Source organism: Amblyomma maculatum, chromosome 1 (assembly GCF_055883805.1).
Source record: "Amblyomma maculatum isolate TAMU_Amacu chromosome 1, ASM5588380v1, whole genome shotgun sequence".
NCBI classification, from domain to species: domain Eukaryota; kingdom Metazoa; phylum Arthropoda; class Arachnida; order Ixodida; family Ixodidae; genus Amblyomma; species Amblyomma maculatum.
This window is the reverse complement of record NC_139344.1, coordinates 244,712,853-244,784,941: the sequence shown is the minus strand read 5'-3', so window position 1 is coordinate 244,784,941 and position 72,089 is coordinate 244,712,853. Positions and strand designations below refer to the sequence as shown.

The 72,089-nt window shown below is 46.6% G+C and overlaps 2 protein-coding genes across 2 annotated transcripts; one reads left to right on the top strand and one right to left on the bottom strand.

The window, feature by feature from the left end:
- The first annotated feature begins 18,363 nt into the window (after nucleotides 1–18,363).
- Nucleotides 18,364–32,587, top strand: LOC146206121 (pfs47 receptor-like). Its single transcript, XM_084586993.1, has 3 exons — nucleotides 18,364–18,512; nucleotides 24,544–24,758; nucleotides 32,082–32,587. Exons 1-3 carry the CDS (start codon nucleotides 18,497–18,499, stop codon nucleotides 32,328–32,330), a joined length of 480 nt encoding a protein of 159 aa, XP_084443119.1. The 5' UTR covers nucleotides 18,364–18,496; the 3' UTR covers nucleotides 32,331–32,587.
- Nucleotides 32,588–39,526: 6,939 nt separating this feature from the next.
- On the bottom strand, nucleotides 39,527–57,917 carry LOC146206120 (pfs47 receptor-like). The gene is made up of 3 exons (XM_084608595.1): nucleotides 57,806–57,917; nucleotides 47,436–47,650; nucleotides 39,527–39,963 (listed from the first exon to the last, which is right to left on the bottom strand). The coding sequence occupies exons 1-3, from the start codon at nucleotides 57,915–57,917 to the stop codon at nucleotides 39,715–39,717; spliced, it is 576 nt and encodes a 191-aa protein (XP_084464721.1). The 3' UTR covers nucleotides 39,527–39,714.
- Between the last annotated feature and the right edge of the window lie 14,172 nt (nucleotides 57,918–72,089).

Below are 72,089 nucleotides of genomic sequence, written 5' to 3'. Positions count from 1 at the left end.
TAAGGTTGTCCTCTGTAGCATGCTGGATATTCTGCGAGGCTCCAAGGCTCCATCATTTAACACGCTTCGACTTCTGTACAGTCAGAAACAGGGCGCTATAATCTGCTTTTTGCTGTCAGAAATAACTGGAAAATTACAGTCTCTCGATTGCATTTGTCGCGATTATGCTAGGATCCCTGGCCTCCTTCACTAAAAATCAAAATTCGGGCTTGTTGAGGAGCTAGCCTTTCCAGCTTTTACTTGTAGTGTGCGTCGGTTACTCGGGAGCAATGAATGCTGGCCCTGAAAAACTCTTTGGCAAGTAAACCCGAGGTATTGCGGGTAATCTGCACTAGTTAGGTCGTATGGCATTTTTTTTTTTTCAATTCTTGAATGTGTCTTGCCATGCTTCGACGCACGCGTGGGTTAAAAAATATGCGTTCGTTTTATCAGGGATACGGCCAATGTGCAGGAGGTGTTCATATGATCACACACGCTTCACTTTGACCATGACTACTAGGCGTTGGCAGGTTACCTTCGCTTTGAAAGCTGGAGCTCTAAAAGCGCGATTCCGCGTATTCATTTATTGCGAGAAAAGTTATCCCATCGATGTCAAATCAGCCGGAATCATTGCATCAATTTTCTGTATTTACGAAACTTAAACAATCAATGATGATTATAGTTATTATGCAAAAATAGGGGAACATTTTGCGAGCAACAATTCTTAACACTGTAACATATTACTCATTTCAATTGTATGCAAGATTTTTTTTTCACCTAGCCTGAGTAATTATCTCATCGCTCTATGTTCTAGCTACATTTCACTGAAGACCAGTTTGAGCCGCCAATATTACACGAACTCGAAAAAAAAAAAACAGACCAAACGCAGTTCCATCAATTTTCTCTCACCGACCTGTCCTGAAGTAAAGGAAGACTCCTCGACAGAGACATGAACCTCGCGCTGATAGTAGTCAGTTATTTCTGTGGCTTGCTCTTTTCCCACCTCCATTTATGAGAAAACAAGAAAGTATAAGAATTAAAAGTCAATGTATAGTTGTCTCGTCAGATATTATGAGATAACAGAGATATGACTGACAACGTAAGTCAATGAAAATTGAAGTATATCATTGGGTCATGGGACGGCATCAGATTAAATAGTGATGGTTATGAATAGTGATAGGTAATGATGGTGACTGTTACGGATAATAATAGTAAATTATAGTAATAGGCCCGGATAGTGAGGTGATAGTGTTCGTTGCGGATAGTGACAGTTACGATAGGTCTCTGGCATTAGTAGATATAGTGATAGATAGGATAGCGATAGTGAATGAATTGGCAGTTATACGCTTTCTCATTTCCGCACGTTGAAGACCTATGTGCACCTTGTAATTTTTTTATTTGATTGTTGCGTTCAATGAAATCAAGCTCTTTTACACAGCGCATGAGACCACAGCATGCTAGCCCCAGAACTTCAGTGTATCGGCAATAGGGCCCACCACTTCTCCCAGTGTACCCTGCTGTCTTTTAACCACACGCGAAGTCAGTGAGGGGCCACGTACTCATAAAATTATTTAATTCCTCCATCAGCATCATATCAAGACTGCCGTGGCAAACCTGTTCCTTGCCTCGAAGCAGCAAGGAACAGCTCAAAATTTGATTTTATACAAAATTAACTAATGAACGCAGATTATCGCGGATCGCTAACTAGCACAGTGCCATTACACTTGGCCTAAGCTTTCCAACGGTATACGGTTCGGTGTTGCAGCTAAAATTTAGATTTTAATTGCAATTTACTAAATATCAATTAATTTGGCCCAGTAATTGATTGAAATACATGTACAATTAACCAATAATCCAATCTCATGGTTGATCACGTGACATATACTATGCTTAGAGAGATAGCTTGACAGTAGCGAAATAGACTAAGTCCTGCTTTAACCTTTTCTAATCTTGAAGTTCAAAGCACCAGCCTGGATCGTTTTCTGAAGTTTTACCGCGGTGACAGATTTCACGCTCTAAAAAAAACAAACACAAAGTCAGAGGCAGTACTAGATTAAGTGCACAAAGTAAAACCTTATCATGAGACTTAAAAAGTGTCTGTTGCACAGAACTCGCCTGAAAGCTTTGTTTATCAGTATTCCCCATTCAAACAGTTCTAAGAAGAAACCAATCAATTCATGAACTTTACTATCGGCATTCTCAATGCTTTTCTCGCAATTTTTCAAAAATTTTGTGCACTCCTGGAGCGCAGACCTGGCCCAAAAGCTCGCGCTTCACTCACTGCTGCGGCCGGCCGGCGGGCGTCAGGGGGAAAAAGCGTGTCGTGCGCAGCGCTCGCCGCCGCCGCGCGAGGAGAATCGAGGAGGAAAGCGCGGCGCGGAGGAGAGTGTCGCTACTTTCAAATTATCAAGGGACTTTAGGTGACCCTACGTCGCCGTCGCCATCTCTCGGCAGCCAGCGTCGTAACTTGTCAACGGAGGAGGAGCGGCGGCGACGGCCGCGGAGCGCGGAGTTGACAGGCACAGTGTATAAAGGAGGCTATGGCGGAACACACGGCGCACCTGTGGCGAAAACCGGTTTTGGCGCATGCGCAGCGCCGTTTTTTTCAGGCACCACGAAATGCGCGAATGGTAGCGCAGTGTAGCTTTCACTACAAAAATGCCGAAAAATAAAAAGGGGCTGCCCTCGCGGTGACGTCACGCCCGTGTGGGTGCCATGGTGATCGCCGCCGCTGGCGTCATGGCCTATCCTGTAGACCAACACCGATCTGTGACGTAAGCACGATGCGGTGGCGCTTCTATCGCCGGCGTGGTCCGACTGGGGGTGAAAAATAGGCTTAGCGCCCATAGGAATACATGGAAGCGAAATATTCCAAAGCAGTTTTTTAATTTCACGGGTCATCTGTGATGTCGTTATTCGGTACAGAGCAACCATGAACGCCGTGGAACAGATCGGGGAAGTGTGAAATCGTGAAATCTCATTACCGAGGCGAAGTATTTTTAAAACAGCGCGCAACGTATGGGGGTGCTAGTTGAGAGGGCGACCCATAGAAATACATGTAAACACAACTTACTGCAACATTTTGCTCGGTTCAGCAGCGTTGAACCCTTCTCATTTTTTGGTGAACGCCTTGTACGACGCCCCGACGCCATATTGCATGACACACTACATTTTCTTGCAAGTAATGTACATCTGACGACTTGCGGGACCGCTCACAGCACGATAAACTGACCGCGCACAGTTGCAGACGACCATGCAGCTCCGGCGCTGTCGCTTGCAGACGCTCCGGAGCTGGAGGCGGCCGCGGTGGGTATCGCCAGCTACGCTGTCGTCTGCTGCAATGTGCGAATCTCGTTCGGTTCATATTAACGCGGTAGCGTTAAGGAGCTCGTGTCGCAGAAAAGCCGGTGTCGTCGGCGTCGTTGGCAGTGAGCGATAAATCCCGGCATGCACTTCATAAATAAACACAGAAGAACCCCTCCTCGCAATGTGCGGCGCTCCCCCGACACGTGGCGCGCCACTCGCCCCTGACGTTTCGCCTTGCACCCTCACGGGTTGTAAAATCAAGCGTCTTTCCTTTCTTTAGATCACTATCTTCGCTCACCCGCTTCTCCCCTTCGGGCCGCGCGGGTACCGGTGCGAGGATGCCCCAATACCCTTGCGTTTAACAAGTTTTCTCGACGAGGTGCAATAACGCTATCGCGTTCCACTCTTGAATGCGAAGCTTAAGCGTCCTCCAAATTTTTGTCGTATGGCGTTTGACAACTGCTTTTTAAATGTAATTCTGTCTTGCACGTATCACTGGAGCTACAGTATTATCAAGCTTATTTACCCTATGCGGCAGCATATCAAACTGTAAGCAAAACTGCGCGGTTCGCTACACCCAGCTTGCCTTTTGGCGGTGTTTAGATTCATAACATATATGTTATTCGGGGAGTTTTAAAAGTAGACTGCCTCCGTAATGACGCACCATACTTTATCACACGCTTCTTCAAAGCGCTGGTCAACGCTTAACGACCGGCCACCACTTCTGATGCTCTGCGAAATGAGGAAAATGTTCCGGTAAGTTGTGTTTACATGTATTTCTACGGGTCGCCCTCCCAACTCGCACCCCAACATATTTCGCGGTGTTTTAAAAATACTTCGCCTCGGTAATGAGATTTCATATCTTGACGATCTGCTTTAGGATGCTCATAGTTGCGTAGGGGTGCTAACCCTATTTTTCACCCCCAGTCGGCTGCGACGCCGCGAGCGCCCCCTTTGTTTGTAAACACGGTGTTGGTCAATAGCACGAACGTGATGTAGAATGTCACGTGGCTTCGAGAACGCCGCTTGATGGGAGCGATGCCGTACCGCCAATCCCCCATTTGAATGAGAACTGCAACGGACACGCGCCAAGGAATGCACTTTTCCTTCTTTGGCACAAGTCGACTGCTACGGGCCTCCTGGAAACAACCAACCGACGGAAAGAAACACACCTACGTTATGCAGATTTGCGATCGAATCAACCGATTTCGGCATTTCCAGAAATTTCACACATTTTCTGGAAAAGAGATTTTGAACGTAACTTTTTTTTACTTGTATAACTCCGCCATAGCAGTTGATATGGCCGCAGATCCTTCCTGGGCCCGCATGTAGTTCTGCATACTGCAATTTTCAAAAACGCACTAGATTGGTTTTTCTATGGCAGCTTTACTTACTTGCTGTGAGCGCAGGAAAAACTTTGTTAGCAAATTTTGCAACACATCGAAACCATTCCCATCAACATGGGAATAACAATGCCTTACAATATCCCCTAGGTACCCCACAATCTAATAAGGTGTCGCCGACTCCGACCCCAACCTGCCATTGGATAACCTTGATTTAAGAAAAAGGCAACAAAAATGTGCCTGCGATTTAGCTTCGCTAATCCTGAGACATATAACTATATCTCTGTTTTCCTGTTTTCATTTGTTCCCTGTCCATAAATAGGTTAGGCATGCCGTTTTGCCTGCTATTGTTCCTGAAACCCAGATATGCTCTTTGCAAGCCGGTTGTCACTGTATGTATGTATGTATGTATGTATGTATGTATGTATGTATGTATGTATGTATGTATGTATGTATGTATGTATGTATGTATGTATGTATGTATGTATGTATGTATGTATGTATGTATGTATGTATGTATGTATGTATGTATGTATGTATGTATGTATGTATGTATGTATGTATGTATGTGTTACGACCAAGCATCCGCAATTGCGCGCTCTATTGTTCGCCTGTGGGCATGGATAAGTTTTGTGAATATGTGGTGATGGTCCAATGGCTCTAAGTGAGCCTGTTTCCAGGAATCCTGTTTTGTAAGCATGTTTTGCTTTGTGGACAACCTGCAAATGCCAAATTGACCCTGTCAAGAGAACGTCTGGAAAAACACAAAGAAACGTCCCCCTGCGGGGAAATGCAGGAAGTGCTTTCTTTCTTTTGTTCACCCTTCCAGTCGATAAGCCCTATCGTCCAGTGAGGAATGCCTACTTTCCAAAGGAGACGACAGAGTGACATGTCCGCTGACGTGCAGGGCAAGAAAGGAGCATGACTCATACGGCCATTAAGTGATTTCCCGGGAATGCAGGAAAGATTTGCAATTGTCGAAAAGGGACAATGTTGGGAGCCCTATGCGGCGCCACGTGCACTCGGGTTTCTGAGAAGAAAAACCCCTTTTCAGAACCAGCCTGTGGTTTCTTTGTTGAAGAATAGAAATGTACCTCCTCTCCTCGCCGTTCCCAAGTTTTTCCCGCCAACAAGTGATCACGCCCAACGAATGAATGCCGGACCAGTCAGTGCTTCAGACCATCAGTGCAGTGATGTGTTCGATTGGATGCCGATACCTGAGGGGCGTGCCCTGGATTTGGTTGGTCAACATCTTCAGAGAGGGGCTGGACATAGGGGGTTTTTAAGGACGCTGCAGAGCACGAAATGTCGCTCTGAGCCCTGGGTAAACGGCTCATCCAGTCGCTTCTCGCTATGAACTCTTAACGCTTGCCATTTTGCTGATGTACCCTTCTTTTTCTTGTAAATAATCTTGTAAATAAGTTTTCTCAAAGTGCCATTAAACCTGCTTGTACATATTTCACCAACTTCGAAGATTCAATCCTACTTCAACCCCGAGTCTCTGCACGCTACCAAGTGAAGGCCGGGTCGACGTAGCCCCAGCGTCACGACAACTGGTGACCAGCGTTGGGATCTGAATCTACAAGCCACAACATCTGATGACTGGAGGTGGGATCTGAATCTACAAGCACAACATCTGGTGATTGGAGGTGGATCTGAAGCTACAAGCCACAACACCTTGTGATCGGAGGTGGCATCTCAAGCAACAAGCAGGAGCAACAATCGGCCAAGAGGGCAGCTCGGAACATCGATCGCATGTGTGGGTGAGTGCTTGGCTTTTCTTCTGATGTGGACCAGGTTCTAGAACAGGGTTAGATTTTAAGAACTGGTAAAAAGTGTTGAAACGCCTTTAGGTTTGGTAGTTTGCACTGTTGTTTTGGAAGTAGCCGACACTCGGAGCGATCATGGACCTACAAAAGCTGCAGAAACCGGAACTGTTGCTATTGTGTGAGGAATTGGGAATTAATACAAGTGGTTTGGCACGAAAACCCTTGATTATAAAGGCAATCACTGATCTGGGAACCGATGATGAGGAGCTCAGTGAAGCATGGAACCTCATCGGGCAAAAAAAGGAACAGCTCAGACAGCAGAAAGAGGAAAAGAAGCGTGAACTTGAGAGGGAAAAAGAGGAAAAGAAGCGTGAAATTGAAAGAGAAGCAAAAAGGCTGGAGCTAGAAATTGAGCTCCGGAAATTAGAACTAGAGTTGAGCAAGAGGTCGGGCAATTGTCCCCAGCTAGCGGTACCTCTTCTCAACAAGGAGGCAGATTTCAAGATGTCAAAGTACATGCAGCCATATGTGATATCAGGGGATATCGGTCTGTATCTGGCTAACTTTGAGCGAACTTGCGAAAAACTGTCCTTCCAGCGAGACACTTGGTCTCAGAGATTATTGACGGTTCTGCCCTGCGAGGCAGCGGAGGTTGTCGCGCGGCTAAGCAAGGAGGACGCAGACAACTACGAGAAGGTCAAAGCTTGCCTTCTGAGAAAGTATAGGCTTAGCGCCGAGGCGTTCAGACAACGTTTTCGGAACGCTACTAAGTCCAGAGACGAGAGTTACCCTGAATTCCTATACAATTTAAGAGTTAATTTGGGCGAGTGGCTAAAGAGCACTGATTCCTACAGTGATAGGGACGCTGTAGTCGAGCGAATTCTTTTGGAGCAGTTTTATAGCTGCCTCCCAGAAAAAGAAAGAAATTGGTTACAGGACCGAGGCGACATTAAGTCGGCAACTGAAGCTGCCGAAGTCATTGAGGAGTACGCTTCGCGCCGACAATTCAGCAACCCAGCAGTGGATAGGCTCCGCAATCCCAAGTTGAGTGTAAATAACCGTCAGAAAAGGCATTTTGCTAGATTTGCAAACGAAGAAAGGAAGGCTTCTTCAGGCAAACGCCCTAGAAAGGACGGCAGTGAGAAAAGTGGGGAAGTGACCAACGCGCAGAACACAAAGAACAAGCTTGGGGCTAGGAAGCCGCTCACATGCTTTAGGTGTAATGAGCAGGGTCACATTGCCGTCAACTGCCGGAAAGAAAAGATTGCTTTCTCGTATGTCAGTGACTGCGATGAAAATATGCAGCTTTTGGAACCCTACCTGCATGACCTAGTAGTCAACGGGAAGCCTTGCAAGGTACTGCGCGATTCGGCCGCAACGATGGATGTTGTCCATCCGGTGTATGTGTCGCCTTCCGACTATACAGGACAGTGTGCGTGGATCCGCCAGGTAGTGGAGGAACAGAGTGTGTGCTTGCCAATCGCGCACGTGGTCATCGAGGGCCCTTTCGGCAAGTTGACAACCGAGGCTGCCGTTTCAGGAAAGCTTCCTAAGTGCTATCCGTATTTGTTCTCCAACAAATCGGACATGCTACTGCGAAAGAGGGGCATCCTTTTCGGAGACAGAGTTGTGCAAGCCTTAACACGTTCAAAGGCGCGAGAACTAGCTACACTGCTCATACCAGAAAATTCCACAGCGGAGGAAACGGCAGTTAAAACAGTGGTCAATGCGGAAGATAGCGGGTCAGAAAACTTTGAGAGCGAGGCATCTCAGATAAGTCAACTTGAAAGTGAGCTTGATGAGACGCGGAATGAGGACGTTCTTGAGAGTAACCTCTTGCCGCCAGTGTCTAGTAATCTCACGAGACTTTTAAGTGGAACCCGAGAGGACTTAGCTATGGAGCAAGCCAATGATCCCAAGAATAAGCTCGAAGTACAGTGGGAAGGACCTGCTAAAGTCGTTGCAGAGCTTTCTGACACTAACTACGCAGTGAAAGTCCCCAATAGGCGTAAAGCAGTGCGCATTTATCATTGCAATCTTATGAAGCCTTATGTGCAGAGGGAAGCCGTGGTAAATCTAACGTTAAACCTTCCCGAGGAGATGGGGGACAACTTGATTTGCCTCAGCGGAAAAGGAAGCAACGCTCAGGAGCTTCTCAAAAAGACGGAGCAGAGAGGAGAACTAAAGAAATCCCAGCTGTCCGATCTGGGCGAGATAATAACAGAGTTTGAGGCCTGCTTCGTGGACAGGCCAGGCAGAACTGATTTGACTGAGCACGATATTGAGCTGACTTCAGACGTGCCAGTGCGATCAAGGTGCTACCGATTTTCTCCAAGGCAAAGAGAAATTCTGGATAGGGAAGTAACTCGCATGCTGGAATTAGGAGTAATAAAACCCTCGGAAAGCGATTATGCTTCGCCTATGATCTTAGTAGAAGCTCCAGGTAAAGACCCTAGGCCTGTGGTAGACTACCGAAAGCTAAATTCTCTCACCAGGGATCAAGTGTATCCTATTCCGAATATTGAGGAGAGAGTAGAACAGGTCAGTAGAGCGGCATATGTGACTACGCTGGACCTTACTCGAGGATACTGGCAAGTACCGCTCACTGAACGCGCCAGCAGATACGCGGCTTTCGTCACTCCGACGGGCAGCTACCAGCCAACAATGATGAGTTTCGGGCTCAAAAATGCTCCATTTTGTTTTTCCCGACTCATGGATAGGGTTTTAAATGGGTGTGAAACATTCGCGGTGCCTTATTTAGATGACATTGCGGTTTTTTCCGACTCATGGGCGGACCATATGGTACATCTAAGAGCTGTACTGAGCCTTTTGCGTCAAGCTGGACTAACCGTAAAGGCCGAGAAATGTTGCCTGGCAAGGGCGACCGTGGACTACTTGGGTCACAATGTAGGTCAGGGTTTCCGGAAACCCAGCGAGATTAAGATTTCTGCGGTAGCAGACTATCCGCGGCCGAGCACGAAGACGGAAATTCGAGCATTCCTAGGTCTGACTGGGTACTACAATCACTACATCCCTAACTATTCAGCTTTGGCTAGCCCTCTGACCGACGCTCTCCGCAAGACAGAACCGACAAATGTAGTCTGGGACGAACAAAAGGAAGCCTCCTTCGTAAACCTGAAGGCTGTGCTGATTAGCCGTCCGGTATTGCGAGCTCCAGACTATGACCGGGAATTCACGGTCCAGTGTGATGCCAGTGATCGAGGGTTAGGTGCTGTTCTCTACCAGAGAGATGACGACGGTAATGAGCACCCCGTGCTCTACCTGAGCAGAAAACTGAGTTCTAGAGAGAGGGCTTATTGCGCGTCAGAGAAAGAGTGCGCTTGCATTGTATGGGCCATTCAAAAATTGCAGTACTATCTTGGAGGGGCCAAATTCAACGTAGAGACGGACCATTGTCCCCTGGCTTGGCTGCAAACTGCGACATCGAAGAACAGTCGCCTTCTTAGGTGGAGCTTGATTTTACAGCAGTACAATTTTGAAATAAGATACAAAAAGGGGAAGTTAAATGGGAATGCGGACGCGCTTAGCCGCTCTTTCTAAGCGATCCGAGATGTTCCTCACCATGTATCCAAATTGATAATCAGGTTTTTTTTTTTTTCGTGCGCTTGTATATGTGTGACTATGTAAAGCAGCACGTTTGGTTTTCTAGGAATACGTGGGTCCTGAACGTCTTGAGAGTGGGCTTTTCTCGAACAACAATGGCAGTTTTCTTTTGACCTGGTCTCTTCAGACGGGAGCCGAGTGCTTGCTTCGACATGTGGTTGAGTTTCAGACAGCTCGAGCAATTTGGCCTACAACAATCAAGACAACGCGACAAGCAACAGCGAGCTTCAAGCGTTCACGTGCAGACCATTAAGTCGTCTCTTCATGCAGCAGCTGGGACTGCTGCCCTCCGAGACTCTTCTGGCGGGGGAGGAGGCTGTTACGACCAAGCATCCGCAATTGCGCGCTCTATTGTTCGCCTGTGGGCATGGATAAGTTTTGTGAATATGTGGTGATGGTCCAATGGCTCTAAGTGAGCCTGTTTCCAGGAATCCTGTTTTGTAAGCATGTTTTGCTTTGTGGACAACCTGCAAATGCCAAATTGACCCTGTCAAGAGAACGTCTGGAAAAACACAAAGAAACGTCCCCCTGCGGGGAAATGCAGGAACTGCTTTCTTTCTTTTGTTCACCCTTCCAGTCGATAAGCCCTATCGTCCAGTGAGGAATGCCTACTTTCCAAAGGAGACGACAGAGTGACATGTCCGCTGACGTGCAGGGCAAGAAAGGAGCATGACTCATACGGCCATTAAGTGATTTCCCGGGAATGCAGGAAAGATTTGCAATTGTCGAAAAGGGACAATGTTGGGAGCCCTATGCGGCGCCACGTGCACTCGGGTTTCTGAGAAGTAAAACCCCTTTTCAGAACCAGCCTGTGGTTTCTTTGTTGAAGAATAGAAATGTACCTCCTCTCCTCGCCGTTCCCAAGTTTTTCCCGCCAACAAGTGATCACGCCCAACGAATGAATGCCGGACCAGTCAGTGCTTCAGACCATCAGTGCAGTGATGTGTTCGATTGGATGCCGATACCTGAGGGGCGTGCCCTGGATTTGGTTGGTCAACATCTTCAGAGAGGGGCTGGACATAGGGGGTTTTTAAGGACGCTGCAGAGCACGAAATGTCGCTCTGAGCCCTGGGTAAACGGCTCATCCAGTCGCTTCTCGCTATGAACTCTTAACGCTTGCCATTTTGCTGATGTACCCTTCTTTTTCTTGTAAATAATCTTGTAAATAAGTTTTCTCAAAGTGCCATTAAACCTGCTTGTACATATTTCACCAACTTCGAAGATTCAATCCTACTTCAACCCCGAGTCTCTGCACGCTACCAAGTGAAGGCCGGGTCGACGTAGCCCCAGCGTCACGACAGTATGTATGTAGGATGGATGGATGGATGGATGGATGGATGGATGGATGGATGGATGGATGGATGGATGGATGGATGGATGGATGGATGGATGGATGGATGGATGGATGGAAGGAAGGAAGGAAGGAAGGAAGGAAGGAAGGAAGGAAGGAAGGAAGGAAGGAAGGAAGGAAGGAAGGAAGGAAGGAAGGAAGGAGCGTACCCTCTGAAACGGGGTGGTAGCAGTTGCTATCATGCTCGTCTTTTTCCCTATATCTTAATTATTGTTTTAGATCGGTTAACTATACCATCACACCATTTATTGAATTTTTGTTTCGACATTACTAACATTACTAACATTATGTCATTTTTCTGCTTTTAAGCCACCAGTCTTGCAGTCTTGCAGTTTTGCTAGCTTCCACTGCAGGTTCATTCACCCGGCCAGTGGTATCTCTAAACCCCAGGGCCTCAGGAAGAGTGATTGCGCCTGCATCGACTTCCGTATGGATACGATTACATTCGAGTATGATATGGTTAACTGTTTCTGTGGATTTTCTACATACTGCACATGTGTCATCTTCATTGTTAAATTTCTTTTTGTAGCTGCATGTTACAAGGCACCCCAATCTAGCTTCAAAAAGTAGGGCAGTGCCTCTTGATTTATCAAAGAAAGCTTCCTTCCTGATGTGCCTTTTCCCTTTTCGCGATAGTTCCACACTTTTGTTTTGTTTCCATTGAATTTATCCAGTTTTTATGTTCTGTGTTTTTACTAAGCGGTGCAACGAGACTATAAAAGACTATAAAAAGAGGGATAGCTTCCCTTTGTTTGAAGTCGGCCTTGTTAAAATCATGTGTACATATGGCAGAAGAAAGCTTCAATAATAAATTACAAAGACTTGAGGTGGCTGGTTTCCCGGTTATGATTATATGTGGGGTGGCAGAGTCTCTGCTTCAGAAAATGAAAGGGAAAAGGAGTAAGCCAGATATGTTGAGAAATAAACGAGCACAAGTGATCCCTTACATACATAGAGTTGCACACTGCCTGAAAAAGGTGGCAGGTAGGTTTGAGGTGCCAGTTGTGTTTTCTGCCCCCAAAAAACTGGGTGGGTTATGTGCATTGATAGGGAAGAAAAAGAAAAAACAATGCGATAAGAAGCATGTAAAGGATGTCGGGTGGGAGTGATTTATGAGGTTCCTCTGACGTGCGGTAAAGTATATATTGGGCAAACAGGGAGATGTATTATGATAAAATGAGGGAACACGAGAAGTCCATAGAAAATGGCAAGGGGTCAAATTTACCCTTGCATTGCCAAACGTGCAAGTGTGAGCCGTTGTTTAGCAGGCTTAACATTTTAGTCAAGAGTCGGGATAAGATGACACGCGAAATTTTAGAGGCGTACTGGATACAGAAGAAAGAAGAGAGATGTATTAGTGAAGCTTCGTTGGGTTTACGTAGAAAAGAATTTACTTTTATTGAGCAATCCTCCTGAGTAATGCAAAGAACGAGATTATTCTTGGTCTAAAGCTGTTATTCTTGGACTCAACTTACGTTTTGGGGCCATGGTAGTTTAAAGAACCTTTTCCCTCAAGTTCATGGGCTTCGTGGCTTCGTAGACATTGGCAAGTTAAAGTTTTTCAATACTTAGGGACTACACAAGTTATGTGGTGTGGATGGACATGTCTTACTGTATATGTGTGGCAGTGGTTTTTAGTGTATGACTATGTGACTATTTGGTGATATTTGCTTGTCCAGCGGGGTATGAGTTACTGGGCAAAGCAGAGGTGTGGAGTAACAAGACGGTGTAGAATTTGTGACTGTCATGTTTGGACGATGTTTATGGTCTGAGAGAAAAAAAGTACCGCTATCCCCTTGGTAAAGAAGAGGAAGAAGAGAAGAAGAGGAAGATGAGATTGGTGACTGCCATGTTTGGACGATGTTATGGTCTGCGAGGAAGAGAGTGCCACTATCCCCTTGGCAAAGAAGAGGAAGATGAGAAGAAGAGGAAGATGAGACGTACCTGAGTGTAGAAGAGGAGGAGTGGTGAAGAGGAAGTGTTTTCAGATTCTTATTACAGTTGGTAGTGTGCGCGTGTGTTGTGTATCTTCTCTTGTGTTTGTGTTTTTTGCGCCACATTTCTGAATACGATGCAACGAGAGCGCCACATCGCGGGCGATGGCCGTTGAAAGGCTTTCTCCTTCTCGCTCTAAGGGGTCTTTAGGTCCTCCTAGAACTTTTTTCGCCATTCTTGTGAAGCGCTATAGAGTATCTTTTCATAATATCAGCCGATCGCTTCCTGTGAAGCAGGTCATCGAAGATGTCTCAAACAAGGCCGGGACTGAAGCGTAGGCCGTAAAACTTAGAAAAAGCAGCAGTCTTTCTGCGCTATACTTCATCGATGGCGACGTCGATATAACGGGAGACAACTATACTTGTCCATGCGAAGTGCAAACTATATGGAGACTGGACAGCATGGCCGTTATAGTTGGACGTGATGTTCTGTACTGCAGTAAATAAGGACATCCTTCGGAAATGATTCGACGACGTTTCTAGAAGTAGTTTGTGTGTTTGATAGACATGAGTGGCCGGAGAAACTTAATTAGAAACTTAAAAGCTTTCGCTTTTATACCTAGGTTCAAGCCATGCTTATCCAGTATTATCCAGTGTCACAGGTCAGTATTTGTTTATCAAATCTATGCAACTTTTACTCTTAAAAATGCTATAGATACGTTTTTTTTTTGTTGATGTCGCAGTTTTCTTTTAGAAAAGAGAAATCACGAACTGAGCTCCAGCAGCCGCATTGAACGTGAACTCTTTATGATCAAGGTCATTTGAGCTTTCTACAGATAACGAAAAAGAAGTGCGGTACTGAACAGGCATTTTGAAAGCGTCCTGAAAATTTTCTGCCGCTTACTGCGGTATTGTGAAACGAGGTGGGTTACACGTTACGATGCGATCTCAGTGTTTAGTGAGGCATGGCCCCAAACAGTCGGCACACTATACAATGGCTCATGGAAGCCACCCGTACCGCCATAACACTCAAGAACCTAGTAGGTAGCCACTTTCTCTAAGCGCAGCAAAAAATTGATTTCTGCACTGGGAATAACGGAAGGTATTCACAGATTACAGATCAATCACGAAAGCATGGTGGAAAATGCGATGTTCGCGACGTTGCTTTCTAGAGGTACTCAAGAGTCACCTGATAAGTACTTAATATTACATAGCTCGCATCGTAATTCTCCAGGTTGTAATTTACTCGTGCACCGCTAGACGTAAATAGCGGCAGTGAAGGAAAGCTTTAGCCACTTTTCCATTTGTGGTAACGTCAAGGACTATCGATTGGCTATTTTGAACGCTCAATGTCGATTTCGACAGCCCGTTGAAAAGTCAACCACTAAATACGCCTGATGGGAGGCGAGTTGTGGTCTTTACTTTTAGTGCGAATGCAATATTTCACGAGGTCCAACCGGGCCTTCAGGATGTGCGCTGCGGATACTGAGCCTTTCGTTTCCTGTAAACCAATTACTTACGAAAGCCTTAGTAGGGTATGCAAAAATGATAGTGATGATGGTAATCGATAACAAATACTAATAATAATTTATTTTAATTAGTGGGATAAAACAATGAAATAAAAACTAAAAATAAAAAATAAATAAAATAACATCTTCCTGCGCGCCATGGTTGCCTGTATGGCACACCGCGCAACTGCTACGGCACGTCAGACCACGCCAGGATGGAGAATGAGAGACGGGTCCTTCTACTGTCTCGGCCAAAAATCACGCCGTAGCCGACGGGCTGAGTTGGAACGGCAGAGAAAACGCCGTGAACGTGACCTTGTTGTCTAATGCCTGTTTATCCTAAATCATCACCAAATAGAAAGTAGAGAAAAAAAAAGCAAATACCGACCAACAGCTAAACCGAGTTTAATTTCAATTTTGTTTATTTCCCATGTATACATGGAGTGGGTCGAAAGAAAAAAAGCCAGATATTGTGGCTTGACGGGCCCCTCGGCCCCTACATTTCAGGGTAGCAGGCAACACCGCGAAACAACAAGCAACATCGCGAAATGCAAACAAGTTTATAAAAAAAAAAAAAAACAGCTGGAACAGAAGAAAAATAGACACAAAAAGGCGAGAAAATGAAGCAGACAGAAAAAATAACAAAAAGCAACAAAAATACAATTAGTAGAAAAGCAGGGTTCCGGTTATTCAAAACAGATCAACACTTCATGAAACGAAAGAGACAAAGAAGCAAACACAAAGCACATTGAAATCTAAAAAGTAGAACATACATCCTGTATACCATTGCGGTATGCTCGAGATATATCAACTTTTGAAGCATGAACCTTGTTCAAAAAACGGGGCAACGTGCTTGCTAAACTGTATGTACCGTATATTGTGGGGCATGTTGGAATATGCAACAGTTCGCCCTGTCTGCTAGGGTAAAATTTAACATTTAGCGAAAGGTGTGACGTGTCACGCAAGTAATTCACATTTTACTTTATGCCCTTCTTATATCTTTCAGCCAGCCTAACGTAATCCATTTCAGATACATTTGCGGCACTGAATTGGCGGAATAAATCAGATGTGTTAATATCGCAATCTGCGTTTAGTATTGCACGCAAAGCTTTCTTCTGTAGAACGTAAATCTGATGCTTATTAGTACCTGTAGCTGTTCCCCAAACTAAGCGCGCATAGTTTACTTGGGACATAAACAGTGAATTATACAGAAAACCGTGCTTTCGCACACCTAACTCAGTTTAAGCTTAGTTGAAGCCCATCTAATTTCTTTTTTTACTTTGCGCAACGGCCTATATCTTAGTACTGCCGAGTGCCGGTGGAGCTAACATACTAGTTTTCACATGAGGGTTTGTCCTGCTGAATCCCTTCATGTTACTGAGACGTTCCGGCATTTATCGAGGAGTGATGCATACGAACGAAGCTCACAGCAACTGACTCCAAAAAAGCATAGATGAGATCTTTTGGTGTTCATAAATGTGAAATAATTAAGTAATTATTTTATGATTGAAATATAATGAAATGGACAGTATACAAACAACCGCGACATTCCGCTGATGGGATCCGAACCCACCACCTCTGAATTCCGCGGCCGGCGCTTTACCATCTGAGCTCCGCCGATGGCTGCTCAACCTTCTATTTTCGTAGGTATTTATACTGCGTGTAACCAATCCCTGAGAGTGTTCACCGGCACCACCCTCACCCGCAGCGGAGGACGTGGAAAGTCCTGCTTTACCGCTACTATATCGCGTGGAGCGTAATTTAACTGGGAGGCTGGGAACTGTGCTAAAACCCTCTTATGCTAGCTATACGGTGTCAGTGTTGCCAGAATCCACGCCTGCGTCCAGCCAATCAGCAAATCGATCTGACAGTTACTGCACCCATCCGTTTCCTTAAAAGTGGTTTTCAATTTTCATGCTCCGTTTTCTTGTATGCGCGTGTTATATGAGTACATGACGTCCTGTATTGTTTCGACACTATAACTAAAAAAATACTTCTTGAAAGTAGCGGCGAGCAGCCCTTAAACACTATGACTGCGCGCCGGTACTTTGAAGATGCACAACCAACTAGATGCCTTTAAAGCTTTCCTTACGCTGTAGAATTTCTTCATGTACACGAAGGAATTTCCAGAGAGCAGAAACGCATACTTGACAGGGCACGTGGCCTGAAAATAAGAACTGGTAGCAGAGAAAAGATAAAAAACCAAGAGTTAAATTTATTTTCATATTCGTCATCATCATCAACAACAACAACCACTTAGACGAGGTACTTAGACTTGCACCATGAACCTCAACTGAACGGGCATAATATGGTTGGTTGGTTTGTGAGGTCTAACGTCCCAAAGCGGCTCAGACTATGAGAGACGGCAACGATCAAGTAAAACTAATTGCTGGGCTAGTTGGTGCATTGCTCCTAAAGGAAATATTAACAACGCTAAGAAATGAACAAATAGACACTCACAAATAGGCACACAGGGCAGGCGCTGACACTCCAACTTCCGACGCTCTAGGAGCATTTGGTTGTTGAAGAAGAAGCTTGTCTGTGGGTTGTTACGAAAAAGAAGTTGGAGTGTCAGCGCCTGTCCTGTGTGCCTATTTGTGAGTGCCTATTTGTTAGCGCTTTTAATCTTTCTTTTTAAAAACAACGATCAAACTATGGTTGTTTGATATTATAGATTATATCAGAGTCCTTTAGGCATTGTATTGCTACTGCGTTCCATAAGAGAAATTTTGTTCATCCGTTAAATATCCGCAGTAAATGCCAAAAGAAAAATTTCGATGCAGAAACGCATACGTGGCCCACCGTTTTTGTAAGAACCTTGAAAACGCTTTTTAATATTGGCCCCTCGCGGACAAAATTTAATTTACATTTCGTCTGTTGCCATCGATGCCGGAGGTTATCCTATTTATGCAAAAGACACAGCTCTTTCATTCGATGAACACAGAACTGAATCTTTCTGTCTAGGTTCTTTAAAATAAAAAAAAATGAGAACATTCTCTATTGAGAACATTGCGCTCAAACATATATGCACCTAAATCTGAGGCTGATAAGGTTAAAATTGTTTTTAACCCCCACAGCAGGCAACATTTCTAAGGGGTTTGCTAAGCACAGTCATGGTCGTCATAGGAGCAGAAATCACAGAGCAGAATATGTTTGTGAAGGAACGCTAATTGCCATCGGTCAGCAAGAACACTCCGCCAATGCATTACATTTAGACTGAAAAGATAACGTCCTTATTGTTGTACGTCCGCTACGGGTCAAGGACATCTCCAAATGATTTGCAATGCGGCTTTTTCTGCGTCGGCAGCGGACTCTTCACCTCCGCAAGTTCCCTCGCATCATTTCCCCGACGCTCTGCCGCCCACTGTAATGCTTATCCTTTCTTGGAACCCACGCCGTTATCCCTAGCGACCGCCGAGTATTGGCCGATATATTCAGGATTTGCTCTCCACATTAAAACAACAGATGCAGCCAGAGGTAAAAATCGGTGCCCTAAAACAATAGTGAGGTGATCTGTTCGTGTACATATAGCAAGCCCAATCCCACCAGCGAGTTCATATAGTTCGCTTATCTCCGGCATTGACTGGTGGATCTCCTTGTCTGTGCTGCCGTATATATAGACCGTGTTACGCTAGGCAGATTATAGTGGAAGTGAAGACCGTACCACCACAGCTTATTAACGATGGCGAACTACGGATGTAAGTCTGGCTTCCTTGCTTCATGATGCATATTTCTTGTTTGGTAAACAGATCCATCGTGGCTGTTGGATATGTTGCTAATTCGTACTACCCAAAATAATACAAGTGCTTGCCACACTACTTTGGAACTTTGAGAGCATTAGATGCGCTTTATACTCGAAATGCAGATCGGGAACCAGCCCCCTTCATCATTAACCAACGTAATAGCATATTCCATGTAGTTTCGTACACTGCGCTAACCATACTGAGTCACCCTTGCCGGGCGCTAAGCTGTAGGTTTTAAGATTTCTAGTCGGAATCGCAAATGGTGCTTCTTTAATTCACTCGCTCTTGTCTTTTTACACTCATTTCATCAAGCTATATCTTTACCGCATATTTATCGTTTAGATTTGTTTTCTTTTTCGGGTCTAGTTTTTATGTCAGCAACCAGTGCTTCATAGCACACGCCACTGCAGGGCACTATGTCCCAGCGCTCAACGCCGCACTGAGCCCGTAATCTGACATGCCCTTAGGACATGGGCTATCAGTTGCAATAATTTCCACGAGCTTCTCCGGAGAAATCAGCATACACGGCTAAACCCTACCATTTAAAGCAGGCATGCAAAGACGCCCGCATCACGCTGGGTATCTGTATCGAAACGGCACTATAGCGCCGTGTCGGTAGTGTCGTTTCGGCGCTAATTTGTGGCAGTTACTGAGGGGACGGGGAAGCGGAAAATGACTTGGTAGCAACGCCAACTTCGCGCATTTCAGGGCGCATATCGGTGGTTAACGATATCGGATATGCCGCATCGTATATCAAAAAGCACCTAGGAACGAGAAGTGATCATATTCATATAGAATAAACAATGTACTTATGATGCGTGATTTATTGGTGCTGCATGCGTCGGGGATCTCTGCTTCTCCGACAAAGACGGGAGCCGAGAACGTAGCTTCACCAAGGGTTAGTAACTACTTATAGCACGTCCAATTAAGGCTTCTGATAAAAACGAAAAGGATTCATATTTCTTCCAAGTAAACTCTAAGTGGCTGCCACCGACAGACGTCGGAGTGTGGGTATGCCTTTAAAGCCAGCAATGCAAAAGGATTACCGGGGCAGTATAACCTGTTCGCTAAGCAAAAAAAAAAAAAAAAATCAGTCTAAAATATTTGTGTCGTCAAGTGAAGTCAAAAGTCGGGCAGTCATAATTTGACATATGGCAGGAAGTTGAATAAGTTGTTTACGTTAACTATATATATAAATATACATCCATTGGCGCGTTGTTTTTTCTTCCCCTTTGCATTTAATGTTCTTTAATTCAATAATCACCATTCCTATAAATGTCAACAGTATAAACAGAAAACAAAAACAAAAAACCCAGCGTTTCCCTTGCACTCGTACACTGTTCGCTCCTTTTTCTAGCACAGCTTTCGCCCTCGCTCTTGATCACGTTCTACGTGACGCTGGCGGTAACACAGGACGTTCCACGTCCACCGCCGCTATGGCTGAGGGTGGCGCTGGTGAACACTCTCAAGGTTCGTATACAGACAACATTAATACCCAAGAAAGAAGCAGGGGTACAGCGGCCGATGCCGCTCAGCTGGAAGAGCACCGGACGCGATATTCGGAAGTCGTGGGTTCGGTTCCCACCATCGGCACGTTGGTTTTTCTTCTACCTTGTGTTTAATTCTCTTTCCCCTGAACAGATTACATTACTAATTTATGTGATTATCAAAGTAAAAATTAAAAAAAAAAGACAAAGTACAATCCCCAATGCTTTCCTTGGCCTCGCCGACTGTTGGCTTCTTTCCTTCATGTATTATAACGAGCACCCTCATTTCCCCTTCATTTATCTGCTTGTAGCTTACGGGGGTCTCGGTTCTGGCAGTCTTGAGGCCATAGGTAGCGTAAGAGGGTTCTAGCACAGCTTTCGCCCTCGCTCTTGATCACGTTCTACGTGACGCTGGCGGTAACAAAGGACGTTCCACGTCCGCCGCCTTGGCTGAGGGTAGCGCTGGTGAACACTCTCAAGGTTCGTATACAGACAACATTAATACCCAAGAAAGTAGCAGGGGGGACAGCGGCCGATGTAGCTCAATTGGAAGAGCACCGGACGCGATATTCGGAGATCGTGGGTTCGGTTCCCACCATCGGCACGTTGTTTTTCTTCTACCTTGTGTTTAATTCTCTTTCCCCTGAACAGATTACATTACTAATTTATGTGATTATCAAAGTAAAAATTAAAAAAAAAAGACAAAGTACAATCCCCAATGCTTTCCTTGGCCTCGCCGACTGTTGGCTTCTTTCCTTCATGTATTATAACGAGCACCCTCATTTCCCCTTCATTTATCTGCTTGTAGCTTACGGGGGTCTCGGTTCTGGCAGTCTTGAGGCCATAGGTAGCGTAAGAGGGTTCTAGCACAGCTTTCGCCCTCGCTCTTGATCACGTCCTACGTGACGCTGGCGGTAACAAAGGACGTTCCACGTCCGCCGCCTTGGCTGAGGGTGGCGCTGGTGAACACTCTCAAGGTTCGTATACAGACAACATTAATACCCAAGAAAGTAGCGGGGGGGACAGCGGCCGATGTAGCTCAATTGGAAGAGCACCGGACGCGATATTCGGAGATCGTGGGTCCGGTTCCCACCATCGGCACGTTGTTTTTCTTCTACCTTGTGTTTAATTCTCTTTCCCCTGAACAGATTACATTACTAATTTATGTGATTATCAAAGTAAAAATTAAAAAAAAGACAAAGTACAATCCCCAATGCTTTCCTTGGCCTCGCCGACTGTTGGCTTCTTTCCTTCATGTATTATAACGAGCACCCTTATTTCCCCTTCATTTATCTGCTTGTAGCTTACGGGGGTCTCGGTCCTGGCAGTCTTGAGGCCATAGGTAGCCTAAGAGGGTTCTAGCACAGCTTTCGCCCTCGCTCTTGATCACGTTCTACGTGACGCTGGCGGTAACAAAGGACGTTCCACGTCCGCCGCCTTGGCTGAGGGTAGCGCTGGTGAACACTCTCAAGGTTCGTATACAGACAACATTAATACCCAAGAAAGTAGCAGGGGGGACAGCGGCCAATGTAGCTCAATTGGAAGAGCACCGGACGCGATATTCGGAGATCGTGGGTTCGGTTCCCACCATCGGCACGTTGTTTTTCTTCAACCTTGTGTTTAATTCTCTTTCCCCTGAACAGATTACATTACTAATTTATGTGATTATCAAAGTAAAAATAAAAAAAAAAGACAAAGTACAATCCCCAATGCTTTCCTTGGCCTCGCCGACTGTTGGCTTCTTTCCTTCATGTATTATAACTTGCACCCTCATTTCCCCTTCATTTATCTGCTTGTAGCTTACGGGGGTCTCGGTCCTGGCAGTCTTGAGGCCATAGGTAGCCTAAGAGGGTTCTAGCACAGCTTTCGCCCTCGCTCTTGATCACGTCCTACATGACGCTGGCGGTAACAAAGGACGTTCCACGTCCGCCGCCTTGGCTGAGGGTGGCGCTGGTGAACACTCTCAAGGTTCGTATACAGACAACATTAATACCCAAGAAAGTAGCAGGGGGGACAGCGGCCGATGTAGCTCAATTGGAAGAGCACCGGACGCGATATTCGGAGATCGTGGGTTCGGTTCCCACCATCGGCACGTTGTTTTTCTTCTACCTTGTGTTTAATTCTCTTTCCCCTGAACAGATTACATTACTAATTTATGTGATTATCAAAGTAAAAATTAAAAAAAAAGACAAAGTACAATCCCCAATGCTTTCCTTGGCCTCGCCGACTGTTGGCTTCTTTCCTTCTGTATTATAACGAGCACCCTCATTTCCCCTTCATTTATCTGCTTGTAGCTTACGGGGGTCTCGGTTCTGGCAGTCTTGAGGCCATAGGTAGCGTAAGAGGGTTCTAGCACAGCTTTCGCCCTCGCTCTTGATCACGTCCTACGTGACGCTGGCGGTAACAAAGGACGTTCCACATCCGCCGCCTTGGCTGAGGGTGGCGCTGGTGAACACTCTCAAGGTTCGTATACAGACAACATTAATACCCAAGAAAGTAGCAGGGGGGACAGCGGCCGATGTAGCTCAATTGGAAGAGCACCGGACGCGATATTCGGAGATCGTGGGTTCGGTTCCCACCATCGGCACGTTGTTTTTCTTCTACCTTGTGTTTAATTCTCTTTCCCCTGAACAGATTACATTACTAATTTATGTGATTATCAAAGTAAAAATTAAAAAAAAAGACAAAGTACAATCCCCAATGCTTTCCTTGGCCTCGCCGACTGTTGGCTTCTTTCCTTCATGTATTATAACGAGCACCCTCATTTCCCCTTCATTTATCTGCTTGTAGCTTACGGGGGTCTCGGTCCTGGCAGTCTTGAGGCCATAGGTAGCCTAAGAGGGTTCTAGCACATCTTTCGCCCTCGCTCTTGATCACGTCCTACGTGACGCTGGCGGTAACAAAGGACGTTCCACGTCCGCCGCCTTGGCTGAGGGTGGCGCTGGTGAACACTCTCAAGGTTCGTATACAGACAACATTAATGCCCAAGAAAGTAGCAGGGGGGACAGCGGCCGATGTAGCTCAATTGGAAGAGCACCGGACGCGATATTCGGAGATCGTGGGTTCGGTTCCCACCATCGGCACGTTGCTTTTCTTCTACCTTGTGTTTAATTCTCTTTCCCCTGAACAGATTACATTACTAATTTATGTGATTATCAAAGTAAAAATTAAAAAAAAAGACAAAGTACAATCCCCAATGCTTTCCTTGGCCTCGCCGACTGTTGGCTTCTTTCCTTCATGTATTATAACGAGCACCCTCATTTCCCCTTCATTTATCTGCTTGTAGCTTACGGGGGTCTCGGTCCTGGCAGTCTTGAGGCCATAGGTAGCCTAAGAGGGTTCTAGCACAGCTTTCGCCCTCGCTCTTGATCACGTCCTACATGACGCTGGCGGTAACAAAGGACGTTCCACGTCTGCCGCCTTGGCTGAGGGTGGCGCTGGTGAACACTCTCAAGGTTCGTATACAGACAACATTAATACCCAAGAAAGTAGCAGGGGGGACATCGGCCGATGTAGCTCAATTGGAAGAGCACCGGACGCGATATTCGGAGATCGTGGGTTCGGTTCCCACCATCGGCACGTTGTTTTTCTTCTACCTTGTGTTTAATTCTCTTTCCCCTGAACAGATTACATTACTAATTTATGTGATTATCAAAGTAAAAATTAAAAAAAGACAAAGTACAATCCCCAATGCTTTCCTTGGCATCGCCGACTGTTGGCTTCCTTCCTTCATGTATTATAACGAGCACCCTCATTTCCCCTTCATTTATCTGCTTGTAGCTTACGGGGGTCTCGGTCCTGGCAGTCTTGAGGCCATAGGTAGCCTAAGAGGGTTCTAGCACAGCTTTCGCCCTCGCTCTTGATCACGTTCTACGTGACGCTGGCGGTAACAAAGGACGTTCCACGTCCGCCGCCTTGGCTGAGGGTGGCGCTGGTGAACACTCTCAAGGTTCGTATACAGACAACATTAATACCCAAGAAAGTAGCAGGGGGGACAGCGGCCGATGTAGCTCAATTGGAAGAGCACCGGACGCGATATTCGGAGATCGTGGGTTCGGTTCCCACCATCGGCACGTTGTTTTTCTTCTACCTTGTGTTTAATTCCCTTTCCCCTGACCAGATTACATTACTAATTTATGTGATTATCAAAGTAAAAATAAAAAAAAGGACAAAGTACAATCCCCAATGCTTTACTTGGCCTCGCCGGCTGTTTGGTTTCTTTCCTTCATATATATATATATATAATCGGCTTTGTGGTGTATGTCCCACAAACAAAACAGTCAGAGTTGATTTAGACTCAAGAGGTTAGTAGCTTGGAAATTTCAGTGCACGATTGTCTTGCGTTTCGTGTCACCGCAACGAGTGCATCTTGTTTAACACTCGACGAACCGCTGTTCAAAGCTAAGGCAGGGAAGTTTAGGGGATTCCACTTCATGAAGCTTTGGCATACGCAAACATTTCGCCAGTGCACGTGATGGGTATTTGATATTGCCTCGCAGCAATCAGCTACAAGTCTCCATGCGTCTGGGTGACCTCTAAAGAAGGGAATATCCCGGTGAACGCGGTGCCCGGAGGAGACGACACCGGAGGCGAGATCACCTATGTTGGGCGCGCGGTGCACGAGGGCAACGTGATACCTGGCAAGGTGCTCACCAGCCTCGCCTACTGCTACGTGGGCCACAATAAAGAGGAACACAAATACCGGGACTACCAGGTCAGCGCAAGGGCACTGATTTCTCCATTTTTCTCACTGTTGCACATGCATTGTTATCACGCTGCTACGGCCTTCGCTATATAGGAGCGCCTTGTATACCGAATTCGCTATTACCAGCGGGAAGGATCACGCGTCGCGGAGTCGGCAGCAAAACACACGCCGCGATAGCGGTATGTTTGGTGTGCAGTAAAAGAGTCCTGCAGCTTTATTCCACGGCTTGGCGAGTATGTACCTCATCATGAAGAAGCGATCCAAGTCGCGTTGGTTCAAGTATAGAGCTTAATTTCGGTACGTTTTTGCTCCTATAGACGGTGGTACGGGAAGTTTAACGTCCCAAAGAGATTCAGGCTTTGAGAGACGCGAAAGTGGAGCACTCGGTATTAATTTCTGACATCTATAGCCTCTTTCAGCGCGGGGCGGATATTGACGACATGGAGGTGTACATAATGGCTATTACAGGCATGCGCTCTTTCCTCTAATTTATAGTATTTAATAGGCCCTCACCTGACTGTTCTGCGCAAGCAATGCCGATGCCATCACTTTGTTTTCGCGCCCGTGTGCATGGCCCTTGACTTTTGACTTTCTGAGCTATTTGTTTGGCAATTTGGAGACATTTTAACGCGACAACTTTAAAAGCCTCGTTATCCAGAAAATCCGGCTCCGGCGTCCGTGTTGTGAGCGAAAAATGACGGGCATGGAGCTGGCAGGTTGTAGCTGGCAGCTGATTCATGGCCGGGCACTGATTCTTCGACGGTTTGTTCGACAACCACGTGATGACATAAAGTTGGGAGGAGCTGCCAACTCGGGTTGCTCATTTGTAGTGGGAAGGTGGAATAATTGAATCAACCGTACAGTTGGATATCGAGTCAGGGATGCTACACATTTAGGCCACGCACGCTTGGTTAAAGCGACGTGGTCCCTATATATGACCAGTAGATTGATAACATTGTAGCATAGTACTGTATGCTAATGAGAATGTGTGAAATATCAGAGGCACAAATTAAGGGATTGGTAATTAATCGAGCCGAAACTACATGTAGGCGAAAGAGCAACCGCAAGCGGACCTCCATGAGGGGAGCTGTTAAGGCTATCGTGCCATATACCCTTAAAGGCGGAGCTTAAGTGTACGCTGTGTTTTTTTTCCTCTGTTTCCTGTAAACTCAGACACCACTGAAGGCATGCTCTCAGCATTAACGTTTCACTGTTGACGACTGGACGAAGGGCAAGAGTCGTTAAAGCAATATTGTCGCAAGCTCACGGTTCCATGAAATACACATTGGACACTTAAGTGATGATTATGAGTGTGTTAAAAAACGCAAAATTCCACATATCATTTGCTATTTCGATATAATGTACGCAGAAACGATACATTTGCCGTGCCAACGTTTTCCCGTGTTTCTATGCCTTCTCTGAACAACGATGCAACTTCGCTAAGACACATGAACTCTAAAACATGTACAGGCCGGGTGGCCAGTGAACTCGGCGTGCCACTATGTGCTTTGCGGCCCACAGACTAAACTAAGTCCATGCTGTCCAAAATTTGCGTGCGCAGTTTTCAAAGAAGACAAACAGTAATTGCTATCATCATCATCATCATGAAAACTACGCCCACACAAGTTAGTCTTGTCCCGTGCCACTTGCAGCAGCCACCTTACCACAGCAAACTTACTCATCTCATCCACCCGGTTGTCATCTTCTGCGCTTCCTGCTGAGTTTGGCTCCCTGGAACCCAGTTCATTACCCTAAGGAACCATCGGTTATGTTGCCTTCGTCGTGCTTGTTTCTTATTTTCAGTTTCGAATGGGATGCCATTGACTCACGTTTATCATTGGGCAACTCAAGTTTCTTCTTAGCTCTCTATATACGTTTCGTGTACCTAAGATTTTTCTGTCTTTACGTTACTGCGTTGTCATCGCTCTGACTTCAGCTCTTTTTGTTAGCCTCTAAATTTTTGAGTACTGGAAAGATACAGCTCTTGAAGATAAGCTGTCATTCATTACCTGCGAATGCCTGCCAATTCACTTGATTTCACAATAATGAGAAATAATTTATGTCCCATTAGAAAAACATCCGGCAGCGTCCATGGCACGAGATTCGAATGAGTGACCACGCCCATGGTAGGTGCCACAACGTATATAAGATATGATATGCATAGTCACGAATGTTAAAGCGAATGTTAAAGCGTTCTCAGATGTTTATGAATACTGACTCATTTTCAATGTGCAACGTAGCGACACAGCATTTTGCAAAGTAATGTACTATAAGTGAGTCTGTACAAACATTACGCATAATCATTAGTTTATGCATGACTCATGACTCAAACTCATTATGCAGCGTCGCATGACTCAGTACCGTACGAAGTAACGTAATGAATGGTGTAGGATTGGTACGAAAACTACGTATAATCCTCACTCCCAGTCCAAATCATGTCTCGTTACTCATGGTCATTATGCAATGTGTCGTGTTAACCCAGGCAGGGGGCGTAGCCGCACACGCACCGGAGCGCTGTCCGAGAAAGCAGTCCAGACACCGTACTCCCAAGCGATGAAAAGGCCCCCGCTTATTATCGCACTCAGCTTTTATACACTGGAACCGCAGATCCATTATCGCAGTCGCAGCTGCCAGTGGCTGCTGACGTGGCGCGTCAAGCAGGAACAGATGGCAACAGCACGCAATGTAGCATGACTAGCGACCATTTACTTATTAACGCAATAACAGTAAGATTTAAAGTTGGCACAAACATTAAGCACAGTTATGACTCATAACTCAGTATGTATGTAACGCAGCATGACCCTCCACTTGACAAAGTAGCGTACTTCTCACACGTAAGCAGTCTTCAATATAAATGTCTCTTCCAGTATTTTTTTCCTCGTCATTTCGCTACCGTGGTTCGGATCAGTTGTTACATACCTGGCTGAAGATAAATTTGCTGGCCCTTCCAATACTTTGCAGTTCAGTGTAAACTGTCGTGACCTTTCGAGTCTATTGCACATTAAAAATTTTTACACGCACGTCCCACCATTCTCTCTCTCTCGTTCTTTTTTTTTTTTTTTAGGTTCTCGATTATGCTTCGGAATACGTCCTTTCAGTTACTTGCGCAGGCAACATCATTAGGGAATCTGAAATTACCAGGTTTAATAACTTTTGTCCCCAACACTTACCTAATCCGCTCCTCTCAATGTTTCCTGCCTGTAAGCATGCAATGAATAGTATATATACTGGTAGGCACGGCAACCTCTATTGAGCGGCCGTAGTTGCTGGAGAGATCGTCTCCTGGCCTGATACTTTTCTAGAGTTGGATTTTGTTACTTTCCTTATGGAGGACCATGCCGGCTGTAGAGACACTATAAATATTTCGGAGTAACTTTTCATATGCCTCGTCTACATCGTGCATAATTCCGGCATACTTGCTTTACTACTGAAATTTCGACTCAGTCAAATCCTTTCTCGCAGACTAAAGACATTAGCCCAGCACCATATTTACAAACAAAAGATCCATCTATCGGACGCCGTAGCAGAATAGAGGTGAAAAGTAAGGTTAGCGTTCATGAGAACACAGGGAAACTAAAGCTTCCAAAGCAGTTTTCTGATTTAGCGGCTAGCCTATGATATCATTGAAATGAATAGAAACCATCAAGATCTTGGAACTTATTCTGAAAGTTCAAAATGTGATTTCAAAGGTGCTGTATTTTGAAACACCGCGATATGTATGAAGGTAAGCGTCGGGTGGGCGACTCATATAAAGACGCAGGTAAACAAAACTTATCATATATTTTTTTCTTGTTTCACATGCGTCATTGGAATTGGCCGATCCGTTAAAATTTGCCATTAAAGCGTATTTTTGGGCAGTTGTGTTTACCCTTAGTGAGTTTCGTCTCTACACTACTTCCGTGCTTGTAAACAGGTTGTTTTGTTCTCAGTATTCTTTGGAGGCTACAATCACACAATTTGCTGCATGTGCCACAAGCACCTTGGCTATCGCTCAGCCATGCAACTCACTACCTACCGACTTATCAGCGATACGATTAATTCAGTATCTTCACAATTCTACAACACTGTGGCCGGAAAGTTTTCTGGTCAGCATGCACACTTTCTATAAAAAATGCAGATGCACCCACGAGTTATTAGGGGCCACATTAACGCCGAAAAGTGTCCCACGGATTTCCCATAGAGGCCGCTCTATTATGGCAAAAGTCTCCTCCGGTTCATAAGCAGCGGAACCCGGCGTTTCTCAACGTAGAACACGGTGTACCAAAATCTCATATCGGTCAAGCGAGACCATCACGTCATCACCCCGATAACCATTTTGCAACCGGAGCCAAATTCTTCTTGGCCCACGTGACGTTAATGGTCATCATAAGCGCCTCTGCACCCACTTCAGGACAAACGATCCCCCCATATCCCTCCCATTAACTGGTCCTGTTCCAGCTGCATCCACGTAATCCCCAAAAACTTCCTAACCTCATCCGTTCGTATGACATTCTGCTGCCCCCGGCTACGTTTCCCTTCATTTTAAACCAGCCAGAAGACGAGACCAAGGAAACAAGAGAACAAGACAGGGCTGGCCATATTGCTGTAAACTACACCCATGTTACTGAAATCAGGCGTGCAAAGAGACGGATCATCCTCCGATTTACGCTCCCGGAATTGCACATGTAGCGCCAGATTAGAATTCGCCTTCCGTCCTAGAGAACTATAGAGTGCTCCGTCAGGCGCATATTCAGACATCAGCCTGTCTGCCCGTAGTAGCACCGGCCACAATTGAGCGAAATGCGATAAACCACGTTCTTTCTGCAGGTGGTGAACCTTTTCCTAGGTGAATGAAAACTATCACGAGCTGTATTGTCGAGCCCCCTTCTAACTCTGGCGCACAAGCCTCCTATCTTGTTTTTCGCTGTAAATACAACGTCAACGTCGTACCTTGCCGCAAGTTTCTTGAGTCGGTGCGAAACGCCATCGAAGTAAGGTATGACAGCCACCTTCTTTCGCAGCGTCACCACACCAACATCAACCTGCCCCGTTTTGCTCTTCCTTGAACGTGTTAGAAAACGTTCAAAATGAACCGTTACCAACTCGCCCAGTCGTCAACCTTGTTGAATTACGTTTGCCTTCCCTGACAATCCAGTATGTCACACATCGGTTATCTTGCCTTCGCATTACATGCCCATCCCACGCCCATTTCGTATCCTTGGTTTCGACTAAAATATCATTAACACGAGTTTGTTTCCCAAGCCACTCTGGTTAGTCCTTGTCTCTTAACGTTACACTATACCATTTTTCGTTCCATAGCTCTCTGCTTTGACCTCAACTTAAGTTGAACCCTTTTGGTTAGCCTCCGCGTTTCAGCTCTATTGGAGAGTTACCGGTAAGATGGAACTCTTATATTTTCCCCTTGAGCGATACCGGTAAGCTGATGGTCATAATCTTCGAGTATTTGCCAAATGCGCACCATCCCAATCTTATTCTGCTAGCTATTTCCCCGTCGTGGTTGGGATCCCTGTACTAAGCAGACATATTCGCATACCACTTTCAGCGCATTTCTACCTGTCGTAAACTACCATTTCCTTCCAAGACTGTTGAACAGCACTATAATTTCCTCCGTATTAATGCTTAGACCTACTATTCTGCTTTTCCTGTCTAGACTATTAATAATTATTCGTGATGTGTCCCCTGTGTTACTCAGCAACAGTGAAGTCTTCAGTGAAGCGCAGATTACAGAAATGTTCTCCCTCAGCCCTTAACGTTAACTGCTCGCAATTTAGGTCTCTGAATACTTCCTTTGCGCACGTTGTTAATAGTACTGTAGGTATCGTGTAGCCTTGGTTAACACCATTCCTTATGGAAATTTCCTTATTTTATTTATGGCGGACTGTGGTTGCTGCTGCAGCCACTTCAAAAACAGGACAAAATATTTGTATTGACACCAAATTTCCGACGAAGCGTTTTGTAAACAAAGGAAAGTAAATGAGCTGAGATTTGAAAATTTAGATAGAACGGGAATCGAAACCCCGCAAGACCACCAGATTTTCAGATGGCCACGCGCGCTATCCGCAAGTCACGTATGCCCGTTGGCCGGAGCTGAGCACAGGGAGACCTAGTGGAATGCGTGGTGCACTCATAAGTTTCAGAAAAGATTAGAAAGTAATAAAATAAAATTAGCTGAAGGAATGTAATACACAAAAAACTAAAGTCAGAGCATTCAAAAATAAAAATAGAAAGCAAGGAAACCAAACATCACTAACGATAACATACTCCCGCCTTCACAGCACGCACGCGGTTCAGGAGCTCTCCGTATCTTTTCTATATGTATGGCTAGAGGTTGTCTCCTTCGTCCAATTCTTCCTCTTCATCGCCTTCGTGTTCGTTTGCGCTCTCCTGAATAACAGGGCTGACCTCTCCTGCTACCTACACGGCAACCGCACGCCCTGTTAAAGACATATGGGTCGCCGTATTAGTTGGGCTCATGCCGGTATTGTTGCTCAAGTCAGTCCTGCAGGGCGGACGCGGAAATGTATTCCCAAAGTTTGAATGACAAAGTGGAACAAAAGTCTTTCCAAGAAGCTGAGGCTCACAAAGTAGGGTTAAAAGCTGAGGAAAATGTGTAGCGCTACGCGCAGTAGGTCCTGTGCAACCTTTCGAAGGAAGTCAGTCAGTCAACCACTCAGTCCAAGCGTTTTATCCTAACAGAAAGGACGTCTGCCTGCTTATGGAAGTGGAGGGGCATAAAAGAGGCTGGCGAAAATGCGAGGATGCCGGTTGTTGTTGTTTTCTTTTTGAAAACTGCAGATCGGTAGCTCGCTTTTTATGCCGGTGTTGGGATAGGTCCGTGTTTGGTACATGGCGACTGCATGTCCTGAATGCAACGGTGTCTTGTTTTGTCGGCGGATGGGAACCGCCAAGACAGGGCAGGTGTTTAATGATGGTGCATGTGTTATTGCCGCATCTGCGCCATTTGGTTGCTTCTGGTGCTGATAGCTTCTTACCCACTTGCTGGCTACTTTGGCGGTTAGTGCGAAACTTGTTTTCGAATTGTGGGCCGCTACTCGCGTAAAAATGTAGTGGTTTAGCTTTCAAAACTGGTTAAGCAGAGGGTAACAGTAAGGATACATCAAATGGCTCATTGAACAACGCGACAAATCAAGTGAAGCTCGCTATTTCTGCAGTATCGCCTATCAACTTCAGAACGTCTCCAAATGTGAAAAATGAGGTGTCTTTGTTCTTCAGACCCTATTGCCCGCCTCTCGCGTCGTTTGATCGATGACACCCTTTGTTACCAATCAGAGCCAGTTTAATCACACTCCGCGTTGTAACTCTGGTTCCCAGGCGCTCGTCTGCGATGGTGCATGCCTGGAGTGGCAGGCGGCTACTAATGGCGCAGTGCCGAACGGAGCCATCCAAGGGGGCGTGACCTCTGATGGAGAGCCGCTCTACGTTGCACGCGCTCTCTACAAGGGAATGAAGACTGTCGGCAGGCTGCAACCGTCCCAGCGCTGCGCGATAGTCACCTACGGCGACGTCGAACATCGCTACACCGACTACGAGGTCCTCGTCTGCAAGACAGTCAACTTCTGAGAAGCCCATACAGCATCTTCAGCTACAGTAACAGTCAATCCTGCTCAAAATGGCTGGTGAAGGACGCATGCAACAGAGAGTATATTGCTTTAATTTCGCAATGCGGGTCTCTGTTGGAGAGCATGGTACAAGGAATTCGCCCAATGTATCAAAACATGAACAAAATAGACACATCTAGAAGTGCTTCCGATGGCCTTCCGCTTTGTGGCACCACAAATCGTGAATAAAATGAAATAAGAGGAATGCATTTTGGTCATTCGTGCATAGACATAGCGGGCGGGGCCACTAGAGGACCACTATAAATCGCTTGGAGAGCAGATAGGCCTCCATCACACACATGCCTATCGCCTACACCGCCGGTCATCGCGCTCATCACATTCATGAACTTTTTATGTATCTGGAACAACGGTACCTGTGGACACAATATGCAAAACGAATTCCTAAACTAGTCGCTTTATCAAAGCCTCGGCCTACTATTCCCGTTTATTCTTTTAATCACTAGAAGCCCCCAACTGCATCGCCTCCGATCCTCACATCCAACACGCCGTCAACGCAGAACAGCAGCCAACCTCTCATGCTTCGCCTGTAAAGGAGGTAAACTTGACTGGTATATTCAATGTCATATCGTGACCTTAATTCGTGGTCTAATTGCAGCTTCGAACAGGCTCAATGAGCACGTTCAACCGCACGTTCGGAGAAAAAAGATTTGGAATAAATACGCGAAACGACGATTGCATGTGGCACAGAAATCCGTCGCCGCCGATTACTCCGCGAAGAATCCGCTTTAGGGCATTAATGGGATTTCTGTAACCCATATAGTGTTCCCAAAGCTTGACTCTAATTAATGTCAAGCATGAAAGTGTTCAGTTCGTCTGGGAAGGGGCCCACCACAAATGAACGTCGAACAAATGAGCGTAGCTGTCACACCACACTTACATGCGCTTCCCATAAACTGAATTTAGGAAACAGAGCAGGAGTCGATACTGTCTTCTCAGGCCCGAAGAAACTGCATCAGTTGTGTGAAGAAGTAAATTCCGACACCGAACGTGAGCCCGACTGCATCACGAGGCGCCGTCCACGTCTCGTGGATTGCGAAAAAGATATTCGATTCCCCTGTCTTGCGGAAACATCTATATAGGCCAAACAGGGAGATACCTGAAGACCAGATTACACGAACAAAAAAGGAATCTAAAGGTACCAACTCAAGGGAACTTGCCAGGCACTTTTAGTTGGGCGTAAGCAGTAAATGTGCATACGTATCGCACACTGCGTTGCGTGCACTGCAAACGTCGCGAACACGACACTTTTAGTTGGCCGTGCCGAAGCATACGGCACAAGCGGTGTGCATGGTGGCGCCATCTAGTGACAATCTTGCCCGCTAGTTTGAAAAAACCTTTCAACTGTAACTGCTGATCAGATGAATAGTCGCACTGTCAACCATTTTTTTTACAAGGAGAAAAACTACACAAAGTGAAGGATATGAAAGCCACAAGCCAGAGCGACAAGAAGGTTGCGAAGGAATGTCGTTGCTATGGTGAACAGATACACAACTTACAGATAGGCTTTGAAGCTTGAAATTCGTGAAGCCTATCTAGAAAATCAGGGATATTTGTAGCTAATACATTTTCGTGTGGGCGAGGATGAGTGTAGTAGAAGAGAAAGCCTTCTTGATATTTTAAAAGGAAAGAGAAAAGAGGGAAAGGTCAGTGCAGTAAATGAACCCCCTGCTCCTCTCCCGGAGGCCTGAGTGCCGTGCCGGATGGGGTAGGTAGGGAGGGCCGGTTGAAAACAATACAGTTATACTGATCTGAACTGAGAAAGGAATGGACATCATCGTAGGTTCACAAGCCTTTCGTATGCCATTCCATTTCCGTAATCATGCCGATGGCCACTCTGTTAAGGCATGACTGGTTGTATATGGCGGGTATAAGGTGCGATAGGGTAAAGCGCTCACGTCAGTAGCTCCCCTTGCGGTTCCTCTCGCCTACATGTAGTCTCTGCTCGATTAATTACCAATCCTTAATTTGTGCCTCTGATATCCCACACATTCTTATTGGCATACTGTACTATGCTACAACGTTATCAAGCTACAGGTGGTTTATAGGCGACCACCTCGCTTTAACCAAGCTGTAAGAACGTGCGTGACGTACATGTGTAAAATGCCTGACTCAGCATCCAAGCGCACTGTAAGGTTGATCCTGAGCAACCCTAGTGGCAGCTCCTTCCAACCTTTTGATATCATATCTTGTCAAGTCGCACAACCCGTAGAATATATCAGTGCCCGACCGTGTCAGCAGCCAGCTACCGCCTGTATAGCTTCATGCCCCGTCATTTTTCGCTCACAACACGGACGACGACGCCGGATTTTCTGGATAATGAGGCCGTTAACGTGTCGCGTTAAAATGTTTCCAAATTGCGAGAGGAATAACGCGGATAGTCAAAAGTCAAGGGCCGTCCACACGGGCGCGAAAACAAAGTGATGGCATTGGCACTGCTTGCGAAGAACAGTCCCGTGAGGGTCCATGAAATACATTAAAGGAGAAAGCGCACCCATCTGAGTCGGATATAGCATATTGCATGCCTCCGTCAAGTTTCGTTCGTGGCTGCTGCCGGCGCTCACGGCGGTGCCGCATCTGCAGACTAGTCAACCGTGCATCATTTCAGTCGTTCAGTCGTGTCCGACTCTTCGTGACCCTATGGACCATGTCACGCCACACTTTCCGGTCTCTCAATATCTTCCTAACATCACATAACTTCATCTGCAGTGCCTCGAGGATGTCATCTAACCATCGCAATGCGGATTTTCAGAAAATCCGCATTGAGAACCTTGTATCTTTCTCTTTCCCCCATAACGTTTGCCATCCTCCCTTCCTCAGCTGTTTGCAAAGCCTCTTCAGATAACCAGTTGGCTTTATTGCATTTCTTTGCTTTGGAACTACCTTAGTAGCAACTTCTTGTATTATATCACGAACATGAGTCCACATCTCTTCGGGCTCTCTGTCTTCTAGATCTAATTCTTGAAATCGATTCCTCACTTCCAATGCATATTCTGATGGAATTTGATCCAGATCATACCTGAAAGGCCTTCTAGTTTTCTGCGTTTTCCTCAATCGAAGCTTAATTTTGGCAACAAGAAGCTGATGATCGGTGCCACAATTGGCCCCAGGCCTTGTTTTTACTGCTTGTATAGCGCTTCTCCATCTCTGCCGGCAAAGAATATAATCGATCTGATTCCTGTACAGACCTCCAGTGAAGTCCATGTGTACAGGCGCCTCTTGTGCTGTTGAAAATGAGGTTGTTTTCTTGACAAAACTCTACTAGCCTCTGCCCAGCTCAACCATGACGCTGTTAACATTCTGCATACATTATGTCAGAAGATTTGGACAACCCTGCAGTAGCCACAGGATTGGAGGAGGTCAGTGTATATCCCCATTCCAAAGAAAGGCAATGTCAAAGATTGTTCCAACTACCGCACGTTCGCGCTTACTTCGCATGCAAGCAAGGTGATGTTGAAAATCCTACAAGATAGGCTGCAGCGGTATGTGGATCGGGAGCTTCCGGACGTGCAAGCTCGGTTTCGCAAGGGCAGAGGAACTAGAGACGAAATTGCCAACCTTCGCTGGATCATGGAAAAGCAAGAGAGTTCCAGAAACCCATCCACTTCTGCTTTGTTAATTATGCGAAAGCGTTTGACTGCGTAGATCGCAGCAGATTGTGGCAAGCTCTCCAAGAGATTGGAGTTCCAATTCACCTCATCTGTCTCCTCAGGAACCTGTATAAAGGACAAGCGGCCACAGTCAGAACTGGGCATGGTCTTACTTATTGGTTTCCGATTGAGAAAGGAGTGAGGCAAGGCTGCATACTGTCGCCCTGCCTATTTAACCTATATGCAGAGTGCATCATGAGGAAGCTGGAGTGAAGATTGCTGGAAAACGTATCAACAACCTTAAATTTGCGGATGATACCACTTTAATGGCAGAAAGTGAAGTGGAACTCAAGAGACTTCTGATGCGCGTACAAGAAGAGAGTGAGAAGTTTGGGCTTAAACTGAACATTAAAAAGACAAAGATCATGGCGTCTTGCCCTATCAAGTCCTGGAGCATCAAGGGACAAGAAGTGGAAGCTGTGACAGATTTTCTCTTCTTGGGCTCCAAGATTACCTCAGAAGGAGACTGCAGCCATGAAATTAGGAGACGCCTGCTTCTGGGAAAGAGAGCAATGATTAGACTGGACCGCCTAGTAAAGAGCAGAGACATTAGTCTGCCAACCATGATTCGTATATCTCGTGTTAAGGTCTTTTCAGTTGTGATATATGGATGCGAGAGTTGGACTGTGAAAAAGGCTGACCGCCGAAGAATTGACGCGTTTGAATTGTGGTGCTGGCGAAGACTCTTGAGAGTACCTTGAACTGCCAGAAGATCAAATCAGTCGATATTGTCGACCATAAATCCTGACTGCTCATTGGAGGGTCAAATTCTAATGTTAAAGCTCAGCTACCTTGGTCATCTGATGAGAAGAGAGGAGTCGCTGGAGAAAGATGTGATGTTGGGAAAGGTTGAGGGTCGCCGGAGAAGGGGTAGGCAGCGAACGCGATGGTTAGATGGCATCCTCGAGGCACTGTAGATGAAGTTATGTGATGTTAGGATGATATTGAGAGACCGGAAAGTGTGGCGTGACATGGTCCATAGGGTCACGAAGAGTCGGACACGACTGAACGACTGAAATGATGCACGGTTGACTAGTCTGCAGATGCGGCACCGCCGTGAGCGCCGGCAGCAGCCACGAACGAAACTTGACGGAGGCATGCAATATGCTATATCCGACTCAGATGGGTGCGCTTTCTCCTTTAATGTATTTCATGGACCCTCACGGGACTGTTCTTCGCAAGCAGTGCCAATGCCATCACTTTGTTTTCGCGCCCGTGTGGACGGCCCTTGACTTTTGACTATCCGCGTTATTCCTCTCGCAATTTGGAAACATTTTAACGCGACACGTTAACGGCCTCATTATCCAGAAAATCCGGCGTCGTCGTCCGTGTTGTGAGCGAAAAATGACGGGGCATGAAGCTATACAGGCGGTAGCTGGCTGCTGACACGGTCGGGCACTGATATATTCTACGGGTTGTGCGACTTGACAAGATATGATATCAAAAGGTTGGAAGGAGCTGCCACTAGGGTTGCTCAGGATCAACCTTACAGTGCGCTTGGATGCTGAGTCAGGCATTTTACACATGTACGTCACGCACGTTCTTACAGCTTGGTTAAAGCGAGGTGGTCGCCTATAAACCACCTGTAGCTTGATAACGTTGTAGCATAGTACAGTATGCCAATAAGAATGTGTGGGATATCAGAGGCACAAATTAAGGATTGGTAATTAATCGAGCAGAGACTACATGTAGGCGAGAGGAACCGCAAGGGGAGCTACTGACGTGAGCGCTTTACCCTATCGCACCTTATACCCGCCATATACAACCAGTCATGCCTTAACAGAGTGGCCATCGGCATGATTACGGAAATGGAATGGCATACGAAAGGCTTGTGAACCTACGATGATGTCCATTCCTTTCTCAGTTCAGATCAGTATAACTGTATTGTTTTCAACCGGCCCTCCCTACCTACCCCATCCGGCACGGCACTCAGGCCTCCGGGAGAGGAGCAGGGGGTTCATTTACTGCACTGACCTTTCCCTCTTTTCTCTTTCCTTTTAAAATATCAAGAAGGCTTTCTCTTCTACTACACTCATCCTCGCCCACACGAAAATGTATTAGCTACAAATATCCCTGATTTTCTAGATAGGCTTCACGAATTTCAAGCTTCAAAGCCTATCTGTAAGTTGTGTATCTGTTCACCATAGCAACGACATTCCTTCGCAACCTTCTTGTCGCTCTGGCTTGTGGCTTTCATATCCTTCACTTTGTGTAGTTTTTCTCCTTGTAAAAAAAATGGTTGACAGTGCGACTATTCATCTGATCAGCAGTTACAGTTGAAAGGTTTTTTCAAACTAGCGGGCAAGATTGTCACTAGATGGCGCCACCATGCACACCGCTTGTGCCGTATGCTTCGGCACGGCCAACTAAAAGTGTCGTGTTCGCGACGTTTGCAGTGCACGCAACGCAGTGTGCGATACGTATGCACGTTTACTGCTTACGCCCAACTAAAAGTGCCTGGCAAGTTCCCTTGAGTTGGTACCTTTAGATTCCTTTTTTGTTCGTGTAATCTGGTCTTCAGGTATCTTTCTGTTTGGCCTATATAGATGTTTCCGCAAGACAGGGGAATCGAATATCTTTTTCGCAATCCACGAGACGTGGACGGCGCCTCGTGATGCAGTCGGGCTCACGTTCGGTGTCGGAATTTACTTCTTCACACAACTGATGCAGTTTCTTCGGGCCTGAGAAGACAGTATCGACTCCTGCTCTGTTTCCTAAATTCAGTTTATGGGAAGCGCATGTAAGTGTGGTGTGACAGCTACGCTCATTTGTTCGACGTTCATTTGTGGTGGGCCCCTTTCCAGACGAACTGAACACTTTCATGCTTGACATTAATTAGCGTCAAGCTTTGGGAACACTATATGGGTTACAGAAATCCCATTAATGCCCTAAAGCGGATTCTGCGCGGAGTAATCGGCGGCGACGGATTTCTGTGCCACATGCAATCGTCGTTTCGCGTATTTATTCCAAATCTTTTTTCTCCGAACGTGCGGTTGAACGTGCTCATTGAGCCTGTTCGAAGCTGCATTTAGACCACGAATTAAGGTCACGATATGACATTGAATATACCAGTCAAGTTTACCTCCTTTACAGGCGAAGCATGAGAGGTTGGCTGCTGTTCTGCGTTGACGGCGTGTTGGATGTGAGGATCGGAGGCGATGCAGTTGGGGGCTTCTAGTGATTAAAAGAATAAACGGGAATAGTAGGCCGAGGCTTTGATAAAGCGACTAGTTTAGGAATTCGTTTTGCATATTGTGTCCACAGGTACCGTTGTTCCAGATACATAAAAAGTTCATGAATGTGATGAGCGCGATGACCGGCGGTGTAGGCGATAGGCATGTGTGTGATGGAGGCCTATCTGCTCTCCAAGCGATTTATAGTGGTCCTCTAGTGGCCCCGCCCGCTATGTCTATGCACGAATGACCAAAATGCATTCCTCTTATTTCATTTTATTCACGATTTGTGGTGCTACCAAAAGCGGAACGCCATCGGAAGCACTTCTAGATGTGTCTATTTTGTTCATGTTTTGATACCTTGGGCGAATTCCTTGTACCATGCTCTCCAACAGAGACCCGCATTGCGAAATTAAAGCAATATACTCTCTGTTGCATGCGTCGTTCACCAGCCATTTTGAGCAGGATTGACTGTTACTGTAGCTGAAGATGCTGTATGGGCTTCTCAGAAGTTGACTGTCTTGCAGACGAGGACCTCGTAGTCGGTGTAGCGATGTTCGACGTCGCCGTAGGTGACTATCGCGCAGCGCTGGGACGGTTGCAGCCTGCCGACAGTCTTCATTCCCTTGTAGAGAGCGCGTGCAACGTAGAGCGGCTCTCCATTAGAGGTCACGCCCCCTTGGATGGCTCCGTTCGGCACTGCGCCATTAGTAGCCGCCTGCCACTCCAGGCATGCACCATCGCAGACGAGCGCCTGGGAACCAGAGTTACAACGCGGAGTGTGATTAAACTGGCTCTGATTGGTAACAAAGGGTGTCATCGATCAAACGACGCGAGAGGCGGGCAATAGGGTCTGAAGAACAAAGACACCTCATTTTTCACATTTGGAGACGTTCTGAAGTTGATAGGCGATACTGCAGAAATAGCGAGCTTCACTTGATTTGTCGCGTTGTTCAATGAGCCATTTGATGTATCCTTACTGTTACCCTCTGCTTAACCAGTTTTGAAAGCTAAACCACTACATTTTTACGCGAGTAGCGGTCCACAATTCGAAAACAAGTTTCGCACTAACCGCCAAAGTAGCCAGCAAGTGGGTAAGAAGCTATCAGCACCAGAAGCAACCAAATGGCGCAGATGCGGCAATAACACATGCACCATCATTAAACACCTGCCCTGTCTTGGCGGTTCCCATCCGCCGACAAAACAAGACACCGTTGCATTCAGGACATGCAGTCGCCATGTACCAGACACGGACCTATCCCAACACCGGCATAAAAAGCGAGCTACCGATCTGCAGTTTTCAAAAAGAAAACAACAACAACCGGCATCCTCGCATTTTCGCCAGCCTCTTTTATGCCCCTCCACTTCCATAAGCAGGCAGACGTCCTTTCTGTTAGGATAAAACGCTTGGACTGAGTGGTTGACTGACTGACTTCCTTCGAAAGGTTGCACAGGACGTACTGCGCGTAGCGCTACACATTTTCCTCAGCTTTTAACCCTACTTTGTGAGCCTCAGCTTCTTGGAAAGACTTTTGTGCCACTTTGTCATTCAAACTTTGGGAATACATTTCCGCGTCCGCCCTGCAGGACTGACTTGAGCAACAATACCGGCATGAGCCCAACTAATACGGCGACCCATATGTCTTTAACAGGGCGTGCGGTTGCCGTGTAGGTAGCAGGAGAGGTCAGCCCTGTTATTCAGGAGAGCGCTAACGAACACGAAGGCGATGAAGAGGAAGAATTGGACGAAGGAGACAACCTCTAGCCATATATATAGAAAAGATACGGAGAGCTCCTGAACCGCGTGCGTGCTGTGAAGGCGGGAGTATGTTATCGTTAGTGATGTTTGGTTTCCTTGCTTTCTATTTTTATTTTTGAATGCTCTGACTTTAGTTTTTGTGTATTACATTCCTTCAACTAATTTTATTTTATTACTTTCTAATCTTTTCTGAAACTTATGAGTGCACCACGCATTCCACTAGGTCTCCCTGTGCTCAGCTCCGGCCAACGGGCATACGTGACTTGCGGATAGCGCGCGTGGCCATCTGAAAATCTGGTGGTCTTGCGGGGTTTCGATTCCCGTTCTATCTAAATTTTCAAATCTCAGCTCATTTACTTTCCTTTGTTTACAAAACGCTTCGTCGGAAATTTGGTGTCAATACCACTATTTTGTCCTGTTTTTGAAGTGGCTGCAGCAGCAACCACAGTCCGCCATAAATAAAATAACCAAATTTCCATAAGGAATGGTGTTAGCCAAGGCTACACGATACCTACAGTACTATTAACAACGTGCACAAAGGAAGTATTCAGAGACCTAAATTGCGAGCAGTTAACGTTAAGGGCTGAGGGAGAACATTTCTGTAATCTGCGCTTCACTGAAGACTTCACTGTTGCTGAGTAACATAGGGGACACATCACGAATAATTATTAATAGTCTAGACAGGAAAAGCAGAATAGTAGGTCTAAGCATTAATACGGAGGAAATTATAGTGCTGTTCAACAGCCTTGGAAGGAAATGGTAGTTTACGACAGGTAGCAATGCGCTGAAAGTGGTATGCGAATATGTCTGCTTAGTACAGGGATCCCAACCACGACGGGGAAATAGCTAGAAGAATAAGATTGGGATGGTGCGCATTTGGCAAATACTCGAATATTATGACCATCAGCTTACCGGTATCGCTCAAGGGGAAAATATAAGAGTTCCATCTTACCGGTAACTCTCCAATAGAGCTGAAACGCGGAGGCTAACCAAAAGGGTTCAACTTAAGTTGAGGTCAAAGCAGAGAGCTATGGAACGAAAAATGGTATAGTGTAACGTTAAGAGACAAGGACTAACCAGAGTGGCTTGGGAAACAAACTCGTGTTAATGATATTTTAGTCGAAACCAAGGATACGAAATGGGCGTGGGATGGGCATGTAATGCGAAGGCAAGATAACCGATGTGTGACATACTGGATTGTCAGGGAAGGCAAACGTAATTCAACAAGGTTGACGACTGGGCGAGTTGGTAACGGTTCATTTTGAACGTGTTTTAACACGTTCAAGGAAGAGCAAAACGGGGCGGGTTGATGTTGGTGTGGTGACGCTGCGAGAGAAGGTGGCTGTCATACCTTACTTCGATGGCGTTTCGCACCGACTCAAGAAACTTGCGGCAAGGTACGACGTTGACGTTGTATTTACAGCGAAAAACAAGATAGGAGGCTTGTGCGCCAGAGTTAGAAGGGGGCTCGACAATACAGCTCGTGATAGTTTTCATTCACTTAGGAAAAGGTTCACCACCTGCAGAAAGAACGTGGTTTATCGCATTTCGCTCAATTGTGGCCGGTGCTACTACGGGCAGACAGGCAGATGTCTGAATATGCGCCTGACGGAGCACTCTATAGTTCTCTAGGACGGAAGGCGAATTCTAATCTGGCGCTACATGTGCAATTCCGGGAGTGTAAATCGGAGGATGACCCGTCTCTTTGCACGCCTGATTTCAGTAACATGGGTGTAGTTTACAGCAATATGGCCAGCCCTGTCTTGTTCTCTTGTTTCCTTGGTCTCGTCTTCTGGCTGGTTTAAAATGAAGGGAAACGTAGCCGGGGGCAGCAGAATGTCAGGCGGACGGATGAGGTTAGGAAGTTTTTGGGGATTACGTGGATGCAGCTGGAACAGGACCAGGTTAATGGAAGGGATACGGGGGGATCGTTTGTCCTGAAGTGGGTGCAGAGGCGCTTATGATGACCATTAACGTCACGTGAGCGAAGAAGAATTTGGCCCCGGTTGCAAAATGATCATCGGGGTGATGACGTGACGGTCTCGCTTGACCGATATGAGATTTTGGTACACCGTGTTCTACGTTGAGAAACGCCGGGTTCCGCTGCTTATGAACCGGGGGAGACTTTTGCCTTAATAGAGCGGCCTCTATGGGAAATCCGTAGGACACTTTTCGGCGTTAATGTGGCCCCTAATAATTCGTGGGTGCATCTGAATTTTTTATAGAAATTGTGCATGCTGACCAGAAAACTTTCCGCCCACAGTGTTGAAGAATTGTGAAGATACTGAATTAATCGTATCGCTGATAAGTCGGTAGATAGTAAGTTGCATGGCTGAGCGATAGCCAAGGTGCCTGCGGCACATGCAGCAAATTGTGTGATTGTAGCCTCTAAAGAATACTGACAACAAAACAACCTGTTTACAAGCATGGAAGTAGTGTAGAGACGAAACTCACTAAGGGTAAACACAACTGCCCAAAAATACGCTTTAATGACAAATTTTAACGGATCGGCCAATTCCAATGACGCACTGTGAAACAAGAAAAAAATATATGATAAGTTTTGTTTACCTGCGTCTTTATATGAGTCGCCCACCCGACGCTTACCTTCATACATATCGCGGTGTTTCAAAATACAGCACCTTTGAAATCACCTTTTGGACTTTCAGAATAAGTTCTAAGATCTTGATGGTTTCTATTGATTTCAATGATATCATAGGCTAGCCGCTAAATCAGAAAACTGCTTTGGAAGCTTCAGTTTCCCTGTGTTCTCATGAACGCTAACCTTACTTTTCACTTCTTTTCTGCTACGGCGTCCGATAGATGGCTCTTTTGTTTGTAAATATTGTGCCGGTCTAATGTCTTTAGTCTGCGAGAAAGGATTTGACCGAGTCGAAATTTCAGTAGTAAAGCAAGTATGCCGGAATTATGCACGATGTAGACGAGGCGTATGAAAAGTTACTCCGAAATATTTATAGTGTCTCTACAGCCGGCATGGTCCTCCATAAGGAAAGTAACAAAATCCAACTCTAGAAAAGTATCAGGCCAGGAGACGATCTCTCCAGCAACTACGGCCGCTCAATAGAGGTTGCCGTGCCTACCAGTATATATACTATTCATTGCATGCTTACAGGCAGGAAACATTGAGAGGAGCGGATTAGGTAAGTGTTGGGGACAAAAGTTATTAAACCTGGTAATTTCAGATTCCCTAATGATGTTGCCTGCGCAAGTAACTGAAAGGACGTATTCCGAAGCATAATCGAGAACCTAAAAAAAAAAAAAAAAGAACGAGAAAGAGAGGGAATGGTGGGACGTGCGTGTAAAAATTTTTAATGTGCAATAGGCTCGGACGGTCGCGACAGTTTACACTGAACTGCAAAGTATTGGAAGGGCCAGCAAATTTGTCTTCAGCCAGGTATGTAACAACTGATCCGAACCACGGTAGCGAAATGACGAGGAAAAAAATACTCGAAGAGACATTTATATTGAAGACTGCTTACGTGTGAGAAGTACGCTACTTTGTCAAGTGGAGGGTCATGCTGCGTTACATACATACTGAGTTATGAGTCATAACTTTGCTTAATGTTTGTGCCAACTTTAAATCTTACTTTTATTGCGTTAATAAGTAAATGGTCGCTAGTCATGCTACATTGCGTGCTGTTGCCATCTGTTCCTGCTTGACGCGCCACGTCAGCAGCCACTGGCAGCTGCGACTGCGATAGTGGGTCTGCGGTTCCAGTGTATAAAAGCTGAGTGCGATAATAAGCGGGAGCCTTTTCATCGCTTGGGAGTACGGTGTCTGGACTTCATTCTCGGACTGCGCTCCGGTGAGTGTGCGGCTACGCCCCCTGCCTGGGTTAACATGACACATTGCATAATGACCATGAGTAACGGGACATGATTTGGACTGTGAGTGAGGATTATACGTAGTTTTCGTACCAATCCTACACCATTCATTACGTTACTTCGTACGGTACTGAGTCATGCGACGCTGCATAATGAGTTTTAGTCATGAGTCATGCAGAAACTAATGACTGTGCGTAATGTTTGTACAGACTCACTTATAGTACATTACTTTGCAAAATGCTGTGTCGCTACGTTGCACAATGAAAATGAGTCAGTATTCATAAACATCTGAGAACGCTTTAACATTCGCTTTAACATTCGTGACTATGCATATCATATCTTATACACGTTGTGGCACCTACCATGGGCGTGGTCACTCATTCGAATCTCGTGCCATGGACGCTGCCGGATGTTTTTCTAATGGCACATAAATTATTTCTCATTATTGTGAAATCAAGTGAATTGGCAGGCATTCGCAGGTAATGAATGACAGCTTATCTTCAAGAGCTGTATCTTTCCAGTACTCAAAAATTTAGAGGCCAACAAAAGAGCTGAAGTCAGAGCGAGGACAACGCAGTAACGTAAAGACAGAAAAATCTTAGGTACATGAAACGTATATAGGGAGCTAAGAAGAAACTTGAGTGGCCCAACGATAAACGTGAGTCAATGGCATCCCATTTGAAACTGAAAATAAGAAACAAGCACGACGAAGGCAACATAACCGATGGTTCCTTAGGGTAATGAACTGGGTTCCAGGGAGCCAAACTCAGCAGGAAGCGCAGAAGATGACAACCGGGTGGATGAGATGAGTAAGTTTGCTGTGGTAAGGTGGCTGCTGCAAGTGGCACGGGACAAGACTAACTTGTGTGGGCGTAGTTTTCATGATGATGATGATGATGATGATGATGATGATAACAGCAATTACTTTTTGTCTTCTTTGAAAACTGCGCACGCAAATTTTGGACAGCATGGACTTAGTTTAGTCTGTGGGCCGCAAAGCACATAGTGGCACGCCGAGTTCACTGGCCACCCGGCCTGTACATGTGTTAGAGTTCATGTGTCCTCGCGAAGTTGCATCGTTGTTCAGAGAAGCCACACAAACACGGGAAAACGTTGGCACGGCAAATGTATCGTTTCTGCGTAAATTATATCGAAATAGCAAATGATATGTGGAATTTTGCGTTTTTTAACACACTCATAATCATCACCTAAGTGTCCAATGTGTATTTCATGGAACCGTGAGCTTGCGACAATATTGCTTTAACGACTCTTGCCCTTCGTCCAGTCGTCAACAGTGAAACGTTAATGCTGAGAGCATGCTTTCAGTGGTGTCTGAGTTTACAGGAAACAGAGGGAAAAAAACACAGCGTACACTTAAGCTCCGCCTTTAAGGGTATATGGCACGATAGCCTTAACAGCTCCCCTCATGGAGGTCCGCTTGCGGTTGCTCTTTCGCCTACATGTAGTTTCGGCTCGATTAATTACCAATCCCTTAATTTGTGCCTCTGATATTTCACACATTCTCATTAGCATACAGTACTATGCTACAATGTTATCAATCTACTGGTCATATATAGGGACCACGTCGCTTTAAACAAGCGTGCGTGGCCTGAATGTGTAGCATCCCTGACTCGGCATCCAACTGTACGGTTGATTCAATTATTCCACCTTCCCACTACAAATGAGCAACCCGAGTTGGCAGCTCCTCCCAACGTTATGCCAACACGTGGTCGTCGAACAAACCGTCGAAGAATCAGTGCCCGGCCATGAATCAGCTGCCAGCTACAACCTGCCAGCTCCAAGCCCGTCATTTTTCGCTCACAACACGGACGCCGGAGCCGGATTTTCTGGATAACGGGGCTTTTAAAGTTGTCGCGTTAAAATGTCTCCAAATTGCCAAACAGATAGCTCGGAAAGTCAAAAGTCAAGGGCCGTCCACACGGGCGCGAAAACAAAGTGATGGCATCGGCATTGCTTGCGCAGAACAGTCAGGTGAGGGCCTATTAAATACTATAAATTAGAGGAGAGAGCGCATGCCTGCTCCGAGTCGGTTATAGCCATTATACACACCTCCATGTCGTCAAGATCCGCCCGGCGCTGAAAGAGGCTATAGATGTCAGAAATTAATACCGAGTGCTCCACTTTCGCGTCTCTCAAAGCCTGAATCTCTTTGGGATGTTAAACTTCCCGTACCACCATCTATAGGAGCAAAAACGTACCGAAATTATGCTCTATACTTGAACCAACGCGACTTGGATCGCTTCTTCATACATACATACATACATACATACATGAACTTTATTGCGAGAAATATACATGCAAAAAATATCGGGTGCCCGCAGAAGCGCAAGCGCTTGTGGGCGGGCACCCGATGGCGAGTATGATGAGGTACATACTCGCCAAGCCGTGGAACAAAGCTGCAGGACCCTTTTACTGCACACCAGACAAACATACCGCTATCGGGGCGTGTGTTTTGCTGCCGTCTCCGCGACGCGTGATCCTTCCCGCTGGTAATAGTGAATTTGGTATACAAGGCGCTCCTATATAGCGAAGGCCGTAGCAGCGTGATAACAATGCATGTGCAACAGTGAGAAAAATGGAGAAATCAGTGTCCTTGCGCTCACCTGGTAGTCCCGGTATTTGTGTTCCTCTTTATTGTGGCCCACGTAGCAGTAGGCGAGGCTGGTGAGCACCTTGCCAGGTATCACGTTGCCCTCGTGCACCGCGCGCCCAACATAGGTGATCTCGCCTCCGGTGTCGTCGCCTGCGGGCACCGCGTTCACCGGGATATTCCCTCCTTTACAGGTCACCCAGACGCATGGAGACTTGTAGCTGATTGCTGCGAAGCAATTTCAAATACCCATCACGTGCGCTGCCGAAAGGTTTGCGTATGCCAAAGCTCCATGAAGTGGAATCCCCTAAACTTCCCTGCCTTCGCTTTGAACAGCGGTCCGTCGAGTGTTAAACAAGATGCACTCGTTGCGGTGACACGAAACGCAAGACCATTGTGCACAGAAATTTCTAAGCTAACAACCTCTTGAGTCTAAATCAACTCGGACTGTTTTGCTTTTGGGACATACACCACAAAACCGATTATATATATATATATATATATATATATATATATATATATATATATATATATATATATATATATACAAAAGAGCGAACAGTCTACGAGTGCAATGCAAACGCTGTTTTTTTTCTGTTTATACTGTTTATAGTATACTATTTATAGGAATGGTGATTATTGGAATAAAGAACATTATATGGAAAGGGGAAGGAAAAACAACATACTCAATTCTACCTTGAAGAAGGACGGTCCACCGTCCGAAACTGTTGGAACAAAATAGATCATCGGGAAAGTTGTGTGACATCCTGTTGTGTGGCAGCCACTTAGAGTTTGCTTGGAAGAAATATGAATCCTATTCGTTTTTATCAAAAGCCTTAATTCCACGTGCTATAAGTAGTTACTAACACTTGGTGAAGCTACGTTCGCGGCTCCCGTCTTTGTCGGAGAAGCAGAGATCCCGGACGCATGCAGCACCAATAAATCACGCATCATAAGTACATTATTTATTCTATATGAATATGATCACTTCTCGTTCCTAGGTGCTTTTTGATATACGATGCGGCATATCCGATATCGTTAACCACCGATATGCGCCCTGAAATGCGCGAAGTTGGCGTTGCTTTGGCGTTGCTACCAAGTCATTTTCCGCTTCCCCGTCCCCTCAGTAACTGCCACAAATTAGCGCCGAAACGACACTACCGACACGGCGCTAGTGCCGTTTCGATACAGATACCTAGCGTGATGCGGGCGTCTTTGCATGCCTGCTTTAAATGGTAGGTTTTAGCCGTGTATGCTGATTTCTCCGGAGAAGCTCGTGGAAATTAGTGCAACTGATAGCCCATGTCCTAAGGGCATGTCAGATTACGGGAGCGCTGCGCGATAGTCACCTACGGCGGCAAAGAGCATCCCTACACCGACTACGAAGTCCTCGTCTGCAAGACAGTCAACTTTTGAGAAGTTCAAACAGCCTCTGCAGCTACAGTAGCAGTGCATCCTGCCTGAAATCGTTGGCGAACGACGCACTAGAGGACATATTGCTTTAATTTGCGCAGCCATCGCTATGTGGGCCTATGTTGAAGAGTATGGTGCAGGCAATTCGCCCAAGTTTTCAAAATATGATCAAACATGGCGCCGTCTGGAAGCGCTCACGATGGGCTTACGCTTTTGGCGGCACCACAAATCGCGAAGATATTGAAATGAAAATTACCGAAAATAAATGACTGCGAATAAAAAAGCCGTCCTTGTGGGATTCGGGCTTGGGGCGGGTGCACTTTGGGCGGCCGCCGCCCGTGCCCTGTTGTTCTCCTCGTTCCCTTTCTCCCGCCGGAGGCGGCGGAGAGATGTTCGGACGACTTGTCACTGCTGTTCGGCCACAGCTCTGTCCTGGCGTCCCAGTGGCTGTTCTCATTGGCGCCTTTTGGCAGGAACATGGCGCCGCTTCGACGGCCGCGCTCGCGCGACAGTCCGAGCGGAGCCCAGAGAGAGACCTCTCCGAGACATCGCAAGGTGCGTACACTACTGTTGTATGCCGGCCTTTGTCCGCGCAGACCAGTGTGTACTCGAGTTCGCCCGCTCCGGGTCGTACCTGAGAGCGCAGCTCGTGCCTGTTGATCGTGATGCAACGATCCACGACAGGCGTACCTTGCGGTGGTTGCCCAAGCGCTCTCAAAGGAACCCTTTGGTCACCGCGAGAGAGAGATCACAGCACGTCCTTGCGTGCTTGAGGCGTGCATTCTTTGTCACTGCGTACGTTCAGGGGAGCCTTGCTCCCCGCGCGCTCCCGGGACGCGGTGACTGAATGTTTGTGTAGCGCTGGAGGACGGTGTTGAATAAACGTCTTCTGTGCCAACTAGGAGACTTGTGTTTCTGCAGCGAAGCGCTCTCCTCCCTACGGAGGTTGATTGCGCGCTGCGGTATTTCAGTGTGCGCGTGGTGACGGCTGATCAGGGTTTTGGCTCGCGCGACGCTCGAACCCGCGGTGGTTGGTGGCCCATGACCACGTAGAAGCCACATACTCTAGTAGTGCATTTTGGCTATTCGTGTAATAGAGATTGCGGGTGGGGCACCATGAGAACCAATATAAATCGCTTGGAAAGCAAAGATCCATGCTCGTAGCACGCCTTCATCACCCACATCGCCATCGTCATCGCCATGGTAGTCAGGCCATGGTCTGGCCTGATCCAGAACTTTGTGATCCCCCGATACAAAGGGGAATGGCCGCATCAGCATCAGCAATAATGTTTTTTTATTGCATTTGGAACAGCAGTACCTGCGGACATATTATAAAAAATGACTTCCTAAATTAAACGCTTTATCAATGCATCAGCGAACGCCAAAAAAGTTTTCCTACCATTCCCACTATTCATTTCAGTAAATTTGAGCCGCCGCCAGTTATATCGCCGCCGATCCTCACGTCCAACACGTCGTCAAAACAGAATAGCAGCCAAACTCTCATGTTTTCCTGTAAATGAGCTAAACTGAACTGATGCTGGTCTATAGCCTTTAGTCTGCGAGGAAGGATTTTGACTGAGTCGAAATTTAGTAGTAAAGCAAGCATTCCGGAATTATGCACGATGTAGACGAGGCATAGCAAAAGTTAATCCGAAATATTTATAGTGTCTCTTGCAGCCGGCATGGTCATCCACAACGAAAGTAACAAAATCCAAGTCTAGAAAAGTATCAGGCCAGGAGGCGATCTCTCCAGCAACTACGGCCGCTCAATGGAAGTTGCCGTGCCTACTAGTATATATACTATTCATTGCATGCTTACAGGCAGGAAGCATGGAAGGAGTGGATTAGGTAAGCGTTGGGGACAAAAGGTATTAAACTTGGTAATTTCAGATTCCCTGATGATGTTGCCTGCGCAAGTAACTGAAAGGACGTATTCCGAAGCATGATCGAGAACCTAAAAAAAAAAAAAAGAAAGAAAATAACAGAATGATGCGGGGTGGGTGTAAAAAATTAAAATATGCAATAGACTCGGAATTTCACGACAGTTTACACTGGACTGCAAAACATATTGGAAGGGCCAGCAAATGTATCTTCTTCATCCAGGTATGAAACAGCTGGCCTGAACCACGGTAGCGAAATGACGAGGAATAAAATACAAGAGAGACATTTATATTAGTGTTTTATGCATATATAACAAACCTTCAACATTGATGGCAAGAGACAAAGTGCAGATTAAATTTTGTCCGCCGAGTCCTATATTTAAACAGACTTTTCAAGGTTCGTACAACGGTTGATCATAAGTTTCGGCTTTTATTTTTTGTCTTCTGGTTTTTACGACGGATATTTGACGTACAAACGTAATTCAATTTACGGAACGCAGTACCAATACATTTGCCATTCCACTGCAACATTAGCAACGATGTTATCTATAATATTGTCCCGGAGGATCGAACAAAGATGAAGTATTTGAAGGACAGAGGTGTGCGTTTTAGTGCCGGTGTTTCTTCATCATTTGTTGATGCACAGCTTGTATCAACGTTCACAGGGCTTACACAAGGCGAGATATCCATCGGCGAAGCTTCATGGCTACCGTCAACGAAGCTGGCAGGCTCTTGATCTAAGTGTCTTTCTTCCGTGACTGCATAATGTACTGCAAATTTGTCGTGTCTGAGGGCGTATACCGGGCAGGGAAACCACTGCTAAGCGATGCATCCATTGGAGTAGCACCATCGCTCCCATTTACATCACTGGCAGCTTCTTGTTCTGAGGGTGCTTTTTCAGTCACTGAACAATGATACTGATAAGGTTTCCTGTCTTGGGGAACATACCCCATAGGGCAGCCATAGTAGGCTCCATTCCAATACTGCTGACAGGGTTCGTATACGGTGGCCATGTAAGACCACTGCAGTAGGGATATAGGTGGAGCCCGGGCACGAACCAAAGCGGAGGTGGAGGGATGTGACGTCAGAAAGGAAAGAAATCACGCCCGGCACAGTTCTGGCTTTGTGGCACGCTCTGCCCACAGGAATCGCTTCGAGCATAATTGTGGTCCAGTAATGCTGGTTGCCCGCCCGAGTTATTATTGGCAAAGTTCTGGTTTGGCGAAGCTGCCCGTTCAAACTGAAGCTCAGCGGTGGTGTTCTGGTCACACAGTTCTATCTGCTTACGTGAGTCGTCTCCGGTACAGTTCTGGTTCGGTAAGGCTTTCTGTCCATCTGAGTCGTTCCCCACCGCACAGTCCTGGTTTAACGATGGTCCTTGGCTATAGGAAGCGTCGTCAGCACAAACCTGGTTCGGCGGTGCTGTCTGCTCACATGAGGCGTCCATGACTCATCAGAAGCAGCACCCGAGCCACCAGAGTTGACGTACGGCAGGAGACGGATCCACGACGGTTCAGCTGCCCTCAGCCTATTTTTTTCACAACAATACTTGCAGTACGATGACGTCCGCAAGCTGCCGGCTCCGTTTCTTCTTCTTCTGCCTTCATAAATGGCACGTGCCCACGAAGGGGGATTGGCCAGGGTTCAGTGTGGAGTGCCTAGTGTCCTGCATATACCGGATCAGTGAATAAAATAATTGTCAAGTAAACAAAAACCTAAGGTTTATGATCACAAAACTGAATGAAAGAAAAGAAATACGACGCAAAACATTTGAAAGTTTGTAAATTTTGAATATAATTAGCAAGGGAATCTGTCCGTACCCGTCGAACGAAGGCACGTGCACGAGTCTACGAGAACAGGAACCCGGTGTCACAGACCGGTGCCCGTTCCCACGCGATCCCATTTCTGACACCACGCACACCTCTGTCCTTCAACTACTTCGTCTTCGTTCCTCCGTGACAATATCAAACATAGCAGGCTCATTCAGTTTAGTTTCATGGGGAAGCCTAAATATCATGCCTAAGTGATTGCTGATGATGGCGATGACAATCTTGGATTTCTTATCTATTATCTGCTACCGGTTCTTATTCGCAGGCCACGTGTCGCGTAAAGTATGTACTTCTGCTCTCCGGAAATTCCGTCGTGTGCATCAAGAAATTCTTCAGCTTAAGGAATTTTACAAATGCAGGTAGTTTGTTGTGCATCTTCAAAGTAGCAGCGCGCTGACATAGTGCCTAACTGCTGCTCGCCTTACTTTCAAGACATGTTTGTTTAATTATAGTATCTAAACAATGCAGGACGTCAAGCACTCATTTAACACGCGCGTACAAGAAACGCGCGAAAATTGAAAAACACTTTTAAGGAAACGACTGGGTGCAGCAACTGTCAGATTGGTTTGCTGATTGGTTGGACGAAGGCATGGATTCTGGCAACCTTGACACCATATAGGTAGCATAAGAGGGTTTTAGCACAGTTCGCAGCCTCCCAGTTAAATTACGTACCACGCGGTACCAGCGGTAAAGTAGGCCTTTCCATGTCCTCCGCGGCGGATGAGGGTGGTGCCAGTGATCGCTCTCAAGGATTGGTTACATGCAGTGTAATAACCTACGAAAATAGAAGATTGAATAGCCATCGGCGGAGCTCAGATGGTAAAGTGCCGGCTGCGAAATTCAGAGGTCGTGGGTTCCGAATCCCACCGGTGCCATGTAGCTTTTTTTCTCTGCTGTCGTATAATTATATTTCAGTTATATATGAATTACATCGGTATTTTGCACTTTCAATGCAAACAAAGCTTGTCTAAGCTTTATTTTTTTGAGTAAGTTGCTGTGAGCTCCCTTAACATACACCACTTCTCTATGTTTCGATGAATACCCGAACTTCTCAGCAGAAGGGATTAAAGGGAAACTGAACGGGGTTTAGATTCGATGAGTTTCGAATGGTCGAACGTTTATAGCTTGCAGTTTAAGCATGCGAAATATCTTGGCGCTAGCATTTGAATCAGTGGCGCAATTAGCGATTCAAACCACGACCGTTATCAGGCTTCTCTGCACCACACAGCTGCGGGTGGGAGGGGCATGATTACGTCATTGACGGTACCAGTAGATTTCCCGCATAGAAACATTTGGTTTGAAAAGTAAAAAAAAAAAAAAAACTCTAACGAAAGCAAAGCCCTTTCTTTGTTCGGCGGCTTCAGGAAATGCACCGCTGGAAGTGAGCGAGAACAAGGATAATGATGTTACCGTCCGTGACGTCATTACCAAGCTTCTCTGGAGACCTTGAGTGCTGTGAGGGCAAGCTCGAGATTTAATCGTCGATTACGCCATCAGTTTGAATGCTAGAGCAAAAAACACTTCACATGCATTACCTGCAGCCTCAATAAATTTGAATACCTTGAATATCGCGTAATTCTCGAAAAGTGACCCAGCTGCTCTTCAAGCAGGACAAACCCTCGTGTGAAAAATAGTACGTTCGTTTAGTCAGCAGTACTACGGCAGGCCGTAGAACGAAGTGAAAAAGTCAAGGTTACAACGCAACTTCGACGAGGCGTAATCGTGCGTTGGCTCTGAGCGGACTCTTATATACGTTATCATAAACAGCATATAGCATCGTGCGTTCAAAATGGCATATAGATTGTCCTAGTTATGATCTCAAATTGCCCCTGACTAAACTGAGATCGCATCGTAGCGTTTAACCCACCTCGTTTCACAATTCCGCAGTAAGCGGTAGAACGATTTCAAGGCTCTTTCAGGATGCGTCTTCAGGACCGCACTTGTTTTGGTCATCTCTTGTGAAAGCTGAAACGACCGTGTTCAATGTCTTTGCTTGAGCTAAGTTCGTGATTTTTTTTTCTAAATGAGTACTGGGACATCGTGTCTTGTAAAACTAAGATTTATTTATTTGTGTCAACAGATTTGCCCATCACATATGAAAATTTCTTTCAGTACAAACAAACAAAAAATATATGTTATTGGACCTAGATCGCCGTACTTAACTGAACACACCAAAAACAAGATATATAAGTAGTACTTTTTTTATTGCATATTGGAGTAGGACATGACAGGCTGGGCGAGCCGCCACATGATGCAACCCTATCGAGTCACGCAGTGTTAGGCTCTCCTGATATCTGCTGCGCGCACTGAAAAAGAAAGAAAGAAGATGGTTAGGGTTTAGGCATGGCTTGAACCTTATAAGAGAGAAAGCTGTCTGTTTCTCTGGCGACTCGTGTCTATCGAACGCACGAATCCATTATTTGTAGAGGCGTCGTCGAATAATTTCCTAGGGATATCCTTACCTTCCAACTATTATCGTCCAACTATAACGGCTATGTCATCTGGCCAGTCGCCGTATAGTTTGCGCTTAGCATGGACAAGTAGTTGTCTCTCGATATATCGACGTCGTCATCGATTAAGTAGCGAAATCTGCTACTTTTCTTCTTTTTTTTTTCAGTCTTCCGGCTCACGCTTCAGTCCCGGTATTTTTTGGGCCCTCTTCAATAAGCTGTTCCACTAGGAAGAAATTAGCTGACATTATGAATATATATTTTAAAGTATGCATCACAAGAATAGTGAAAACAATTTAGAGAGCACTTAACACCTCTCCATAGCCTTAACGCACAAAGCCTCTCGGCGGCCATCATCGGTGGAGATGTCGCGCTCTCTTTGCGCCGCATGGTTTCACCGCAGCCGGCATTTGGCCTAGAAGTACTATAAAATCTATATAGTAACTCTAGGTCAGTCTAGAGCCACTGCCTATAGAGTCAGGTACAGATCACTGGGGTGCGTTACACGTCGCTGTAGGCTCATGACATGGCGCAAGGCGGCTGCGGAGATGGCACTGCCGACGCCGCTCGGCGGATTTCTTCACGTGTACCGGTGCGGACAAAAGTAAACGAAGCGCGCTGTTTGCTCCTGAAATTTTTACCGCATTGCATAATTGAAACTGACAGCCGTGGTATGTGCGAACCGGCACTAGTAGAGGCCAGTGCCCGCTTCTCTCGTAAAATCAGCCACAGTACACGGAGAGTTGCGTACCCGACGAGCAGCTGCTCCCTGACACCTCGCATAAGGTGGCGAACTTTCTTTGTCTCCGACATAGACGGATCTTCGCGGTTGAAAAACCGAGTAATCTCCTCAAACATGGCAATGCGCTTATTAGACATGTGCGCTCCGGACTGTAAGCAGCCATCAAATCCTTCAAGGTGGTGATACTAGACTCGTGTTTTTCGAGCCACATCTAGGAGGCGTCTTCAAGAGCAAAATAAACATTCGGGAACTTGTGCTCCTAGTCCCATGTATTAAACGCAGAGACCCGGTCGTAGCTGCTCAGCCAGTCCTCATCATCATCATCATCATCAGCCTGATTATACCCACTGCAGGGCGAAGGCCTCTCCCATATCTCTCCACTTAACCCGGTTCTGTGCTAGCTGCATCCACTTGACCCCTGCGAACTTCTTAATCTCATCCGCCCACCTAACTTTCTGCCGCCCCCTGCTACGCTTTCCTTCCCTTGGAATCCACTTTGTTACCCTCAGCGACCATCGGTTATCCTCTCTTCGCACTACATGTCCTGCCCATGTCCATTTCTTCTTCTTAATTTCCGCTAGAATGTCGTTAACTTGAGTTATTTCTCTGACCTCTGCACGCTTTCTATCTCTTAATGTTACCCCTACCATTTTTCGTTCCATAGCCCTCTGGGTTGTCCTCAACTTAAGTAGAACTCTCTTGGTTAGCCTCCACGTTTCAGCCCCATAGGTGAGTACAGGCAAGATGCAACTGTTGTATACTTTCCTCTTGAGCGATACCGGTAAGCTGCTAGTCATAATCTGCGAGTGCTTGCCAAACGCGCTCCATCCCAATCTTATTCTTCTTGTTATTTCCTTTTCATGATCCGGATGGATCTGCGGTTACTACCTGTCCTAAGTAGATATATTCGCCTACTACTTCCAGTATTTCGCTACCTAATGTAAACTCCTGTTCCTTCCCGAGGCTGTTGAACATTACCTTAGTCTTCTGCATATTGATTTTCAAGCCTAACTTTCTACTTTTCCTGTCTAGGTCATCAATCATTATTTGCAGTTCATCCCCCGAGTTGCTTAGCAAGGCAATGTCATCAGCAAATCGCAGATTACTGAGGTATTCTCCATCTACCCTTATCCCTAACTGCTCCCATTCCAAGTCTCTGAATACTTCCTCCAAACATGCTGTGAATAGTACTGGCGAGATTGTGTCTCCTTGCCTAACACCTTTCTTTATGGGAATTTTGTTGCTTTCTTTATGTAGAACTATGATTGCTGTGCAGCCACTATATATATCTTCCAGCACTTTCACGTACGGCTCGTCTACCCCCTGATTTCGCAATGCCTGCATCACCGCCGAGGTTTCAACTGAGTCAAATGCTTTTTCGTAATCAATGAATGCTATGTATAAGGGCTGGTTATATTCCGAGCATTTTTCTATCACCTGATTGATGGTATGGATATGATCGATAGTAGAGTACCGTTTCCGAAACCCTGCTTGATCCTTTGCTTGATTGCAGTCTAAGGTTGTCCTGATTCTATTAGCGATTACCTTAGTAAATACCTTATACGTAACAGACAGTAAGCTGATTGGTCTGTAATTTTTAAGGTCCTTAGAGTCCCCTTTCTTGTGAATGAGGATAATGTTTGCATTCTTCCATGCTTCCGGTACCGTCGATGACACCAGGCACTGCGTATACAGGGTGGCCAGTTTTTCTAGCACGATATCCCCCCCGTCCTTCAGCAAATCTGTAGTTATCTGATCCTCTCCAGCTGATTTCCCCCTTTTCATAGTTTCTAGTGCTTTCTTGACCTCTTCCTTTGTCACTGGTGGAACGTCTGACTGTTTTTCCCTACCGCCAATCTCATTACGGTCCTGACTACTTTGGCTACTGTAGAGATCTGTATAGAACTCCTCGGCTACTTTGACTATCTTGTCCATATTAGTGATGACGTTGCCCGCCTTGTCCCTTATCGCATACATCTGGTTTTTGCCTATGCCCAATTTCTTCTTTACCGCTTTAAGGCTTCCCCCGTTCTTTACAGCATGCTCAATTTTCTCCATCCAGTCCTCACCGTCCTCAAATTTGTCGCCATGAAGCGGCGTTTGCATTCGAGGAGCATAGAGGAACAGCGGCTGGGCACTCACAGGGAGCTGGACGGTCTGGATTGCCGCCCAGTTCGTCATGGTTCGAGGTATAGTAAGGCAAGGGGACCGCACTCAGGAACTGAGCCTCTCAAGAGGGTGAAAGCGTAAAGCGCGGCGAAGAGGTTAGGCTGCACTCGTGTGCTCCCTTAAGGTCTTCCCATGGTTGCGTGTACTCATTAGTGGGTTCTCGCTAATAACATTAGCTCATTAGTTTCACTTTATTCGCAGAAATAACCCTAAATATTATACCTAAACTATATATTAAAGATAAGAAAAAATGTTTCAACATTCCATGTTTTGCAGTTGTAAAATTTGAGCGGTAAAAGGCTGATAAAGGACTGCTGGCAATAGTTACGTGATGTTTCGTCTGCTGTATACGTACCGTGTTTTAATACACTCGGCATGTATACTGCTCGAGTCGTTTCCTGTGCCCAGCAATGTGGACAGTACTTCTTGCTCGCGTTTCGGTCGATTGCGCGTGAGAAATTCGATTATTGGAGCCGTCGAAGCGGATGCCCGAAACCGTCAGAGAAGCCAACGCTTATGCTAGATTGAGTCAGTGGGCCGTGCGTGTGCGGCCTTGCCTTTGCTCAAGAAGCTAAAGAACACAACCAACACAAACGTCCGCTTTCACACGACATCCCATTATTTGTTCTGCACAGTAGGCGCTATAAAACACGCTGCCCGCTGCAGTTCGATACAGGCCACGTTATTTAACACTATCTCATAGGCGCCCTAGTTTGAGAACAGTGTCACTATGTTTGCAAAGCAAGGTGCCGAAAAGGATCGGGCATCCCGTTTCGTGTGTAAATACTTTTTTTTTTCGCTTCAAATGGGAATATCTCCCCATACCTGCGCTTCCTTAGGGCTCTAATTATACAGTTTTTCACGTCTCGCTTTTCAGGGCTCGCCACCACCTTGACCAACCTTCGAGCTCCCACAGTTGCCTAAACTTGGCAAACGAACTAGGAAGTATTCAGCTAGCAATATTGAATTGCGCCGCAGCTTCGTTCCATGCATCGCACCGCACGTAGTGCGTTGCACGCGGCCTCCGTGGCATAGAGATCTAGAATATTTCGTGGTACCGCGTTTTTCCAACGTTGCCAGGTTGCCACGCCATAATTTGCGCTATTTTTGGTCCAAACGTCGCGCGTGGGAAGTTCTGGTTGCCATGCGCGAAGTACCATCATTGCTGCGAACACGATTAACAAAATCGTAAAGAGAGTTTACATTGAGGTTTCGCCGCCGCTTTTGCTCTATAGTATGGTTTGCATTAACTCTATGAAGCCTCTCAAGCAGCGGCTCGCCTTGTGCACAGGTTGCAGCTGCAGACACTGGAGGCACCCAGAAACTCTTCGTGCATGAGATGTACTCAGCAAGCAGCATTAAACTGTCACAGAAGCCGGGAGAGCAAGGAAACAGATTTACCGAGCGTCACGAAATCGGCGCACATTTTTATCAAGCCGGCGCGGCGCGAGGCCCCCGCGGCGCCGCATGGAAATTTCCACAAGGTTCTATAAAAACCTCCTTCCGCGTAGATTTGTACGCGTTGCCGTCACCCTCTTTCTCATCACCCGAAAAATGCCAGACGTCTCCAGAAAACTGTATGGGACCTAGCCAATGACGACGCGCGGCTCGACGGGAGGAAAAGGGAGCGCTCTAACCAGCGAAGCTAAGTGTGTGTGCGCGCTAGCCTTGGCGCGCCTTAACAGACAGACGCGGCGCGCCCTATTTATGGAGGCCGCGCCGCTTGTGTGGTCAGTCAGTCAGTCAGTGATTGCGGCGTGTTCACAAGGTCGACAACTGGACTCCCGGGGATCGCCAGCTGCTGGCAAGCACACGGACCTGCGAGGGAGCGGCGCTCGTTTTGTATGGCGGCCACATAGTGACTCTCGAGGCGTCGGACTGCAACAGTGCCCGGTGAACAATTTGGTGTTTGTTTATTTGACTCTCTCGTGTTTGATCTGTGTTGTAAAGCCTCTGTGTTATTGAATACCTTTGTAGTTGCATGCTTTGCGTTTGTTTTCTGTGAACCTCTCTCGCCTGTGCATTTTAACTGTTCTTGTGTATTGCTTTGTATCGTCTCTTGCTGTGTATAAAGTTTGTTTTGTTTGTTACTTCTGACTCCCATCCTTACTCTGGCTGGAACCGGCGACAGCTGGGCACCAAACGGCCACCCCCTTCTGTCACAACAAGGTAGTTGAATTCCGGTTGAGCTTGCCACGCGTAGAGGGCATCTCCTTTGCGACCGGAACCGCTACCTCCCCTCACTCTAAGGGTGTCTGAGAGTGTGCACACCGTTAAGGGCGCGTCGTTAATAATACCCTCTAATTATTAACGGGTGACACCGAGCACTGCAGCACGCACAAGCTGTAGAAAGCAGACATGGTTAGGCTAACCTGCCCTTGAGCGAGCTAGCTCCGAGAGCGAGATGAGCGCGTGCCAGTCTCCCGAGCTCGATCACATGACGGCACCAATAAGTATTTAACACTACGGCAATATGTACTAATTTGTTTATTAAATCCACATTCTCTAAACGTTTGTGCGGTGAAAAAAAATTAAATACTCTGGATCTCAACAGACTTCAGTGGATTGAAGGAAACGTCCTAACTTTCTGAAAAGCGATTATCAAATGGTTTTAATAATACTTCATAAAGTAGTCTCACATATCATCAAACCACGGTGGCGAAACTCTAGGCAGTAGCCGTCTGCACCTGAATGAAAAGTGCGCAACGGAGACCTTTCTCAGCCATGTCATGCTTGTCCGCTGCCAGAAATGTTGAAGCGGGGCTGCTCCGAAAAGGAAGTCCTTTCGTGGCTTCTTTCTCGGGGATACACGGCGGCGATAAAGTCTCCTCACAGGCGTCGGCGTCCATGTGGTGAAGTTTCGCCAGACTAACAGCCAAGCTCGCCATGAGCACTGCACCGTCTTTGCCAAAAGTAACCGAGCAGCTCCGCCGGCCTGCAGACCAGGCGGGGGCGGAGTGGCGGCGCTGATCCCCGGCCGCGAGTGTAAAGTCGCTGACGTGAGGCTGCCATAGAAAGGCTGCTCCCTCATGGCTGGGATGATAAAATATAAGCTGGTAGCATATGCGGTTCCAATTTCGTGTTTTCGCGGAGCGCTGTGCTACTGAGAGAGGGCGCTGCGCACAGCTAAACTTACTAATCTAGCGCGACGCTCTTTTTTCACTATGCCTTGAAACAGCCATGGGCTGTTTGTTAGAACACCTTGCGTGTTTAATATCAGTACGCAGCTCGTGTAGATACAACGAGTAGGAAAACAAGTGCTTTTTTTTTTCTCGTTTCGAGTGTTATCGAAGTAAAATGGGGCACGGTTCTCGAACATTCGATGTGGTTTTTTGCCGCGATTTCTATTTGACGGATGTGACGCTTCATTGAGGTGGAGGATACAGCATAACGAGGCAACATTTCCCTCTGTTTCAAGCGCGACTATTGTTGCATATGTAATGAGGCGTATCCTTCAGTGCCGCGCTTGCTGCCGCTAGATAACGCACAGAAGTGCATTATGTTTTGGCGACTGTAACCCAAGCGCGGATGCCGCAAATTTGATTAAATAGTGCAACTGCGTCACAATTTTTGGGCAGTATATCATATGCGTAATGTTAATGCTCTGTAACGTATTGTCCCCCAAGAATGTCTCCCTATTATGAAGGGCGACTACGAAGAAATTGTTTCTCTAGTGCAATGAACCTCCCGCTCTCACCATGTTCCGGCGACACTTAGCAAGAGCGACAAGTTTTAGGCTCCGAATGTGATCTTGCGTGCAACTGGAAGGTTGCATAGAGCGTTTTAGAGTTCCTGATGCTACCATTCTCTCAGCGGGCACTGTATCATCAATCAACTGGCTCGGTAATAGATAGTAACACAAAACTAAATCGCATTTCTCGTGCCGCGTGTGCGGTTTTCGGTTCATGTCTGGAACATTCTTGTGAAAGCCGTAAAGAAACTGCTGCACGTATTAAGAAATTGAGTGTGAGAATGAAATTTTTTCATGCACTGTGAACAAGAGTCATGCAGATAAATGTAAGAATCACCGCATGAAATGCATTACGCCCTTTTGCATGTTACTAAATGACATGCTGTACGCAACAACAGGTGCACTTGAAACGGCTCGAGATCTTGTCTAGCTTTTTTTTTTCCTCTTCCCCCCTTAACGAAGCGTCACAACACAGCCGGACGTGGTCAAAAAAGAAGTTTGGGACCAGCAGACAACTGAGCATCAAATTTCGGAGATGCGTTTTTTTTTTCTTCCTTTTTCCCCGATATGCCAAAAGAGTAGCAAAAATAACATTTGTCTTATCTTGACAGCTGTAGGAGCTTCGTGGTGGTATTAAACGCGCAAGTTATTCTAATGAAGAGAGCAACTTCACAGCTGCAGCCAGACAGGAGCGTTGAGCGAAGTATGCCAAGCGAGAGAACCACGCGCACGTATATGCGGAAGCTATGCAGAGCGCGCAGTTCCGCCAGAACCAACTGATGATGATGCCGGAACGGCGAGATGCCTTTAAAAGAAAAAATAATGTTACGGACGTGCCTATTAGCGTCAGAAATGGCGCGAAGCTATGACTGGCATGAAGGAAGGAAAAACTTCATCCATGATGACTGGCACGCGGTTGCGTGGCCGCTACCCGCTATCGTCGCGGTTTGATAAGGAACCTCGTGGAACAAAACTATATTTGCCGTGGGCGTCGCCCGACTACTGTGCCGGAGTTCCCGGGATCGAATCCCGGCCTCGGCGGCTGCGTTTCGATGGAGGCGAAACGAAGTGGCGTCCGTGTGCTGTGCGATGTCAGCGCACGTTAAAGATCCCCTGGTGGTCGAAATTACTCCGTAGTCCTCCACTACGGCCCCCCTTTCTCTCTATCCACTTTCACTCCCACCTTCATCCCTTCCTTTACGGCGCGGTTCAGGTGTCCACAGAGCAAGTGTGACAGATACTGCGCCTTTCCCTTCCTATGAACCAACCAACCAACCAACCGTGGGCGTCGCTGATTGCCTGCTGCAGCGGGCAACTCAGAATTTGAGCAAGCGACGTTTTACCATGCTCGTGAGGAGCGATATTTGAACCTCTTTCTGCGCCGGTTGTACACTGGTTGTCTCACAATAATTGAGGCATGGTTTTAGAAATAAAAGACACTTCGGACGGGAATGGAACCTGATGTATAATGTTGGCACTGGCCTAGTATTACTCAGGCTGTTTTGTTTTCCCCTTAACGAACAGATTAATTGTTTAGTTACTCAATTTTATAGATGCTGGCTGCGGACCTCAAGTATGGTATACGTAAAGTTGTTGCGCGTCTTCAGAAACCTCCAAATAAAATGGTTTATGCACAGTTTTCCCGTCGTCTTTCCTCAGCGTTCCAAAGAAGCCTGCGAAATTATGAAAGAAAACGTTTTGTCATTGTTCGAAAACATGGATGCTTTATTATTTCCGCGGTTCTCGGCCATAAACGCGCGTTTGCGCCATCATGCGAAATGCAGCGGAAGCCCACATAGAACTATAGCCTCATCCCGGTGGCCCATCACTCTGCAGCGTACTAAAGATGGCGCGACGGACACAACTGGCATGATCAGAGGATTACTACAAGCAGTTTTAATCATGCAAACTATTTTATTGCGAATGCATTTTAGTTTATACACTGCAATGTATACTAAAAAAACATATAGCTTTATTGGCTTCCTTTTTTGTGTTTTATTTTTTAGTAACACCACCCGGCACTTCCGTTGCTGCAGTTTTCAGGGAATGGCAATACGCGTGCCATTTATAAAGGCAGAAGAAGAAGCGGAGCCGGCAGTGGCGGACGTCATCTTACCGCAAGTATTTATGTGAAAAATAGCCTGAGGGCAGCTGAACCGTCGTGGACTTTCGCTTCCTGCGGTACAAGTCAACTCTGGTGACTCGTGTGCTCCTTCTGATGAGTCATGGACACCTCATGTAAGCAGACAGCACCGCCGAACCAAATTTGTGCTGACGACGCTTCCTGTGACCAAGGACCATCGTTGAACCAGGACTGTGCGGTGGGGAACAACTCGGATGGACAGACAGCCTTACCGAACCAGAACTGTAGCGGAGACGACTCACGTATACAGATAGAATTGCGGCACCAGAACACTGCCGAGGAGATTCCGCTTGAACGGGCAGCATCGCCAAACCAGAACTTTGCCAAGAATGACTCGTGCGGGCAGCCAGCATTACTGGACCACAACTATGCGCGGAAACGATACCTGTGGGCAGAGCGTGCCACAAAGCCACACCTGTGCCGGGAGTGATTTTTTTCCTTTCTGTCGTCACATCCCTCCACCTCCGCTCTGGTTCGTGCCCTGGCTCCAGCTATTTCCTACTGCAGTGGTCTTACATGGCCACTGTACAAACCCTGTCAGCAGCATTGGAATGGAGTCTACTATGGTTGCCATATATGTCCCCAAGACACGAAACAACGACTGAACAGATAGCGTTCTCATTATTCTTCGTCTGCTACGGGTCAAGGACATCTCCAAATGATTTACAATTTGCATTTTTCTGCTTCAACAGCGGCCACACAACCTTCGCAAGTTCCCTCGTTTTATCTCCCCGAGACTGTGCTGCCCACAGCAATGCTTATCCCCTCGTGGAACCCACTCCCTTATCCCTAGCGACCGCCGATTATCGGCCGATATATTCAGAATTTGTTCTCCACATTAAAACAAGAGATGTAGCGGTGTGTAAAAACCCTGTGCACTAAAACAATAGCGAGGTGACTTGTTTTTGCACAGCACGCCTCAGGCGTAATCCCACCATCATAGCGAGATCATGGTTCGCTATCTCCGGCGATGTCTGATGGATATAATTGGCCGCGTTTCGCTAGTTAAATTATAGTGTAAGTTAAGAACATACCACCACAGCTTATAAACAATGGCGAACTATGAATGTAGGTCTGCCTTCCTTGCTTCATGATGCGTTTTTCTTGTTGGTTAAGCAGACCCATCGTGGCTGCTGGATATATGGCAAATCGTACTGCCCAAAATAATACTAGCGCTTGCCATTCTAGTTCTGAACTCCTAGAGCATTAGGTGCGCTGTATACTCGATATTCTGATCGTGAAGTAGCTGGCTCCGTCAGTGACCGACGTACTAGAAAATCTATGTGGTTGCATTCATTCTTGGCGGGGCGCTAAGCTATGGCTGTTGAGACTGCTGGTTGCAATCGCAGAGCTTCTTCTTTTATTCACTCATTCTTATCGTTTTACCTTGATTTCCTCGAAGGACGCCTTTATTAACTATTTCTTGTTTAGATTTTTTCTTTTTCGGGTCATTAATTTCTAAACCACCGCCAGTGGTGCATAGCAGTAGCTCCCGTCACCGCAATGCTCCATGTCCCCATGTGTCCAACGCTGCACCGAGCCTAAAATGTCATTCGGACATGAGCTATCAGTTGCGCTCAGTTCTACAAGCTTCTCCGGAGAATTCAGCATATATGACTAAAACGTAGTTTCCAAAGCAGGCACGCAAAGACGCACACGTCCCGCTGTGTATAAGTTTCTTCCATCGCTCTAGAGTGACTTTAGAGCACTTTCGGTGCTAACATGTGGCACTTACTGAGGGGACAGGGAAGCGAGCAACGAATTGGTAGCCAACAAAGTAAAGCGAAAATCGCAATTTTCTGAAAGCACATTGGTGGTGGCAGGCATCGTATATTCCGCATTATATATTAAGAAGCACCTGGAGATAAAAGTGACCATAATTATAACACGAATCATGTCCTTATGAATGCGAGTTATTAGTTCGACACGCGTCAGTTATCTCTGCTTCTTCGACAAAGGTGGCCGCCGCGAACAAAAAAGTTTAATCAAGGGTTAGTAGCTTCCTATATGTTGAATTAGGGCTTCTTATGAAAACGAATATTATTATTTCTTTCAAGTAAGCACTAAGTAGCCGTCGTCCACGGTGTGTCAGCGCTGTCTTGATGCTAGGACTGGTGGGTGGTAGTGTTTTTTTTTTTTTAATAATCAAAAAGGAGAAAAATAGTATTGCCGGCCGCAGCAACTGCTATCTAATAAACTGAAGAACTTGAGTGGCGGCTGGCGGGAAAGAAAAGGGGATAAGGTGAGGATAGCGAGGGGAAGTATAGAAGGCAGCGATAGGAAGAAAGTACAGGGGGAGCTTTGTACATTATTTACAAAGTACAAACGGTCATCGAATTCGCGTCACTCGCGCGCAAGTGTCCGAGCACTGTCCACAAATGTCTGCGCGCGATCGGCCACTGCAATTGTTTACAATGTATATATACATACATATATATATATATATATATATATATATATATATATATATATATATATATATATATATATATATATATAGTACCATTGATGTATATACATAGTCGCGCCCACGTAGCGTCCTGTCGCATTCACAGCGCGCGCGACACAATGCACCAGCTGCCGGGGTGGGGCGCCCGGCAGCCTACCTCGAGGTATACACACGGAGCGTTCAGGCCACGCACGCACTGCCTGGCGAAGAGCAAGCGAGGCTTCATGCCCGCCTGCTCGATGAACGCGCAGAGGCTCACCATTGTCCTGTCACGGGTGCGCGCACTGCCTCGCGGCCATAGGAGCGTCTCGATGCTGTCCGGGGTGATTCCGAGCGCCCTATAAGCCGCGAGCATCTCGCGACGTGGCTCTGCGGATACGATACAGCGAAGCAGCATATACTCCAATGTCTCCACTGCACCGCAATCACCACACACGTTGCTCGACGAAAGTCTGTGGCGCACCCGTCTTACTTCAGGCCACACGCAGCCGACGCGCACTCGGATGAGCATTGCAAGCTGTAGGCGCGACAATGAGAGCGCGCCGACAACAGGTGTGGGTCCGGGTGTTACTGAAGGATGTGGTCATAGACCACCGTACGCACGCCCTCCAAAGCGAGAAGTTGGTCTCTGAGAGGGAGCTGATGTGCGGCGGTGACGTGTTCATCGGCTTGCTCATTGTCGTGTATGCCGCAGTGGCCGGGCACCCACTGCGCGCGAATGCTGCACTTTCGCTCTGCGAGGTTCTCGAGGCGCTCGCGTATCGCGCAAAGCAGCGGTGTGCCACGGCCGGGAGTCTGCAGTCGGCGGAGGGCGGCGCGGGAGTCACACATATGTGCACACCTGAGCGGTGTCGAAGCAATGGTAAGCAATATGTCCAGGGCCAGGCGAAGGCCTTCACTTGGTAGCGTGCTGAGACTTCGGGTTGAGTTAGGATTGAAGCTTCGAAATGGGTAAAACAAAAACAAGTTGGTTTAATTGCGCTTTGAGAAAAGGTATTTACACGACGAAAAAGGTAGGAACTGCAAAAAGGCAAGAGTTAAGAGTTCATAGCGAAAAAGCGTCTGGATGAGCTGTTTACCCAGGGCTCAGAGCGTCATTTCGTGCTCTGCATGCACCAACCTTAAATCCCTTTATGTTCAGCCCCTCTCTGGCTGACCAATCAATTCCAGGCTATATCCTTCAGATATCGGCAACCAATCGAACACATCACCGCACTGATGGTCTGGTGCACTGACTGATCCAGTATTGTTTCATCGGGCGTGGTCCCTTGTCGTCGTGTAGAGCATATAGGAACGGCAAGGAGGTAAACTCCGTTTCTTCTGCAAAGAACCGCCATGACAGTGCAGGTGTGTTTCCCTCTCAGAAGCACACGTATACGAGCGGCGCCAAGGAGACGGCTCGCATCGTCGGGCTTCCAGCTGTTTCCTGCGGTCACTGGTAGCGGCCTCTAATTGCCGTAATCCCCAGGATCCTTTCTTCTGCCGAACGTCTGCGGAAGGGTCACTCCGATCGTCCCTCGCTGACAATGGGCGCCCCTCAACGGGACGGTCAACAGTCGAACGAAGCATTGGAAAACACCTCGGGCCGTTTCTCACGGGAAGTCGTTTCTTTTTATTTTTCTTGAAGTTCACCTCGTCAGGCGAAACGTCGCCAACTTGGCAGTTGTACGGTCACAACCGCGCCTATACCACAGCTAATAACATGCGACGTGGGGTGAATATGCCTTTAACGCCAGCAATACAAAAAGCTTACCAGAACAATAATCTGTTCACTATACAAGCAGGAAAAAAATATGTCATCTAAAATATTTGTACCATCAAATGAAGCCATATTTTGGCAGTCATAATTTGATATTTTGGGTAGGGTGTTGAATAAGTATAGTTTATGTTCGACAACGATGTATATATAAGTGCCAAGTCACATTTAGCTGGGAGCCTGTGTGAACTGTGATTCATGTCCCACACGCAAAGCAGCCCGAGTTTATTTAGACTCGAGACATTATTAGCTTAGAAATATCTATGCACGATCATCTTGCATTTCGTGAGACCGAAACGTGTGAAGTTTGTTGAGCACTCGAAGAACCGCTGTTCAACGCGAAAACAGCAAATTTTGGGTGATTCTACTTTCAGCAGCTTTGCAATACGCAAAGTTCTCACCAACGCATGTGGTAGGCTTTTTTTTTTTTTTCAATTGCCTCGCAGCGATCAGCTCCAAGTCCCTATGTGTTTGGGTGACCTGTAAAGGAGGGAACGTCCCGGTAAACGCGGTGCCCGGAGGCAACGACACGGGAGGCGAGATCACCTATGATGGGCGCGCGGAGCACGAGGGCAACGTGATACCTGGCAAGATCCTCACCATCCTCGCTTACTCCTGCGTGGGCCAAGATAAAGTGGAGCACAAATACCGGTACTGCCAGGTCAGTGCAACGGGATTGATTCCTCCATTTTTCACACTATTTGACATAAATTGTGTATCACGCTGCTACAGACTCCGCTATGTATATGAGCGCCTAATTATACCAAAGTTGCTATCACAAGTGCGGGAAGAATCGCACATCGCGTAGTCGAGAGCAAAACACACGCCGCGATGGCGGCAAATTGGTCAGGTGTGCAATAAAAGTCTTGTAGCTCTGTTCCGCGGCTTGCCACATATGTACTGTTCAGTTGAGTCGTGTCCGACTCTTCGTGACCCTATTAACCATGTCACGCCACGCTTTCCGGTCTCTCACTATCTTCCTAACATCACATAACTTCATCTGCAGTGCCTCGAGGATGCCATCTAACCATCGCGTTCGCTGCCTACCCCTTCTCCGGCAACCCTCAACCTTTCCCAAAATCAAATATTTCTCCAGCGACTCCTCCCTTCTCATCAGATGACCAAAGTAGCTGAGCTTTACCTTTAGAATTTGACCCTCCAATGAGCAGTCAGGGTTTATGGTCGACAATATCGACCGATTTGATCTTCTGGCAGTCCAAGGAACTCTCAAGAGTCTTCGCCAGCACCACAATTCAAACGCGTCAATTCTTCGACGGTCAGCCTTTTTCACAGTCCAACTCTCGCATCCATACATCACAACTGGAAAGACCATAGCACGAGTTATACGGATCTTGGTTGGCAGACTAATGTTTATGCTTTTTACTAGGCGGTCAAGGCTAACCATTGCTCTCTTTACCAGAAGCAGGCGTCTCCTAATTTCATGGCTGCAGTCTCCTTGCGAGGTAATCTTGGAGCACAAGAAGAGAAAATCTGTCACAGCTTCCAATTCTTGTCCCTTGATGCTACAGGACTTGATAGGGCAAGACGCCATGATCTTTGTCTTTTTAATGTTCAGTTTAAGCCCAAACTTCTCACTCTCTTCTTGTACGCGCATCAGAAGCATCTTGAGTTCCACTTCAATTTCTGCCATTAATGTGGTATCATCCGCATATCTAAGGTTGTTGATACGTTTTCCAGATATCTTCACTCCAGCTGAAGACTCGTCCAGACCGGCCTTCCTCATGATGCACTCTACTTATAGGTTAAATAGGCAGGGCGACAGTATGCAGCCTTGCCTCACTCCTTTCTCAATCGGAAACCAATCAGTAAGACCATGCCCAGTTCTGACTGTGGTCTCTTGCCCTTCATACAGGTTCCTGAGGAGACAGATGAGGTGAATTGGAACTCCCATCTCTTGGAGAGCTTGCCACAATCTGCTGTGATCTACGCAGTCAAACGCTTTCGCATAATCAATAAAGCAGAAGTAGATGGGTTTCTGGAACTCTCTTGCTTTTTCCATTATCCAGCGAAGGTTGGCAATTTGGTCTCTAGTTCCTCTGCCCTTGCGAAACCCAGCTTGCACGTCCGGAAGCTCCCGATCCACATACTGCTGCAGCCTACCTTGGAGGATTTTCAGCATCACCTTGTTAGTATGCGAAATAAGCGCCATCGTGCGGTAGTTGGAACAATCTTTGGCTCTGCCTTTTTTTGGAATGGGGATATAAGCTGACCTCCTCAAATCCTGTGGCCACTGCAGGGTTGTCCAAATCTTCTGACATAATGTATACATAACATTATAGCGTCGTCATGGTTAAGGTTGTGGTTTCTACGTGGTCATAGGCCACCAACCACCGCGGGTTCGAGCGTCGCGCCAGCCGAAGCCCCGATCAGCCGTCACCACGCGCACACTGAAACACCGCAGCGCGCACTCAACCTCCACCGGGAGGAGAGCACTTCGCTGCAAGGACACAAACCTCCAAGTTCACGAAGGAGGCGTTTATTTAAACGCCATCCTCCAGCGGCACACACACACACACACGCACACACATACAAAATATACAAAACGCACAAGTGACACGGAGTGCGCGCCACAAGCACGCAAGGGCGTGCTGTGATCTCTCTCTCGCAGTGACCAGAGGGTTCCTTTGAGAGAGAGTGGGCAACCATCGCAAGGTACGCCTGTCTCGGATCGTTGGATCACGATCGACAGGCTCGAGTTGCGCTCTCAGGTACGACCCGGAGCAGACGAACTCGAGTACACACTGGTCTGCGCGGACAAAGGCCGGCAGACAAGAACAGTAGCGTACGCACCTTACGATGTCTCGGAGGGGTCTCTCTCGGCCCCGCTCGGAGGGTCGCGCGAGCGCGGCCATCGAAGCGGTGCCATGTTCCCGCCAAAAGGCGCCAATGGGAACAGCCACTGGGACGCCAGGGCGGAGCTGTGGCCCGAACGACAGTGACAAGTCGTCCGAGCCTCTCTCCGCCGCCTCAGGCGGGAGAAAGGGAACGAGGAGAACAACTGGGAAGCGGGTGGCGGCCGCGCAAAGGGCAGCCGCAGCAAGCCCGAATCCCACAAGGTTTTGAAGCAACTCAGCTGGAATGCCATCAATTTCGCTAGCTTTGTTCTTAGCAAGGCAGGCTAAGGCCCATTTAACTTCACTCTTCAGGATGCCCGGCACGAGATCAGTAATCACAACTGTCTTATGTTGGGTTTGCACATTCGGGTCCTTCTTGTACAGTTCTTCTGTGTATTCCTGCCACCTCTTCTTTATCTCTGAGGCTTCAGTGAGGTTCTTGCCTCGTTTGTCCTTTATCACGCCCAGCTTAACACAGAAGCTTCCTTTGATATCTTTGATTGTCTTCTACAGAGCTCTTGTGTTCCTTAATTGGCTGTTCTCAACTGCTTGGCACTGTATGTTCAGGAAGGCATTCCTATCTCTCCGTGCTATTTTCTGAAAATCCGCATTGAGAACCTTGTATCTTTCTCTTTCCCCCATAACGTTTGCCATCCTCCCTTCCTCAGCTGTTTGCAAAGCCTCTTCAGATAACCAGTTGGCTTTATTGCATTTCTTTGCTTTGGAACTACCTTAGTAGCAACTTCTTGTATTATATCACGAACATCTGTCCACATCTCTTCGGGCTCTCTGTCTTCTAGATCTAATTCTTGAAATCGATTCCTCACTTCCACAGCATATTCTGATGGAATTTGATCCAGATCATACCTGAAAGGCCTTCTAGTTTTCTGCGTTTTCCTCAATCGAAGCTTAATTTTGGCAACCAGAAGCTGATGATCGGTGCCACAATTGGCCCCAGGCCTTGTTTTTACTGCTTGTATAGCGCTTCTCCATCTCTGCCGGCAAAGAATATAATCGATCTGATTCCTGTACAGACCTCCGGTGAAGTCCATGTGTACAGGCGCCTCTTGTGCTGTTGAAAATGAGTATTCGCTATGGTCAGGTTGTTTTCTTGACAAAGCTCTACTAGCCTCTGCCCAGCTCAACCATGACGCCGTTAACATTCTGCATACATTATGTCAGAAGATTTGGACAACCCTGCGTACGGTGGTCTATGACCACATCCTTCAGCAACACCCGGACCCACACCTGTTGTTGGCGCGCTCTCATTGTCGCGCCTACAGCTTGCAA

Excerpts from the sequence above, each read along its gene's own strand:
- LOC146206121 (XM_084586993.1), top strand. Across the intron at positions 24,759-32,081 it reads ACAAATACCGGGACTACCAG|GCGCTCGTCTGCGATGGTGC; the intron begins GTCAGCGCAAGG and ends TCTGGTTCCCAG.
- LOC146206120 (XM_084608595.1), bottom strand. The coding sequence starts at position 57,917 with ATGACGAACTGGGCGGCAATCCAGACCGTCCAGCTCCCTGTGAGTGCC. Across the intron at positions 47,651-57,805 it reads TGGCGACAAATTTGAGGACG|CAATCAGCTACAAGTCTCCA; the intron begins GTGAGGACTGGA and ends ATTGCTTCGCAG. Across the intron at positions 39,964-47,435 it reads ACAAATACCGGGACTACCAG|GCGCTCGTCTGCGATGGTGC; the intron begins GTGAGCGCAAGG and ends TCTGGTTCCCAG.